The sequence below is a fragment of the Protopterus annectens genome, chromosome 6.part1 (genome assembly GCF_019279795.1).
Source record: "Protopterus annectens isolate FY-2018-M chromosome 6.part1, PAN1.0, whole genome shotgun sequence".
NCBI classification, from domain to species: Eukaryota; Metazoa; Chordata; order Ceratodontiformes; family Protopteridae; genus Protopterus; species Protopterus annectens.
In genome coordinates, this window is record NC_056738.1 from 577,719,390 (window position 1) to 577,791,478 (window position 72,089).

The following is a 72,089-nucleotide window of genomic DNA, read 5'->3' on the forward strand; positions in this document are numbered from 1 at the left end:
TGGTTATCTGCTGTTGTAAAATTTTTGAAAGAAAATTTTTATTTATCAAGAAAAGTTTTAAGCAGATTGAAGACTCCCAGTTTATTAGGTGTTGGTCGTTATTCTTGAAAGCAGCAGGTCAGCTTGTTTCTTGTTAAGTAGATATTACTCTGAGTGCACTTTGTTGATTTGTTAAAGCATGTAAGACGCGATTATATAATTAATTTTTATTTCACTTGGTTTATCACAAAATTTGAATGACGAAACTCAATGCAAACTGAGCCAGTCTTCTGATACAGAAGCTAACAGATGATGCCCTTTAAAGTTGTTGAGTTCATTAGTCCCTGCTCAAATGAAAATTTCATAATAAATGATTTATATTTATGTCTTCAAATAAAATGTGAAAATTACTTCCAGCAAAGTAAATAATTTCTCTACCTTTCATCTGCTCTAGAATTAGTTTATGCTTGCCTGTTCTTCAAGAAAGTAATACATAAGTCTAGTCTCCTCAAGCAGACGTTGCTCACTCTTAGCCTGCAAAGCTGCAGAACGGTCTAATGTGAGAGCAAATGCAGTTATGTAACACATGATTTGTATTTGTTCTAACAAAGTGTTACCATCTGAGATTTATTTAGCAAATTATGTACAATGGCTAGAATTTAGTACAGAACGATTCTGATATAGTGTGCCTTTTCCCAGGTTGGTACTATGTCACTGTAAAATATGGCTGTGATAACCAAAGCATTGAAAGGATAGTGATCTCCTAACAATAATAATAATACCTTGAATGCAAAGCTGTCATTTTTCAGGTGTAGTCTAAAATATTACTTGTTTCTTTTGCAGAAAACTACAAAGACCAATACATTTATAGCTCTGGCTGACATAATCTATTTTATCACTAGTCAATTGCAACAATGAGAAATGAAATTACCAGATGCATTACTGTTCTACAGAGCATTGAAATCAGTTCAGTTTTTGGTGTAAGTAAGCAGAATAAGATTCCAGCAGAAATTGTGACAAACACTGAGGTGTGTTTAAATGACTTGAGATAAATATTGCTCTATGGTGCATTCAAAGACTCAACTTAAAGCTGCCATAGATACTTGGTATCCGACTGATATTATATGAGGGGCACTGAACATTTGCAAATGTTACTAAAAAGTATACCTAAAATATTTATATTTCTATAAATATATCCAAAGCCAAAAACATTTGGCATCATCAGAAAGCTGATAATTAGATGAACAATGTTGCTCCTAATGTTATTAGCCTATTAGACAAGTGTTCTTAGATTTAATAGTTTATTTGGAAATATTTTCAATAATATGACATTTCTGTATTTGAAATGAAACATAAAAATCTAGATTAAGTTTGTGAATTGTAACATCTTCATTTCCTTTAAGGCAAATCTTGATGACTGGATGGGGAACTGTAAATTTATCCCAGGCTTGACTTGTTTGGCCCTCCTGGAGACAGGAGGTACTCTACAAGGGATAGTATTGGCAAAGTGATTATGCTACATAGATTAACTGTCTTCTAAAGTTTATAAAATCTATGGCTATATAACATTGTGTGCCACAGTTTTACACAAATAACTCTTACGTTTATATTTTTCTGTAATACTTACGATTTGTGGAATATTATTTATATTTATTTATTTATTTATTTATTAACATTTGTTGACCGGGAAAGTCCACTGGGTCAGAGACCCATTTTCAGTGGAGGCCTGGGGAGAAAAGCTCCACAAGCAAATACAAAGAAAGACAATATTTAAAATACAATTTAAAAGTATTACAGATATAACAGGGAGAAAAATATTACAATTTACATTTCTTAGAATTTACATTAAACTGAAACTAGAAAGAAATGTTACAATTGGTTGCAATGTTACATCATTAGAAAAAAAGCATGTAGCATGAAACAGTACTTTCTTTGGTAAGATTATAGTATCCTGTATAGTAGGAATACACTAGCAAATGTGAAGACTGGGTTTTGCAAAGTTTTTTCATCTTAGTATTTGGTGAAATGTACTGTTTAAGGTGGTTTGCCCCTGAAGCAGGTGCAGGGTGGATTGTTTAGATAATGTGTTTTTAGGGCTACTTTAAAAGTTTTTGGGTGGTCAATTTGGGTCATTTCTGATGGAAGGTTATTCCATAGTTTAGCTATGGTATGGGAGAACAGACATTGTCCTGCTCTTTTGTTGTGTTTAGTTACAGTAAGCATCAGTTTATAGGAAGATCTTAATGTTCTAGTGGGGGTGTATGTTTGTAGGATTGAGTTGAGGGCAGGGCAGTCATTTGGATTAGAAATTACTTTGTGGGCTAAGGTTAGTTTGGTGTATTGTAGATGGTGGGAAAACACTAGCCATCTTAGCTCGGTGATGGCATGGCAGTGATGAGAACGGTGTGGTTTATCGGAGGCAAATTTCGCTATTTTGTTGTAACAGGATTGTAATTTATTACAAAGGGTTGTGTGCAGATTAGTAAAAATGGCACTACTATATAGAAGGAGGGGATGAGTAGGGTATTGGCTAGTTTTATTTTGGTATATTTATCCAAGTAGTTTGTGGCAATATAGTTTACCTAGTTTGAAATGGGTTTTCTTTATTGCAGTTAGGATGTGTGGTTCGTATGTAAGTTTATCATCTATTGTTATACCTAGTAGTTTGGCTGTTTTCACTAGTTCTATTTCTGTGCCGTCTTTAGCCAGGATTTTGAAGTCAATGTTGGGTGATTTTGTAGAAAAAATTTAAAGTTTGTTTTTTTGGGGGTTTAGCATAAGTTGTACATCAATAAGCCATGATTGTGTAACTGTGAGGAGGTCTGAGAAATTTTTAGAGGTGGATATCAGTGTTGAATCATTGGCATATTGAATGAGATTCTGGATTAGGGGGGCTTTGTTCAGGTCATTGATGAAGATATTGAACAGTAGTGGAGCCTAAAATGGATCGTTGTGGTACTCCTATATTGTTAGGTTGGCAATAGGATTGTGCATTTAACCATCTCACTGATTGTTCCCTGTTCTGTAGGTAAGATGTAAACCAGTTGAAGGATTTTGGGGAGCAAACTAGTCTTGATAGTTGGTTTACTAGCTTAGTATGTGACACTGTGTCGAAAGCCTTAGATAGGTCTAGTAAGATTAATGAGGTAGGATGGCCTGCATCTAAGGCTTTGTTGACAGAGTCTGTGAAAGATAATAGGGCAGTAATGGTGTTATGCCCTGACCGGAAATCATGTTGGGTAGGGGTTAGAAGAGCATTTCTTGAGAGGTGTTTAAGTAGTTGTGAGTGAACATTTTTCCAAGATTTTAAATAGTGGGGAGAGTATAGAGATAGGGCGGTAGTTAGAAAGATCATGGATTTTCCCCCTTTGTGTAGTGGAGTAATGATGGATTTTTTTTCCATAGGAGAGGAACGTAGGATTCAGAGGGAAAACAATTTATGAGAATGGTAACTGGATATGCTATTGAGCTAGCTGCTATTTGCAGATATTCTGGGGAATATTATCTGCAGACAGAGAGCAAGGTTTGAGTTGTTTTAGGAGTTTCAAAATTAGAAAAGTGGGTACAGGTTGAATAGTGAAGGAGTTGGCTGGTTGTGTAGTGGAGTAATCTGCAGGGGAGGGGGTGTGTTCTGTTGGTGGTGGAAAGTGTGTGTTTGAACTGGATGGGCAGTCTTTGAGTAGCTTTTGGATGGTAGAGATGAAGTAGGTATTAAAATCTTGGGAAATTTCTTGTGGGCTTTTTTCTGGTGCAGGGGATGGGTTTTGGATGGTGCCTGGGTTAAGTAGAGAGGAGACAGATTTCCAAAAGTTTTTGGGATTGTTATATGAGGTGGATAGTTTAGCAGAGAAATAATCTTTTTTATTTTGTATTACTAGCTTTTTTGATTTATTATTTGTAAGGCCGTGGTGGTGCAGCGGTTAGCATTGTCGCCTCACAGCAAGAGGTTCTCCCATTCGATTCTCGGCTGGAGCGCCTTCTGTATAGAGTCGACATGTCCTCCCTGTGGTCGAGTGACATTAAAGACATGCAGGTAGGTGTGTGCGTGAATGGGCGTGCCTTCTTTGAAGAATGGGCATTGGGCTGGCAACTCGGCACCTTAAAAATCCACTGCCAATCATTAGCGGAAGGGAGTTCTGCTGTGGCGATCCCTAACTGGGAAAAGCCAAAAGACTTGATTGACGGAGTTGTTTGTAGTGGAGTTCATTTTGTTTTGTTCTGTCTCTCAGCCATATTTTCCATGCTTTGTTTCTAAGAAACTTTGTTTATTTGGTTAGTTTTGTTAACCAGGAGGCGTGGTTAGTTTTGGTTCATTTAGTACATACAGGAGCTAGGCTATTGAGAGTAGTTAAAAAGAGTTTGTTGAAATAGACAACAGCTTCAACTGGGTTCCAGTTTTGGGAGTGTAGGATGCTTATAAATTTATCTTGGTCAAAGTGGGCAAGGTTCCTGGAGGTTTTATATGAGTGAATTTTGATTGCTTGAGGGTGAGTCATATAGGTATATGTTGGAAGGTGGTCACTTAATGTGTTTAGTAGGGTGCCTGAGTTAGAGTACTTTTGGGGGTGGGTTACAAGTATCCAGTCTATGGCTGATGCAGAGTCTGTTGCTAGACCGTGAGTGGGAGTAGTGATAAGTTGGGTAAAACTGTGAAGGTTTATACTGTTTGCTGGAGAGGGGGTGTCTAAGTTTAACCAATTAATATTGGTGCCTCCTAGAATTATAGTTTCATGCAGTATATTCTGATTTAGCCAAAATAAAAAGTCTTTAAGTATATGGATATTATGGCCTGGGGTAATATAAATTACTGCTATGCATATTTGTTTGTTCCTATTTATGTGAAGGGATGTAAGTAGTATCTCAAGGTTACCGAAAATGGGGATAGGTTTTGCATAGGTTGGTTCAAACTAGTAGATCAAGGTTACTGAAAATGGGGATAGGTTTTGCATAGGTTGTTATTTGTAGTGAGTTTTGATAGATTAATGCTACACTGCCACCCTTTTTATGAAGTCTGTCTGAATGGATTATATTATATCCTGAAGGGAGAATTTCAGTGTCAGCAAGGTGTGGTTTTAGCCATGTTTCTGTCACTGCAATAATGTTTGGGGTGTGGGCAGTTAGACAGGCATGGAATTCAGTAGTTTTATTGCAAATGCTGTGAATATTTATTGTTATTAGGTGAAGTGTTTGTTGAGATGTGTGATTAGCTAGCCTAGTGGCAGATGTATGGGTGTGGGGAACATTTGGTCAGCTTGGCTGGCAATGGATGTATGAATGTTGATTGGGCCTGGATTTGGATGGATATCTCCACATTGTATTAATGTGTGGAGTAGATAAAATTTGGTGACAGATTGTTTATGTGGGGAGGGCTTTAATGTAGTACTAGACATAATTTAAATTTGGGGGTAGGCGGTAGTAGTTTTAATCTGTCTGAGGTAATGGTATTAGCTGCTAGTAGAGAGGGAAAGATGTTTGAGTAACTAAGGTGTTTGCCACACAAGGTACAGGGTTTGAGTCTTACAAGGGATAATTGGCTAGGCTTAAAATGGCTTGCAAGGGCAGTTAGCCTAGTACTAACCTATGAAACCTATGAAGCTTGTTTAGTTTTATGGGAAGGGTTTGTGTGCTGCAAGTGGTTGGTGGGGAGTATATGGTTGCATGTATGGATGTAGTTCGTATTAGTAGGATTAGTGTTACGATGTGGAGCATGCAGGAAATTATACTAAATAAGTGGTGATATGTGTGGAATGGAGGGGCCATGATTGAGGAGTTATGTGGGTGTGGTTGATAGGGTGGGTCTGTCAATTTGCTGATGGTGGAAGGAGTTGATTGGATGATGGAGAGAGAGGTTGGGGTTGAGGATAGAGATAAATTAAATGAGAATGAGGGTGTGTGGGAATGGGGTAGGGTATGGGATTGAAGTGAGCCTGGAGTGGGCCAGAGCCTGGGCTTGAAAACAGACAAGCAGCAGAAAAATAGCAGCAAAAAAACAATCTCCAAAGTTATAGGAGCACTGCAAGTGAGAAAGACATTAAAGCCTCACATGCACTTTGAGATTTGTATTTTTATCTGGGCTAAAAGTCTTACTATAAATGTCTGTAAGTTTAAATTTTGCAGTTCTATAGATAGACCAGTGTAATATATGGGTATTTACCTTGGAAGGAATATGCAGCAATAGGAGGGGTAAGGAGAGATGTTTGCAGTGTGGGTCAAGAGGGGGGAGCAGTACAGGTATTGGGGTAAAACAGTTACAAGAGAGGCAGCTAGGTAAGTATACAGTATAAGGGGAAGCACAGTGGTTAAGTAGGGAAAATGTAGAACTAACAAGAGAGAGTGAGGTATATGGAGGCCACACTGCAGTGAGTCTCTTAGAGTGAAAGGACTATTTATATATTAAAAAAACATATTTTTGGAGAGCTGGATATACATAGTTTAGTGCAACTTGGAGATTCAGCTGTTTTGGTCACCCAGAGTTGCTGTAGGGAGCCCGGTCACCTTTTATGTAGTTCAGCCCATCGAGGGTGAAGTTTGGCTGGGATAGCTAGTGTCCTTTTAGGCTTACTAAAAAAAATGGAGCAGACAATGCAAAAATATTAATAGAGGTAGCTTCGGGCAGCTAGACGTGTGTGAAATAACTAGTATATTGTCATCTATGCTTTAGCAAATTAACTTCACTGGTGACATTAGTGGAGCAAATAACCCATAAGTCTATGGTTTGTTCTTAAACAGGATTGCATTAAAACAATTAAAACATTGATACTGTGTCAAAACTCCATGACTTTTACCTTAAACAGTTTCTTGCATACCGAGTTGCGACAGCGTACAGCAGCATACTTTAGCGTTTAACAGTAATTAAAACTGTGTAGTTCTCATTTTAGACAGGCATCTTTAAACTGTAGTTTTCATGTTAGACACTTATCTTTAACCTTTTTAGTGAATATGATCCTTATAGGGTTGAACTATGTGTTTCTTAATTTGAGAAAAGCATTTATGTCTTTCTGTATGCAAAACAGACACCATTACCAAAATCTATCCATCAGATTAAAGTTAACCGCTAAAAACAGGTATTTGCCTTAAAAGTACTTTGTGTTTGTGGTATGCTGTTTTCTGTGGAGTAAACAGATCTAATTATTTCCCACAGAAAAATACCTTTTACAACTTTTATTAGGATTTGTTTAAAGTGTAGTTTGAAAAAATTATTTTGTCAACAACCTTTCAGTACTCGGAAAGTATTCTTATTAAAGTACTCATACATAAGGAGCTGCAAGTAATTATCCAATGCTGCTAACAGTGCAGCAAAATAAAAGAAATTAGGTGGTATTAAGAATCATTGTGAGAAACAAAAAAATATTGTGGATGGGCACAGTGCCATGGATGACCTTCAATAGGGGAGATGATGTCTCAATAAACGGTTGGTAGTAGTGAAATTAAGTGCCCACATGTCACGTGTTACATGTTACTGTGCATGCAGATTTAAAACGTTTAAAGAAATGTATGGAAGGTAGAAGAGGGAAGGCACTATACCATATCTGCTACAAAAGAGGACACTCAAATTGATGTAAACAAGGGAAAATAATTAATAGTTACCTTGGCCTTAAAGCTGAGGGTAAGCTTCTATATATCTCTTATGGTTGACAATACTGCCAGGTGCAGGAAACAGGAATGATGGCAGGCTTAGTAACAGCGGACAAGGGTCATCGTTATGGGAGGAGCTTGTTTATCTAGCAGTAGACTGGGAGGAATACATAATGACTTGAAATCAAGAACTTTATATCCTGCTACATCAAATCCATATCATTTATAGGTTCATAGGTTGGTACTAGGCTATCAGCTCTAGGGCCTATACAAGCCTAGCCATAACAATTCCCTGGCTATTTCTTCCCACATTATTTACTTTCCTGGACCCCTGTCTAGCAGGGCGACTGACGTGATCCCTGGGGTGAATTTCCTTTCTCCCATCCAATCGTCAAGGTTCCTCTTGAAGAGGTCCAAAGAGGCACTCTGCTTGACATGTATGGGCAATCTATTCCAGAGTCTGGGGAGTCTCTGGGTCAGGAACCTATCCCTCCAACATGTTTTGTTTATTGTGATGACAAGGTTTAGATCCCTGGAGCGTGTAGCTCTGAGGGATTGGGATTTCTTTAAGTGTAGCATGCCCAACAGCTCTGGGTATGACATGGCCTTGTATGTTAAGCAGAGATCGCCTCTGTGTAGACGATATGCGACAGAGTATAGCTGGAGTTTTTTAAGGCGGTCAGCGTAGGGCATCTGCTTTAGGCCTGTGATTCTTTTAGTGAGGTATTTCTGAGGCCTTTCCAGTTGTTGCAGATGTCTTGAGAGGTACATACCAAATGGGGCGTTGTATTCTATAATGGGTCTAATGAGGGATTAGTACAGTGGGACAATGACCTCCTTTTTTCTGGATGAAAAGCCCTTCGTGATGAGGTGTGCTACATAGAAGGATTTCCTGACTGTTGTGGCGATGTGGTTATCGAAGGTGAGACCACTGTCCACGTGTGTCCCTAAGTCTCTTATCACACTTTCTGTGTTTAGTGTACTGCCACCTATATGGTAATTCATGGATACATGTTTTTCCCAAAGGGATAACAATACATTTCTTGGCATTGAGCTTGAGCCCATGGCTCTGGCACCAAGCATCTGTTTCTGTAAGGCCCTTTTGTAGAGTATCCACATCATTTGGGGATTCAATAATGGCTCCCAGTTTGCAGTCATCTGCAAACTTTGTTAGCCAGAGTCCCTTAGTGTTGACCTGTACTTCAGAGAAGTAGATGCCAAACAAGAGCGGCCCCAGGACTGAACCCTGAGGTACTCCACTTGTCACTTGTCTGGAGCTGGATTTGGAGTCGGCTACTTTTACAGTGTGGGTTCTATCAGTAAGCCATTTAGCAACCCATTGGGTGACATAGGGATTTATGCCCAACTTAGTAAGTTTATCTATGATTCCAGAGTGGGGGGATGGTGTCAAAGGCCTTGGCAAGGTCTAGATAGGCTGTTTGGACCACTTTACCCTTGTCCATGGCTCTGGAGACTGATTCAAAGAAGTCAATCAGGTTCAGGAGACAAGATCGGCCCTTCACAAACCCAAACTGGGTGGGGTCCAGTGTTTGAAGGTTGCCAATGTCTTTGTTTATAAGTTCCATGATAATACGCTCCATGGCCTTGCAGATAAGGCTTGTCAGACTGATGGGACGGTAGTTTCCGGGATCCAAGGTGGATCCCCCCTTGTGGATTGGGATAACTGTAGCTCTGCGCCACTCAGTGGGCACGAAACCTGAGGTGAGGCTATGATTAAACATGACACTTAGGTGAGGTGCCAGTTCATATTGTAGTTCATGTAGTACACAGCCTGGGATGTCATCTGGTCCCATGGATGCTGTATTCTTGGCTTTATAGAGTGCGTTTTGTACCTGTGTGGCCGTTATTACTGGAATTTGGCAATCTTCCGTATTGAGATGGGCCGTTTAGGGGTGAGAGTGGGGTGAAGTTGGCACTGAATCGATCTGCCAGGATATTGGCAATATCCTTCGGATCAGTATATTTAATGCCATTCTGTTTTAGCTCAGAGCAGATCTGAGCATTGCCATTTAGATTCTTGACATAATTATAGAATGCTTTGTGGTTGTCTTTGGAATCATTGGCAATTTTATTTTCGTAACTAGCTTTGGAGGATTTTATGAGGCATCTCAGTTTCTTACTGAGGCTAGTAAGGGAGGTTTTGCATCCTGGGATTTTCCTCTTTTCTGCAAAAGTTTCTTCCTTTTGTTGTAAAGTTTGTTTATGGCAGGGGACCACCAGATTGGCTTCCTTTTTGGATGAGAGCATTTTGGTTCTATTTGGGATGGCACGATTCATGCATGAGTGGATGTGCTCGTACAGTGCCATAGTGTAGGATTCAGCAGTTGAACTTTCAGTTCCCATCTGCATGGGTGTCATGAAGTTTGTCACTTCTGACTTGAGTAGCATGAAGTTGGCTTTGGAGAAGTTTTTAATGGTGGTTTCTTTACTGGGGGTGGGGGTGGAATGTGGATGTTAAGGGTGATTAGCTTATGGTCAGGCCTGACTAACGAGGGGATGACCATAGGTATGGAGCATTGATTTCCCATGTTGGTAATGACCAGGTCTAGGATATTGGAGCCCCTGGTGGGACTATGGATTAGTTGATCCAGGGCATTGGAATTTATGAATTCCAAGAACCGGTGCGCAAAGGTGTTGGGACATGAGTAGTTTTCCCAGTTAATGGCAGGGTAGTTAAAATCACCCAGTATTAGGGTGTTTGGTTCTATCTTAATATTTTCCAGTATGTTTAGAAAGGTGTAGTGAGAATCTTGGGGTATGGTGGGGGATCTGTAGCAAGCTACAATTTGGATTGCAGTCTTACCTAGTGTTAGTTGCACTTGGAGAATTTCAGACACATTGTGTTGGGCAACTAGCCTGGTGGTGTGAATATCCTTGGTGAATATTGACACTCCTCCACCTTTAGTGTTTCGGTCCTGGTTTGGTGGCCGAAAAGTGTGGTAAGAGTTGTAGCCTGGTATTGCAGGGGTGCTCTCTGGAGCCTTGAACCAGGTCTCAGTTACGGCACAGATATCGATGTTCTCCATTTTTAGGAGTGCCTCGAGAGAGTGCATTTTGAGGTTTAGACTTCTAGCATTGAGTAGCATTACCTTCAGATTTTGCATGCTTGTACCTGTTATGGTGGTGGTTTTGTCCTTTGAAGTTTGCCTAAAAGGCACTAGGCACTATAGGGGGTGGGTAAGAGCCAGGCACTATATAGGGGGCAAAAGAGCCTGCCAGTAACCTGAATCCCAGGGCGACAGGTGCAGACCATCTCTGGCAAAGCATCGTGGTCTGTCAATCATGTCATCCCAGGCAGACAGATACTGGATCCCTTTTGAATGACACCATAAGCTTAGCCAATTGTTGAAGTCAATCATTTTATCCTTATATTGTGGTATCATTCTGGGCGTAGGCAGGATGCTACTCAGGGCTAGCTGCCTGGCCACATGATCAGAGAGCTCTTCCATGTCTCTTTTCATGTAGTCCAGGGAGGACACTCAAGTCATTCACTCCAACATGGACAATGACAGAGTCATATTTGTACTTGTTGTGGGTGTTGAGGAATGATGGCAGGCTTAGTTCATCGTTATGGATCCTGATCTAGCAGCTGACTGTAATTTTCTCCTTATTCAACCTGGTGAGAGGGACATCAGTGTGCCATTTAAAAGAGGAAAATACATGTGCATAACCAGCGGCATTGAAATAATAAAAACTCTTTTTTGCATGGGGATAAGCCCTTCAGCATCCATCTTATAGAGGCTCTTCTCAACTATACTCCATTGCCTAAATATACTAACTGTATGGTCACATAACTGCAGAGGAAGAGCAACATGCCTGTTCAGGGAAAAAATTGTTCTTACTCCTTCTACTGCATATGCAATTCAAGTCAAGCAACAGAAAAATAAAACTCCCTTCTTTCTCACTTGCTTTTTGTGTCATCTCAGCTAGGGTTGCCACCTTTTCAAATGGCCAAAGTGGGACATTTTTGGGACAAACATCAGATTTTACAGGCCGACACATACCCACAGTCAGTACAAAGGATAGAACTTAACTTTTTTTTTAAAAAAAAATAAAAGCTTTTAGTTTTTAGTTGCTTATTCTGTTTCTTATTCATTTTGCATTTTTAGATACAGAAGAACTGTAATTACAATTATATTATTAAATATATAAAATATAGGACATAATCAATCCTTACAACATTTGCCATTTTTATTTTTTTATTATTTTTAACATCTCAGCTGTTCTACCAGAGATCACACACATCAAATGACAGACCATTATACATCATGCTATGGCAGTGATACTCACTGTTAATGCCATTTAACTGATGTGGTCAGATGGTCAAGGATTTAATAAAAATTACTGTAAGGAATTCAACAAGGAAAGGCTATCTCCATGATAAAAAAGGAAGACAGTATTTGTGATGTTTAAATGTGACTGGTGTCTAGTTTGTTTTAGAAAGCTTGGCCAGTATCTTTATTTTACAGGTATAAGAGAGACTTAATGATGTAGTAGTGTGAAGGTGTGACCAGCTTTATTTTTCTGCTTCATCCAAACCACGGCATCCATATGTGGTTGTTTGTTGAAGAGTTATTTGCTACTGTCCCCAAAAATCCTGTCTTCTTATATGCTGCTGCTATCCTAACAAGCACAAACAATACTCAAAATAAGAAACTTGCCTCCTGGTACAATACAATAGCTAAATTTGCCACCAGTCTCCCTCATAGGAGCAAAAACTGTCTTAGCTTAAAGCAATTAGGTTCATAGGTTCATAGATTAGTACTAGGCTAAGTGCCCTTGTGGGCCATTTTAAGCCTAGCCAATTACCCCGTCAGAATCAAACCCTGCACCTTGTGTTTGTAAGGCATATTCACAACTGACTACAGCACACAAACTCAGTCATCATCTAGAAAAATGCCCTAAGCTACAAAACTTATTACTACCCTACTGCCCAGCAAGGGACCTCTATTCTAGTAACAAATTCTTATTACTTACAAATACATCAAATAATGTTGCAATAGACTTTCTCTACTCCCAATGCATAGCTAAACTCTGGAATTGTATCCCCTTGCAAATAAAACTCTCCAACAAACTCTGTAGTTTTAAACCACTGCTTAAACAACACCTTAACAAATCTTGGTCCTGTATATGCTCATCACAGGGTTAAAACTTTTTCACTGTACAATAATATCAAAATACTTTCCTTAAACATAATATTCTCAACCTCTTACTGAAATGACAAAATAATGTTTATACATAGCTGCTGCTTGTACATTGCACAAAAAAAACCCACTAGAACAATAATTAATGAATAAAACACATGTAGGACCATGCTGAAAGCCAAATAAATCTTTACTGGTATCTCCTGGTACCTCAACTTATGCCTTCAAGGGATAATTTACACACCAAAAAAAAAAAAACATGGCTTTTATATTACATCAATTAAACAATTACACACTTAAATATTCAAATCCATACGCCAAAAAATTGCCTTTTAAAAGTGATACACCATGTTTCCACAATAAAACGGTGCTGCATACAAAAATTGCATATCTAAAACTTTAAACATTATAATTAACTTCCAAATTTACACCCCCTGGATATAAGGTTTCAAAATTAATGATGAACCTAGTTTCTAAACTCAGCAATTTATTTCTGTGCATCTCCCCATGCTCTTGCATGGGTTGAGCTAGCACACTGAAATACAAAGTGGAATCAGATCCCCCATGATGTGTCCAAAAATGGTGAGCAGCTGGGCTATCCATTCTATGATGCCTGATATCCCCGAAGTGTTCCACAATACCTTTTTTAGTTGTCTTTTCATCTGTCCTGTATACCACTTAATTTCAGAACATCCACATCCTATAATGAAAATCACTCCACTCGAGCAACAAGTAAAACTCTGTATTGCTTTGTATACTCTGTTATTGATTTTACTACCATCTAAATTCCTAACTTTTTCACAAACTTTACGTCTTCCGCAAGGAACACAACCAACATGATTCTCCAAATCCACTTTTTTAGCATTCTGATTTAAGAGCTCCTTTAAATTGGGGAACCTGCTGTAAGAAACGGTCACCTTATCTGGAAATAGTCCCCTGGTAGTATCCCCCTGTGTCACAATGTGCCAAAACCTATTCAATATCCTACTTAATGTTTCTGAAAACGGTGAAAATCTAGTAACAAAAATATTTTTTCCACATTATCTACCATCAACTTTTTACTATTGTCTTTTCCACAAACAAAGATTTCTTTGTCATGAATGCCCAATATTCCCTTCTCTGTCTTGATTAAATGTTCCAACTTATATCCCCTGTTTAATAATTTCACCCTCACTTTGGAAAATTCTTCAAAAATGGTATCTTTATCATATGTATTATTAAAAATACGCCTGTATTCTCCATAAGGCAAGGATTCACGTAAATGTGGGGGATGCATGCTAGAAGCTAGGAGAAAGTTCTTAGCTGCAGTTTCCTTACAATAAGGTCTAAACGATGCTACCCCCTCTCTATTAATGTACAACTCTAAATCCAGAAATTGCATTACCCTACTATGTGTTCTAAATGTAAATGACAATCCAAATGTGTTATCCTCCACCTCAGCTATGAACTTCTCAAAATCATTTCTGTCCCCCCTACACACAAAAATCAGGTCATCTATGTAGCTTTTATAAATGACAGCCTTCTGGGAAAAAGATCATTATGATAAATAAACTGAAGTTCAAAAAAAAAGGGAGCGTATGAGGCGCCCATGGCTGTACCATCTTTCTGCAAGAATACCTGCTCCCCAAAATAAAAACAATTGTGTGTCAAACAAAATTCTAACAACTGAAGAATGTGGTTGGTTCTTGATCCCTCACCTAACATCCTAGCTAGTGCTTCCATACCCAATGGATGTTTGATGCTAGTGTATAATGCTTTAACATCTACACAAGCCCAATAAAAGTCCTTCTCCCAAACCATCCCCCCAACCAATTCACCAAAATCCTTGCCATTTCTTATATGTGAAGGCACTTGTGCAACATGTTCCTTTAACTGTGAAAAGAAATACCCACATTTTGAAGGTAAGATCCTATACCAGACACTATAGGTCTGCCTGGGGGATCCACCAAGCTCTTGTGAATTTTAGGGATGATGAAAAATCTTGCCCTTACTGGGTTTCTAACATAAAGCCTCTTAACTTCATTTGCATTAAAGAAACCCAGTCTCTCTGCCATTTCCAACAATTCTAACAGCAGGGACTTAAACTCAAGAGTTGGACCATGACTTAACTTTAGATACACATTTACATCATCTAACAAATCAAAGGCCATCTTATTATATTTTTCTCTAGACAAGATAACCCAGTTGCCACCTTTGTCTGCTAATGTAAACACCATGTCCATGATTATTACGCAGACTTTGTAACAGACTCCACTCATCTTTACTTAAATTTAACATTTTTTGTTCTTTAATGAATGACTTGTATTCTTTTTCAATTTCTTTACAAACAGTCATTTCAAAAACATTTAAAGCAATGGTGGACTTTGGAGGAATAAAATGACTAACATATGGGACAACAGGAACTTTTAACTTCCCATATCCTGTCATAAAATATTCACTATGGTCATCAGTCTCCTCTCCATCACATATATCATTAACAGTGAACTCACCATCATGTGCAAAAATGTCACCCCCCCACCATCACTATCATAAATGTCTATAAAAACAGTTTCATACAAAGATACATTCAAAAGGGAATCATCTGAGTCAATGCCATTTTCACGCAGAAGCATACCATTGCTTCCTTTGTTCTCCACCCTGTTTTCAAATTCTCTATTGTGAAAAAACATTTTCAAATTTAACTTTCTAAAAAACCGACCCACCTCAATCAACAGGTCGGCCAAACTTGGAAAACTGGTGGGTATGAACTTGCCTGTACAATGCACTAAGTTGTACGTTGGCTTTCTCTTTAGTAACTTCCACCTCTGTAAAATCTTACAATGTATAAATGTAACTACTGTTTGTGTATAAATCTAACTACTGTTTGTGTATAAATGTAAATAGAAATGTAACTACTGTTTGTGTATAAATGTAAATAGAAATGTAACTACTATATTTGCCTGAAAATTAGTATAATGCAATGTAAGCAAATGGAGCTTTTCTCCCCAGGCCTCGCTGAAAATGGATATTACCCAGCTGGACTTTTCCAGTAAGCACAGATAAATAAATAAATAAATATATACATATATACTTTGTTGTGTTTAATCTTGACCTCTTGAAAAAATGTTCATGTTAAAGCTTTTAAAAAATCTGCCTATTCAGAAATAACCAAATACTTTTCTTTAGCATGTTGTTTTAAAATCTGTGGCAATGTACATTCAAAAATCACTGTAGATGGACTAAATCTCTCCCAGTCCTGTTAAACTAATTATTTATAGCAAGAATACAGCATAGACAGCCCAATGAATAACAGCAGACAACATTCCACAAAGTGAAACATAAATGCTTATATCCACAAGTATGTTTTTATCTATACATCATTTATTTATTTATTTAGAAGTATTTAAACTGCTGCTTGTGAGATATATTCATCTATGCATCTGATGAAGTCTGTATAGACGAAAACGTACTTGTGGATATAAGCGTTAATGTTTCACTTTGTGGAGTGCTGTCTCTGAATAAACCAGTGTGCTGTAATTCGTTGGGCTGCCTGTGCTGTATTCTTACAGTTTATGGTCTTTTCTACAGCACTTGCTTCCATTATTTGTAATTATTTATAGTAGTATTTATGGGGATTAGCAATGCATATACATATGCACAAAAGGCAGATATACACACAGTAATTATGCACAAGCAAACACACACACACACACACACACACACACACACACACACACACACACACACACACACACACACACGTTTTAAATTATATATAGTAGTATATACAGATATATTTGGATTATACAGAACATGTAGCACATATACAAGCTATAGTAAAGATAGCAGTATGTACAATTATTATAAACTTCTAATGCATAACATTAGTAAACAAATTACTAGAAGCAGAACAAGTATAAGGCATGCAAAGTCAATGTTTGTAGTATAAAGAACTGTAACCATCCTGTATTGCGAAAGCAGGTACAATGACGCTCTTTTGCTAAATGTTCTTTTAACCTTTTATTAAATAATGTAATATTATCTAAAGTTTTGATTTTGTCAGCTAGGAAATCCCAAGAAGCAGGGTGAATGTTTTTGAAAGAACACCCTGCAACTTGTTAGTGTAAATTGTGGCCGTGTTAGAATTGGACTGCAACGAGTAGGGAACGTTTTGTAGAGAGAGTTTACTAGCTGGGGAGGGGGTGTGTAGTGTCTCTCTTTGTGTAATTTGAATGTTAGGCGGTGGTGCAGCAGTTAGCATTGTCGCCTCACATCAAGAGGTTCTCCCGTTTGATTCTCGGCTGAAGCGCCTTCTGTGTGGAGTCTGCATGCCCTCCCTGCGGTCGATTGACGTTAAAGACATGCAGGTAGGTGCGAGCGTGAATGGGCGTGACTTCTTTGAAGGTTGAGCATCGGGCTGGCAACTCGGCACCATAAAAATTTACTGCCAGTCATGAGCGGACCGGGGTTCTGCTGTGGCGACCCCTAAAGCCGAAAGAGGGTGCAGAGTAAATAGCACTAGTGCTTACTGATTCTGGAAGTCATTTAGCTTCCAGAAGACAGTTACAGCGGCATTCACTTGAATGTGGTAGATGTATGAATATGACGATCTTATTTTCGATGGTCTAAATTGCTGAGGTGTTATGGCTTATTTGAACAAACTGGAGGACACCAAGAAAGGGTGCTGCTCAACTGTATCCAACTAAATGATTTTGTAGTTTTTTTTTTTTTAAAACAGAATTAGGATGGTCCCTTGAAGCTTTTCAAATATGACTCGTCACATGGGCAGGGAAAATACACAATATACATTTATGGACAGGTTGGAACCAGAGTACCTGTGAGAAGCCCATTCAGATAAATGGAGAGGATGTAAACCCCATTTACAAAGTGACTGGAAATTAGGACTGAACACCTTATCACAGAGCTGTGATGCAAAGAAATTTCCACTAAGCACAGTACTGCCCTCATTGTGATCTGACTGAATTTTGTCATCGCTAAAAGTTTTCACAAGTTGCTCCACTGTAGGGTTAGTACCTTTTGCCTACCATAAAATATGTTTGTAAACTCTAGCAAATAACTTCAAATGTCTGTGCCATTTATGCATATTTGCACAGGAGTCACTCTCTACCCATAAAAATGAAAGTTGCCTCATTCAACCAGCTCACAAGTACTACTGGTAGACAATTCTCCACACTGGAGTAAATCTTGCCTCTTAGCAATACTAGCTTAAGTTAGCAGCAAGGACATAGTTTTAACAGGGAGGTGGGCAATGCATGACCTTAATTTAGCTGACCTTCTTGCTGACAGTTAGTTGAGCTGGTGCCTCATACTTATTGAAAGGGAGCTGGTCCTTGAAGCTACTGGCAGCAATTGCAAGGGATGTAAGTACATCTACAAAGTTGTGGCAAAACTTGAAGCAGTGCAGCTTCTCTGAGGAACAAAACACCAATGCATGATCTTATGCAAATGTCCTGCCTCTAACGCATCTCTGCCAGGGTCTCAGACACATTATATTAGGAGAAGTAGAACAGTTAAACACACCACAGTAAGCCACCTGAAAAATATGTAATCAAACACAAACCAACAAATGTCAGACAGTCACTCTGCCAAGTATAGTCTGCCCCTAAAACTAACAAAGTATCCAGATAAAACCAACAGTGTGTTAGCTGTACATAGCCTGGTGATTCATGGAACTAAGTCTAAGAAAAGAGGGAGAGCCCTCATTACCTGTGTACCTGGTACAAACAAATAAAAATGAAAACTAAGCTCAAAAAGTTGCAGGATCACAGGTCTGGCTTTGACCTTGCCATGGTTCACATCAGGATGAACCAGCTAAGGAGTTTTGCTGTGTAGTACATGAAGCATAATGTGATGGTGTTCTCCGTAGTTCCCACCAGTGCAAAAAAGACCTGAATAATATGTGAGAGCTTGTCCTCACTTAGTACAGAATCTCAACACATGGTCAGAACTCTTGACCTTATCTTTGAATGTGTTATTGTTACTTTGTGGGTGATTCATTGCCTGTCAACCTGGCAGGAGATATGTCATTTCTCAATACTGCCTCCATAGTGTCTTTTTTAAGAAATACCACATTTCTAAATGCTCAGTGTGACTAAACAGTAAACAAATGTCCTCTCAGTGCATACAGCTTACACATGAAAATGAGTAGTTGGGAGGCTTTCCTTTTCTTGGAAGATAGAGATCTATGTAGGTACAGAGAACTAGAGCTCATGAGCATCACTTAGTCCCATGGGAGAACACCTTTCACTGTTTCAGGCCTAGTAGGCTGGAAGACAGGGTATGTGTATATGGCTGTATATCTATAACATGAAGTTATCCTAAAGTGAGAAAGGAATAATTAGCTTCCATGTATCCTTCATTTGCAATGACTGACACAAACTAGGTTTTTATTGTACTCCTTCTATGTCACTGACTTCACCATACTGGCTGCTATTGTATACCTTCTATGTCACTGACTACCACATGTTAGGTTGTTACTGTACTCCTTCTATGTCACTGATTACTATATACTAGGTTGTTATTGTACCCCTTCTATGTCACTGACTACCACATACTAGGTTGTGACTGTACCCTTCTATGTCACTGACTACCACATACTAGGTTGTTATTGCACCCCTTCTATGTCACTGACTACCACATACTAGGTTGTTACTGTACTCCTTCTATGTCACTGAATACCACATACTAGGTTGTTATTGTACCCCTTCTTTGTCACTGAATATCACATATTAGGTTGTGACTGTACCCCTTCTATGTCACTGAATACCACATACTAGAATGTTATTGTACCCCTTCTATGTCACTGACTACTACATACCAGATTGTTACTGTAGCCCTCTATGTCACTGACTAACACTTACAAGGTTGTTATTGCACCCCTTCTATGTCACTGACTAACACTTAATAGGCTGTTATTGCACCCCTTCTTTGTCATTGACTACCACATACCAGGTTGTTATTGTACCCCTTCTTTGTCACTGAATACCACATACTAGGTTATGACTGTACCCCTTCTATGTCACTGACTACCACATACTAGGATGCTATTGTACCCCTTCTTTGTCACTGACTAATACATACCAGGTTGTTTATTGTACCCCTTCTATGTCACTGATTAACACTTACTACATTATTGCACCCCTTCTATGTCACTTTCTACCACATACTAGGTTGTGACTGTACCCCCTTTTATGTCACTGAATACCACATACTAGGATGTTGTTGTATCCCTTCTATGTCACTGACTAACACTGACTAGGTTGTTATTGCACTCCTTCTATGTCACTGACTGCCACATACTAGGTTGTAATTGCACCCCTTCTATGTCACTGACTACCACATTATAGGTTGTTACTGTACCCTTCTATGTCACTAACACTTACTAGGTTGTTATTGCACCCCTTCTAAGTCACTGACTACCATGTACTTGGTTGTTATTGCACCCCTTCTTTGTCACTGACTGCCACATACTAGGATGTTATTGTACCCCTTCTATGTCACTGACTAACACTTCTAGATTGTTACTGCACCCCTTCTATGTCATTGACTACCACTTACTAGGTTGTTATTGTACCCCTTCTATTTCATCAACTACCACATACTAGGTTGTTATTGCACCCCTTCTGCATCACTGACTACCCCATACTAGGTTGTTATTGAACTCCTTTTATGTCACCGACTACCCCATACCAGGTTGTTATTGTGCCCCTTCTATGTTACTGACTACATACTAGGTTGCTATTGTAACCTTCCATGTCACTGAGTATGACATTCTAGGCTGCTATTGTGCTCTTTCTATGTCTAACTAGAACATGTGAGGTTGTTAAGGTGTTCTTTCTATGACACACAGGACACATGAACAGTTTATGCACTGGCTTTTTGGTTACAAACTCAGTGACAGCACAATTATCATGGCAGAGTTTAACCACACCACTACTTACTGGTTTAACTAGAGCTCTGATAATAAGTAGGCATGAAATCTTACAGACTTGCTTATTAAAAACAATATGGAATAGCTGATTATTAATTCAGTTTGGGGAACAATATCCCTTCTATTATATTAACTGCATTGGGGCTGTAATACTTTCCAGTGGTGGTCAGCTCCTGTCTTTTAAAAATGGGCCCCATCATTGCTAAATTCTCCTTTAGAATTGAGAATAAGTTAAAAATACAGCATCACTTTCAGGCTTCTCAAACAGGAAATATTTGACATTTGGTGGAAATCCCATTGATTATGAAATGATTGTCAATACTCCAAGTATATCAGATACAGAAGGGTAAATGCTTTCTCTAATACACTTAATGAGTATAACTCTAAATATGTACCCACTAGACATTTAGAAATATTATGGAAATTGAATAGTAAACTATACTGGTGGAACTACATGTGGCACAAGCTGTGGGTTCTAGTCCCACACCAGGCAGTTAGATTTCTGATACTGTACTGCAGCATAAGGTGGGGTGCAGCATTCCTGAGTGTGGGTGAGACGTTAAACTAAGGTCCCATCTACCCAAGTTGGTGGTAGCTTAGGTGGATATAATAGATCCCATGGCACCTATTGAAAGTGTAGAGGTCCTTTATTTCAATACTGATTGCAAAAAAATATTCAATTATTTATAAATAAAAATTTCATAGAAAAAAAGAGAAACAAAAAATAAAGTAAAACTATTGATAATATCTTATCTGATATTCTTTTTTTCTACTGGAGACTTAGATATATTTAATAGTTTTCCTTGACCCCCAGAGCAGTAATGGTGTGAGGTTTGGGTTGTCAGGGCTACAGAACACACAATCATGTCATCATGGTATTCACACCTAAACACTATTCTGCCACACCATGCATTTACACTCTACTATATGGCAGCATTGTGACCTGTCACACTGTTTTGTTGGCTGCTGTTGTTCATCATGTGATAGCAGAAATAACTATTGATCCAAATGTTCTACCATATTCCTCTGAACTGTGACCTTTGAAGGAGCCGTGGCTTCCAAAGGCACTAAGTGTAGGAGGCATACCTCTAACCTCTTAGAGCATAAAATCTGGATAAAGCCATAAATAAAAGTGGGACAAAGGTCCAAAAACAGGGACAATTTTTAAATACTGCTCTTAAAATCTTAGAAAGTTGATAGAATAACAGTTTTTGCATTAGCATGGATTTTCTGTAGGGTATGGAGTCTGAAACTCAGATGTCCGTCATTATATTCTAACTTAAATCTTTAATGATTTACCACTAATTTGCCAGAAAACCACAATTTTATGAAAAGCAGAGCAAAAATATGAAGCAAAAATCTGGACATTCTGTAAAAATCTGTACAGTTGAGAGGTATGGTGGCAGGGCACCCTGGTAGTAATCTAAGGAATGTAGAATATTTCTGTACATAATGAACACAGACCACCAGGGCACATTCTGCAAACCTGTTGTGAGGGTCCCCAGTAGAAGCTAGATGCCAGGCACTAGCCTCCCAGGATAGTGACTAATGCAACTGGCATCAGCCATTCTGGGGGCAGTGGAGGCACCACCATAGTAAACATAAGATGCGCTACCTTGATCTTCTGCACCTGTGAGAAGAAGAGGTTACACAGAGTGCTCCTGAGTTCTACACTAAGTAAGCCTGACAGATGCATTTTATTGTAATATAATTCATAACTGCCAGAGCAATTGTAGAACATAAGCTTCATGTACATTTTTAACTATCCAACCCTAGATTGGAAGAAATACTCATGCCAAAACACAAATGCCCAGAAATTCCTTGATTTTGTCAATGCAAATGCCTTGGACCAGTTAGTTAACACCCCCACAAGAAAAATATCTTGGACTTGGTATTAACCAACATGAGTAACCACTGCAGCATCCCTACAGTGTCATCATCCCTGGTAAGATGCGACCACAAAGCAGTCACTTTCGAAGTCACCATCTTCCCAATCCTCCGCCCCCTCAGCTAGGGTCAAACAAAAACATTTCTCCAAAGCTGATTTCAGCCTCCTGAGGGAAGGTATAAACAGCTTCACAGCCCCCCTCCCCGCCACAGAAACTGGCACATATGTCCAAACTTACACCAAAGTACTATATGATAATTTATATAGATGCATGAAATCAGGAATACCAGATAAGACAAAATCCTCCTCCTCAAGGAAGAGTAAACCTGTCTGGTGGACATCTACAATAAATAAACTCTATAATAAAAGGAAAAATTTGCTGTTCAGGACCAAGAAGGAGCAGGTATCTAATTGGAAGCAATCTATCCCTAGCCTGAACAAGCAAATAAGAGCACTTGTGAAATCCTCCAAAGCAAACTTCGAGTTCAAGCTGGCCACATCTACTAAAGACAGTCATAAGGCTTTCTTCACATATGTCTGCAGTCTCAAGGGAAGCCCATCCCAGATCTGCTCAGAACTGGTGGTCAAGGACACCACATACACAAACCCTGTAGATATAGCCAACCTGCTGGCAGACAGGTTCAGTGAAAAGTTCACTCCTCTGTCCCCCTATCAGTAAAACAGGACATCCCCAGTACCTGCCCCCCTCCCCTTATCTCTAGGGAGCAAGTGATCACTGCCCTCTCAAAGGCAAAAAAATACACTTTCCATTCCATGGGACTCGATAACATTCCAGTCTGCATCCTGCATGAACTCAGGCAGGAACTTGCAGCACCATTAGGCACCCTATTCAACCAAAGCCTGAGTACCAGCTTCATTCCAGCCGAGTGGAGGACAGCTACTGTTATCCCTTTGCACAAAGGTGGAGTGTCCACCAATCCAGGAAATTATAGACTTATCAGCCTAACTAGCCTGATCTGCAAGGCCATGGAGTGGATTATCATAGACCTCATCAAGAAGGACATTGGCAACCCCCAGACACTTGATCCCACACAGTTTGATTTTGTCAAGGGGAGGCCATGCCTGTTAAATTTGGTTGACTTCTTTGAGACAGTCACCAAGGCCATAGATGAGGGGAAGATGGTGCACACCACCTACCTTGACCTGGCCAAGGACTTCAATACTATTCCCTACTCAGGTATAATAGATAACTCTCTCAACTAGGCATCAGTCCATATGTTACCAGATGGGTAGCAAACTGGCTCACTGGTAGAACTCACCAAGTCAAAATAGGGGAAGCCACCTCAAGTAGTAGACCCGTAACAAGTGGTGTACCCCAGGGATTGGTCTTGGGCCCTCTGCTGTTTGGGATATACTTCACAAAGGTGCAGGCCAAATCTAGTGGGCTATGGCTGACCAAGTTTTGTAGATGGCTGCAAGCTGGGCGCTGTCATCAATTCCCCTAGTGATGTAGACTTCCTCCAAGAGGGTCTAACCCAGACAAATAACTGGTGCCAGAAACATGGCCTCGAACTGAATGCCAAAACATGCATCATCATCCCTTTTAGGGAGAATGACATCCCCACAAATTATCACATTTTAATAAGGCACTAAGCATGCAATAAGTCATGAGTGACTTGGGAGCCCAGGTTGATTGCAAACTTACTTTTGACCACCATATTGCCTCCATTGTACATAAAGATTACTACATGGCCCACCTCATTAGTAAGGGTATCTCATCCAGGGACAAAGTGATCATAATATCCCTGTATTCTTCCCTTATAAGACCGATTATTGAATACAATGCCCCTTTCGGCATGTACCTCACAAAGCACATGCAGCAGCTGGAGAGACCACAGAGATTCCTCACCCAGAGAATCCAGGGCCTCAAAAATCTACTCTACATAGGCTAAAAGCCCTGTCCTGCTACTCAGTCTCTTACAGACTCCTCAGAGGTGACCTCTGTCTAGCATACAAAGCAATCTCAGATCCCACCCTGATGGGACTGCTGCGTATCAGCAAGTCAGGCTCCACTCGAGTAACCTGCACGCGAGACTTCAACCTGGTCTGTGACATCAATAGGACTTGGCAGGACAGATTTGTGTCCCAGAAACTCCCACTTTTGTGGAATAGACTCCCTCTCCACATAAAGCAGAGTACCTCATTAAACCTTTTTAAGCACAACCTGGATAATTGGATGGTGAACAGAACACTCCTGGGATTCCACCTATGTCCCTGCTGGACAGTGGCATAAAGTGCTGACTTGTTAGAACATGGGCTAAATTCATGGCTAGGCTTGTAAGGGCCTCAGGGCCAATAGCCTAGTAACTTCCTATGATCATATGATCTTATTTTCATGTTCTTTAATGTTTTTCAGCTCCTGTGCAGATGATGATGAAGAACTGGCTCCTATTTCAAAGGTATGTAGGTGTGGGATAAGTACATAACTATTAGTAGAGATGCATATAAATATCATAGCAACAGATGTCTCAGAATTATACTATGTTGTAATCATTAGTAACATCCACTGCCCTGAAGAATACACTCCTCTGGACACACCTGCAGAGTTCATGCAGGAGAATGTGCTGTGCCATCCACCTGACTTGTGAGAAATGCCCACACTAAAAGGGTAGGGATCATATGCTTGGCATGACTTGGCCTTACAGTGTTCTAAGTACCATGCTTTAGCACACTCCTGTACATTTGGTTCCCTGCCATGCTGTGCCTCTGCCACTGCCACAGTCCTGCCAGTCTTAAATGCCATACCAGTGACATTTCTCCATATTCTGCGTGCACTGCCCCAAATAAGACCCATGACAGTGGCATTTATTCATGGCATACCTTCAGCATGCTAGCTTTATGCCTTCTCTGACTTGTGTTAACAGCTGGCATATGTCATAGTACTTGTCTGCCATATGCTGCCATATGCTGATAGCTGCTCATGTTTAGGCTACTGGATTTTCTATCATTGCTATGTCACACTGGCATGGTTACCATGTTATCCTGTACCTTCTGTAAAGTTAGCCATAGCTATTATGCCTTTCCTTGCCCTATTGATACAACACATAGCAGTAAGGGTGTCCCCTCAGTCTCCATGACCCCTGCTGTCCCTAGTATACACACAGGTGATGTGGATAATATCCATGTCCTACATCCCCCTGAGTCCCACTTCCTTCCTGGTCAGACATATCTTGCAAATTACCACTGCATATCTAATACGTTTTGTATTTCTGTAGGTACGTTTATGCTGATATTAGTTTTCTCCCTTTCTGTTAGAATTCGTAGTAAAAACAGTTGTCAGGATACACCACGAGAAGTCCAGTTATATCAAAAAGCTTCTTTTATTCCAAAAAATGAGAGATAAGCGCTTTCGCATGCTTAATGCACGCTTCTTCAGATCTACTACTACCATATTCTTACAGCCTTTTATATGGTTAAAATCAAACATTTAATTCAATTCAATCAGTGCATGATCACTTAATTAACCAATCAAATGATTAAAGATACATCATGGTTAAAGGCTTTCTAAGTCATCAGTGCAACGTTTAAAACATTTAAAAAACATTTAAAAAACACAGTGTATCATTTTTATTCCATTTCTCTCATAATAAATCCTTATAAGTGGAGTATATATCTAAGATAAATATATTAAGAACTCTGCTGCCTGTTCGACGTAACTTTGCATCTATAGGACTAGTAGAAACATTAAAAAATAAAAATTCATAGGTCACATGAGTGCAGTCGCAGTATGCTCTTCCATTTGTGTTCAATGCAGTTTTCACTAGAGGATTCTTTCATTAATTACTTGTTATGCCCTGATTGCCTCTTATTACATTGTTTATTTTTCACACCCCCCAAAAAATAAAATTTTATATATATATATATATATATATATATATATATATATATATATATATATATAAAATGTAATGTATCACACACATACATATTTATGAATATGAAGAAAGTTAAGTGCTCAGACAATAAGGTCTTCGCCTCTGCTGCATTAGTGAGACAGTCATGCTTTTTTACTTCATTACTTTTTCATAGGTTCCTGGGAGAAACCAGCAAGTGATCTTGGCTTTTCTGATGGACAGGATGATTTGTTTTAATCTCAAGTGAATGGGAAAGGATACAAAATGACCATGAAAAATTGATTTCTTTTTGCAAATGGTAACCTCTAATACATTGTCCTTGATGCCTTTCAGTGTGATATGTGGAAGGACTGCATTAAATTAGAACTTAACCATTTTATAGATTCTTAGAATCTAAATTGGTTACAGCATTGTTAACTGCATCCGCTGCTTGTGAAGCAGGTCCAAGTTTTATTTTGAGTATATCCTGAGGTTATATCCCTTTCACTGAAAATTTATTTTTATCCTTGGACACTGGAATATAAGTAAGAGGAACAGTGTCTCTCATGTTGTTAACTTTCCAGATGGATTGTTAAAAAAGCTTAGAACTCTGCAGATTAAGGTTTGAATTTAATCTGTGACAGGGCTGTGGCACTCATTTATTCTACATATTTCAGTTTATTAATTCTATTGGCTCTAGATTTTCCAGTAAAACAAAATTAACATTTTTGGAGCTATATTTTGGTGACAAGAGAGTGAAAATTTCAAGCATATCTGGTTAAGAATCCCAGCTAGTTTGTTTCTGTCTTGTTTCTCACATGCTTTTGAAATATTACTGAAAAAAAAAAACTACATGAGCATATCATTCTGTTTTATCTTTTTTTCTTTAGCACTTATGAATGAAGTTAATTCATGCAGTTAGGTAAAAACACAGGGAAACAGCAACTTAGGAGGTAATCAGCCTAATTCCAGAACTTTTTTTTTTCACAACTGCGAAAGAAATTCAGTTCTGCAGGTGTACATTTTATATCAACCTTTGATAATGCTAGCAACATGATCTCTTTAATTTGCCTGGAAACAAACTCTGTAAGAAAAGTAATTTAGAAATGAAAGGATACATTATTCAAAGGAATAGAAGAGATTGGAGGAAGTTCTGAAGGATAATTATTTGAGGTTTTAATGGCCGTAGTCCAACCCTGAAAACAACGAATATACACTGCGCTACTTGGAAAGTCTAACACACTCACCAGATCATCCATAACATTATTGATATGGTCTCATTCCTTTACTGCCAGTGTCTGTTTCTGAAGCCACATCTGCCGGTACTATATTGCCTACTGACCTTCTGAGAAGTCTCTTTGATTCGGACAAAGAGACTGACCTAAGATAGTAAATGACAAAAGATCTTGTTTTCTGGATCTACAGTCATTAACTTGAAAGCCAAAAGCTCAGCCTTGAGTATGACTGTAAACCAGTAGGACTCAGTATTGATGAGATGTACAAGGATTTTCATTTCCAGCACATGTTGACAATGTGTGTACATGCTGTTTCTCTTAATCTATTCTAGCAGGTGAACAGATTTATTTCCAAGTTTCAACAGTCCATAGCATCAAGGTTGTGTTGAATCTGACTCCACTTATAAGTCAAGCTTTACAAATAGCCAACATTATTTTTTTAAACACACCTTTATTGAATTATCACTTGTGACATAGGCAATGTTACATTTATACACAAGTAATCAAACTGTATTAACAAATTAATATTATTAAACATTATACTTCACATATAAACAGATAAGGTTGCCTGGTAGCTGTATGGCAAGGTAATAAGGCCAAGTGGTTAAAACTGCTTAACTGGGAATGAATTTTTCCAGTCACAATCTGAAGGAAGTGGGATCACCTTTACTTGCATTGAAAAGACAATGCCCTACTGGGTCAACTCATTTAAACAAAGAGACATCACCGCTATGCAGTTGAGAATGGTAAGTCCTCTTACTATTTCTGATACTCTGTTCTACTATGTTATTTTCTTTCTTTCTTTCTTCCTTCCGTTTTAACTTGCTTATCTTCTTTCTGTAAGCGGGGACTCTCTATCTGGTCTCTGCTGTCATTTGCCATTGTCATCTCTCCATATTGCCTCATATAGCCTCCACTGCTGAAAATAAGAAGAGAATGTTAGGCTGCCTTTTTGGATCTAGGAGAATGTGAAAAACATCTTTGTTTAGGCCATCTAACCAGCCTCATTTAACAATTTCCCTTCTGCCTTCCACAAGGAGCATGTGAAATCCTATGCATTCTTCCTGCAGTACTGCAGAACAATATAAGGAGTATGAGCCTTGTTATATGCCATACCCTGGTCTGTGCTACAAATCAGTTACTTACTGAACCAGTCATGGCCTGTCCATAGGGAGGACAGAAGTCCATCATAAGTCAATCTTTTCTTACCCTGAGAGACTTGAATATAACTAATACTCATCAATGGATGTTGTACAAATAAATAAGCATTCAGTGTAGATCCTAGGGTCTTCCCTTTGGTTTGTGAAACCCATTCTATAAAATGCATTCCATGTAGTGTTTCTAAACTGACGAAATATGGGACCAGACATGAAGATTCAAGGCTATAAATGAAGCTGTGAGAGTGATCAGGTAAGGTAATTACTCTTCTTTGTTATGCTTTCAGAAAGAAAGGAAGTAGCTGGCAAAAGTGTCAGTCTCAAAACATGTTCTGTGTGCAAATGGGGCAAATCTAATCCTAAAAAATTCTGGAAGTCTATTAACCAAATATTACATCCCGGTAATCTTAGCTCCCCCCAATTCATGCCCAGGCAAGACATCTGAAGGAACTGTCACTATCTTCAATATCTGTTTTATCGATTCAATATCTAAGCTACTGAACTCTAGCCCAATCTCCTGTACTACTAACATCTCCAACTTTTCTGATCCTACTCCTAATACTATCTCCTCAAATACCTTCTCCCTCAAACCTGTAACTACTAGCTACATCAAAACTCTACTCTCTAAATTAAAACCATGCTCAGCATCAGCTGACAATATTGCTTCCACTTTTCTTCTCCTAGCAGCTGACTCTCTTGCTCTCCTTGTATCTATCCTAATTAATCGCTCTATCTCTGAATCTAAAGTCCCTTCCATCTGGAAACAATGCTACACTCTACCTATACACAAAGGAGGTAACTCCTCTGATATCTCCAACTTTAGACCTATTGCTATCCTCTCCCCTCTCTAAAGTACTAGAAAAATGTACTCATAAACAAGTTATGCAATATCTAATACAGGGAAATCTGCTTACACCCACTTAACATGGCTTCAGACCCAAACATAGAACCACTACTGCTCTATTATCCTTCCTCAACACTCTCTCTATAGCTATGGATGACCATAAACTTATTTCTTGCCGATTCTTGGACCTCTCAAAAGCTTTTGACACTGTCTCACACTCTTTTCTACTGCACAAACTGTATTACCTCAACTTCTCCTCTGATACTGTTGCATGGTTCTCCACCTACCTTACTGATAGATCTCAATCAATGAGATGGCACTCTGCACCTCCCCTCCTCTCCCTGTAAAAATGGGTGTATCTCAAGGGTCTATTCTAGGGCCTTTACTTTTTAATATCTTTATTAATCAGCTCTACACCTCCTGTCCTCAGTCATCTTTAGTGCAATATGCAGATGAAAGAAACACAAAAGACCAAGGCACAACGAAAAACCAATAAATGAATAAAGTGCCACAGACTGCTGGAGACAACCTGGATGAAGTTGATAGTTTATTAAATAATCCACAAAGGTCACGTCAAACAGATAAACATTACCACAGCCAACTTTCCCTCTAAGCTCTACTCAGCTACTTAGGCATCTTTTAACTTAGTTGAAACATGGCTCTCCAACAACCAGCTCATCCTTAACCCTAAAAAAACAAATCTGTTACTCTTCCTCCTTAAAAAGTTCAACAATATTAAATCCTCCTTCTCCATACAGTCCTTTAATAACACTCCCATTCAAGTAGAATCCAGTACTAAGCTCTTAGGTGTAACCATCGATGATCAGCTTAAATTTGGCTTGCATATTAATAACTGTATCAAAAAGACTCATTCAAAACTGGGGCTCCTTTACTGTAATAAGAAATTTTTTACCTCTGAAGCCAAGATTATTCTCTCTCTTACCTACCTTCTACTCAGTCTAATGTAGAATTCTCAAATTCTCACAAATCTTAACTCAGCACTCCTGACCAAACTCGAATATACCTACAACAAGATAGCTAGATTTATTTATTTATTTTTTTTTTTATTTAACATTTGTTGACTGGGAATGTCCGACTAGGTTCCACAGAGCCTGTTTTCAGCGGAGGCCCGGGGAGAAATGCTCCAGATGCATGTCTTTGGAATGTGGGAGGAAACCGCAGTACCCGGAGGAAACCCACGCGAACACAGGGAGAACATGCAAACCCCACACAGAAGGCACCCCAGCCGAGAATCGAATTGGAGAACCTCTTGCTGTGAGGCGACAACGATATATATATATATATATATATATATATATATATATATATATATATATATATATATATTTACAGATAGATGGGTCTATATTATAACATCGAAGTCTTACAACTTCAAATGTTATAATATCGAACCCAGTAGAGCGAATGCTGGAAATAGTGAAGCTGCAGAACACCGAATACTTTCCTAGGGAAAGTATTCGGTGGGCCGTTTCTGCAGCTTTGCTATTTCCTCGACTGTGGAGTGAAGGTTACGGACTGGGTTAAGGTAAGTGTGCGAACGAAGGTGAGTGTGTGATTGGGCGCAGGTTAGGTGAGTTAGGGTTAGGGTGCGGGTCAGGTAAGTGTGCGATTGTGTGGACGTGAGGATTAGGGTGGGGGAGGTGAGTTAGGGTTAGGGAGCAGGTAAGGTGAGTGTGCTATAGTGACGGACTTTAGGGTTAGGGTTGGGTTAAGGTAAGTGGATAGCTAGTGGTGTATGTATGGTTTAGTGTAGGGTTTTGTGAAGTGTGTGTGTGGATTATTTATTTTGGTGTGCTTGTGTTGTGTGTATGTTTCTCGGAACAGCAGATTTTTTTCCCTGGGAAAAAATTCGCTATTCTAACTGTTCGGTTTTCTGGTGTTTTGCTCTACTGGGTTCGATATTATAACATTCGAAGTTGTAAGACTTTGATGTTGTAATATAGACCCAGCTAGATTTGCTGCCCAACAAACCTACAAATCCCATCACTGTCTCTTTCTAAAACACCTAAACTGGCTTGAATTACCCCACCAGCTTCTTCTCTCTCAGCTCCAGTTCATCCATTCTATCCTATACCAGCCTTCCTACTGCCCAGCACTATCCCCTCTCATCTCCCATTATTCTCCCTCCAGACTTCTCTGAAGCTCTAACCAAGACCTACTACAAATTTACAAACTCAAGTCTAAATTTGGACACAACATGTGCAGCTATCATCCCACTATTGCCTGGAATAGGCTTCCACTAGAAATCAGGACCTAAACAATTTAAGACAGCCACCAAAGAGCACTTTAAAAGTCACTGGTCCTGCTACTGCTGCACTCTCCCTCCTTAACATCCCCTACTTCTCATACCTTAATCTATGTTCTGCCCTTAACTCGCTCTTCTCACTATCTCTCTCTAATCTTCCTTGACTACTCTTTCTATTGTCTTCTAAAATCTATTAAGCAAATTGCCTCAGAGAAACATTCTATTGTAATTATCTTGCCTTCATGCAACTACATCATGATAAAAGTGGGTTTTTGTAACCACTTACCCCAAAAACTATACTCATCTTAATGACATATTTCTTTTTATACATCTTGAAATAGTTTTGCTATACTCCTGATTATTGACACTGTATAACATTGTATTGCTACTTAATGCCTTGTAATAATCCTGTAACAGTGCTGTTTAATGCTAATTTATAATGAAAATTGTATAATATGTTGGAGCTTTTCTCCCCAGGTCTCCGCTGAAAAAGGGCTCCTTAGCTCAGTCAGACAATCCTGGTCAACAAATATAAAATAAAATAAATGAATAAAGTAATGTAGATGATTATAGTTCTTAAAGGTAAATAATAACCTGTGGAGGGAGCTGGAGTTGCACTCTTCTAGCTATATGACGAATCTTATTTATTTAATTATTGAAGCATCTTTTTTTTTTGGCTTTCTGTTTCATACCCTATCTCAGGCTACTGATCACTCATCTACTCAACAGACCCATTCATTCCCCCTGTCACTGACATAGTCCCTCTGCAACCCTGTGGGTACAGGCCCTTCTTTTAGTTGACAAGCTTAAACATGTCTTGCTGGAGGCAGAGTGAGAGTCAAAACCCATGATTGACCATGTAGACCTACATACGAGTAGATGGAGGAGAATTTTCTTAGTTATTCATTTCTGTGTCAAATAAATCTTGGAAAGTTAAAAGACTCAAATATGCTATTATTAACTGTCAAATAAACTCAATGCATAGTTATTCCTTTCTGTTTGTGCCATCTACCTGGAAATGGCCAATGGCCTATGCTGGGGGATGATCTGGAACTCTGTCTCCAGTGGAGGCAACTGAACCAACCTATGTCTGAGTGAGACTGTCTGCTCCATCTGCCCCATCCCCTCTCAGGACCCAGGATGCTGGCTGAACCTGAGTTATTCATGGCCAAGATGGATGCAATGTCCATGCACTGGTAGACCTTTTGGTGAGGTATTTGGTTTAAATCCATTTCACTTAATGTCAATGCTAGATCATATTTGACTACAACTGTCAAGTTTCATGTGCATTATTCTGAATAAAATAAGGATAAATTTGACAATAATTTATAAATGCATGCAATTGTGGAGAAGGCATTCTAAAGAAAAGTGCTCATTGTAGGATTACACAATTTGGGACTGAAAACTGCTTCACACATACTTAAAATCAATGTCCAAATAATGGTTTGCTTTCAAGTTTGATGTGCTTATATGACAGAATGATTCTCTTTATTAACTGGTATTGCCAGCATACAGACCTTTTCAGAAACTGGGAAAAGTGTCATCTTCTGGCTTTGCTCCCCTGATGGAATCATAGTATATGCAGAGGATGCATGCTACATGAAGAAGAAAGACCTGTTTGCAGACACATTCCTTATTTCCCATTGCTTCTGTCTTCTGACGATGTGTCACATACAGAGTTGCAGATTTCTTCTAATTCCTTCTATGGTGACGTATGAGAATCTGATGTCTTTGACAGAAAGGAATCTAACCCACATTGATATGTATCTCCCCCCAATGAACTGATTACAAAAAAAAAAAGTGGCTGAAAGTATTTTTTAACAATTACATTCAAGAGTCCCTTACATCTTCTTTATAGACAGTCCCGGTCCTTGTTCATGCAGACCCCATAACAATGCATTGTTACAAGGTGAAACAGTTGTCTGTGTACTCCCACAGCCTTGTGGCATAATAAAGAGCACCATGGAGTAAGGATCCAATAGGTAGTAGTGAAGGGTGATGGCATCATCTTGCAGTGGTGGTTAACCAGCCCCTCTACTCCCCTAGGTGAAAGAACAACATACGCAATGACATGAAATGTCATATGACTCCTTCTTGTTCTATTGCTGGTCTAAGAGACTTCTGGGCCCCACCAGAGGTCATACAGACAGCAAACCCTTTGCCTATATTGCCCAGGGATAGGAGAGAAGGCCATCAGCAGTATCATACTACTCTCCTTGGTCGACTCTTCCAGCAACCTGAGTCCATTTCCAAAATCAGGTTGCTGGGGCAGAAATGGACACTCTGCCTATATGCCATTGTGTTTTGCATAGAAAATGAATAATTTGTATTGCAATTGTGTGGCACTTTTGTGCATTCAACTGATTCCTAGACAAATAGCTGTCCTTATTTATTTATTTTCTGTTCTTTGTATTCCTTGCTGCTTGCCAACCATCAGCTCTCATTTAAATGACGGGACCCATTAGTTCCATTATGAGGCACAATCTGATCTTTGGAGATGACCATCCAGGCAGCCACGCATACCTACACTTCACTGATGCCTTTTCAATTGTTCTCCTTTTCTAAAAGTTAATGACCCTGTACATTTTTCCACAGCGTGTTTACCAGTGCAAGCTGGTATGGAGTTGGTATACGTAATTTAAATGGTATGGGTGACCAAGCCCACACACAAAGGGAGTGTTGTAGGCTTGTCCTCTGGCAAAAATTACTTTTTCTGTTTCTTTGTTTTTTTATTGTTTTTTGATTAACAGTTTTCAGAATTTATTTTCAGAAAATCATTAATTAAAATATTTTATCTTGACAGAACATAGGCAGTCTATCAGCCATTTTTTTTTTGTTTAGGGTCCTGGTATACTTATAGAGGTGAGTGTCTGTTGTACCTTCCTCTCTGAGCATATGTATTCTTACAAACTTGAAACTCAAACAGGTGAATGAACAAACTAGTAAAACAGACATCTGTTCTCACAAAATTTCTCATGATATGCCGATGTGTCGTGGCAGAGCCAATCATAAATCCATAGCCCATACCTTACATACTGTGCGCATCTCTGCTCACTAAGTACAGGCATTGTAGTTGGCTGGGCCTCTTCCTTCCTCCCATGGTTGGCAAGTCAGCATTGGCCATTCATTCCCATCCTCTGTTGCTGGCTTCTCCTAGGCTTGGGCCACTAGTCTATCCTAGGCCAACTAAGGCACAATCTAAGCTTCATCTTTTTGCATAACAGAGTCAATGTATCAGATTATTTAGCTTTTTAATCTTTATTTATCCATCTAATTGTTATTAAATGTTCCATCTGTAGGAATGAACTCATCCGACCAGTATATATTTAATTCTGTGGAATCTTTACATAAGCTGGGGCTAGGTACTTAATAAATGTTGTTAGAAATGTAGATGGACCAGATGGAACTGATGAAAACTATACATTGATCTTACTCCACCTGGAAGTTAGTATTTTCCTATAGGAGGAAGATATCCCATTTTGTTGTTAGGAATTAAGTGCACTTCTTTAGAAGCTGTAGGGATCATAGAATCATAGAAGAATACTGGGGCTAATGATCCTAAAGGGCCTTTTTAAGTCTAACCATACTTCCCAGAAGTATTTGAAAAGTATTGGGCCAGATTCAGGAAGCCTCCGTGTAAGAGTTATAACTCTTACACGGAGGCTGCAGTGAAACTGTGTGATGTCAGCATGTCATGCATATGCATGAGGTGCATGAGGCATGCTGAATCACACTAGTAACTCTTACACAGTCTGTGTAAGAGAGTAGGGGGCGTGTCAGTAGGCTAAGCCCTGCAAGCGGACACGCCCCCGGAAGACTAGAATGGCTGAAAGTAAACAGCCACGAGAGAGGCCATGGAAATGTGCATAAACACACTACACAACACATGCCCCGATAGACCATCACTGTATAAAGTGAAGAGATGTAATAAAATTAAATTAAAACCTTTTTTTTTTTTAAACCCCGTAAATGTTTGCTACTGTGTGCGCCTGTGTGCGTGGGTGTGCTACTAGCGCAATCACAGTTAGCAATCAGTGGAAAAGGATATAAGAACTAAATATGCAAAGTAAGCCAAGAAGTAATAGCTTAGCGGTAGAGTTGCCGGCCTAAAAGTAGGCAGGCAGGGTTCGAGCCCCCGCAACAACCTTTTTTTTTTTTTTTGTAAATAAGCACTAAAAAGCCCCCTGACAGTATTGTACAAATGTAAATGTATTCCCTTTTGTAAAATGGAATGAAAGAGAGCATATATTCTGAAGTAACACAATAACAAAAATAGTCAGAAATGTACTGATAGCTAAGCTGCTGTGAGACGGAGTGCCCGTAGCTGAGTATTGTTTAAAAAGCTGCAAACTGCGTGCCTGTTGCTAGGCATCGGTTTAACAGACTGAAACTGTTTGCAACTAGCTGTGCTTAGCTGAACATGTGTGTCACTAGCCAATTACGGTTTATCCCAGCGCACACCGTTTGCGCGGCGCTCCCACAAGCTAACTGCCAGTGCGCATGCGTCAGCTCCGCGCAAACGAGCGCAGACCTGGTTTTAAATGCTTAAAAGTGCTTTTGGCATGTTTGATTGACAGGTCTCAACTCATTTCTGTCAGGAAAATCAAAAATCAGTTGCCAGATTCGAACCCAGGATACCATGCACTAGAGTCAAGGTACTAAACCATGACAGCAATACCTAGAAATGCAGAAATAGCATATATATGGGATAAAATCCAGAATGGAGCATGATAAAGCATTTTCAGTGAAGTAGATACAATTCCAAAACGGCCAATCAGAGAAATGTGCGGGAAAATCGGCATATATAAGCCCCATAGGCGGGAATACACAGCAGAAACGATTGTAGATCAGAGCTGCAGTCAGAATGAGTGGAGTAGGTGAGGGACGTTGCTTTCGAGCACAGCGTTGGGGCATTGAGGAGTCCAGATACATGGTCTGGCTCCTTGTCCATCATCACGAGGCCCAACTCATGCAGGGCCAGGTCTCATGGGGAGCATATAGGGCAGAGGCATGGGACCAGTTGGCTCGTGATCTGACCAGTGCTACTGGCATTCCACGCACTGGTGAGCAGGTCCGTCACCACCATGCGGACTTGAAACGACCAGTTGTCCGAATGGATCCAGGAGGCCCGGGATATGCCCAACGCCCCACTACTGAGTAAGTTACATTTTACTTATGTATGTAAGGATTTCAACTAGCTGATACCATGGAGATGTGTAGTCCAATATTACTTCTTTCATATTACAGCTGCAGGTGTCCGCTCTATGAATCGCAAGATGCATGCCCGTAGGCTGGTGCGGATGCGCCACCGTGCAGGTTAGTAACCCCACCCAGTACTTGTAAATAAATATTATACTGTAGCATGTATCAGAACACTGCAGTGTATTGATTAAAAGTAATATAATGTGCAAGCAAGATTTGAAAGTCTGCAGGTATGGCTGCAACAAGTTCATCAGTATGCAAGTGTAACTGGAAATATAATTGATAGAATTAAACAGTGCTGTAATACAGATGTCCCACCATTAATTAAATATAGTGTAACCTGCAGTAGTCTCAAGAGTACAGATTCAGAATCTGAGGTAGTCACATGTGAGATATATCCCCTGTTGAAATGCTGAATCAGGACAGAAGTGAGGCTGTTGGAAAGTGTTTGAATCACCACTAGTCTAACATGTGAACAAAGCCTAGAAGTAGCAACCTGAACTGTGAATTTGCAGGATGTGTGAGACTGACAGAAAGGGTCATGTATGAATAAATAAAGTAGTAATAACCCCGGAATATATTAGCCCCAGTGTGTTTCTACAGAACTAAATGCATGTTGGAAGTACAACTTAATATACCAAACTGATTTCAGTGTGTCAGAATCTGGAATGTCTAGCCAAATGCTGTATATGGTGATCACAGTAAACAATTTGCAGATAGAATGAATGATTATCTGACAGACTAAACAGCCATAGTTGTCCCCTGTCCTGTCATCAAAGTGTAGCAGGATGATGTATCTGATCAAATTCAAAATAAGTAGGATAGTGATGTATTTGTAACAGGTGTAGCTTGACAGTCAAATAAAATTTATTTTGAAACATCAGCCTCAACTTAATTGTGTACCTATTATAAATGTAAATCAATGTGTAACATATGAATGTGTCATCACTTTCTATCTCCGCCCAACCCTATAATTCCATATAACAACACCCACTAAATAATGGTATGTGAACATTTCATTAATCATGGACATTTGACCGTTTCAAAGATATATATGCATGTCTGTTTGTGCATGTGCCCTGTTCATACCTGCAAATCTGATGGCCTGTTGCCATTAATCAACCCTGCATGTTGTTTGACTGTGTATTTCTGTTCAAATAATGCATGTGATATTGATATGCCCCTTGTTCAATGGTGTTAATATCTGGGTGTTTGTTTGATGGGAATACCAATGCATGCTGTTACAACTAATCTGAATGGAATACAATGCCACTAACCCAAACTAACATAACTACTCACAAACCTAGAACGCTTGGGAAGGCAGGTCCCAGCGGACCCACCTCTCCCACCTCAGCTGGTGACTGCACCTGGCACTAGTGCCCAGGCGGACCCCCTCCGTGGCCCTGTGCCACCTTCGGGTGGAAGCGCTGCAGGGGATGGGGCCCGTCCCCCCTCTGCAAGTGTGGCCGGAGGGGTTCGTCCACTCACCCTCCGCGGTGTCCGGTCTGTGGTGTGAAGGGAGATCCAAGACACTGTTCTTGGGCCCCTATGCCAGCTCGAGGCTCGTGTGGCACAGCTAACGCCCGGCCGTTGCCCGCCTACACAGCCCCAGCACAGCCCCATCCTGGGCTGTGAAGGAACAGTGGCAACTGCCTATGGGTGGGGATATCAGTTCCACTGTTGCCATCTGTGGGCTCATGCATCTTGGAAATCCCAACCTCCGTCCCCGTCAATTGTGTAACCCCCCCACGTGTGTCATACACCGCCCCTGTATGCGTCTTGTCTGTCTTGTCTGTTAACCTACCCAACCTACCTCCCCAGCTATACCGACTTCCTTCACCTGACATACCACTCTCACCTGAAAAAAAAAAAAAAAGGGCACTCTGTACCCACAAAAAATTACGACCCATACATAGCTGTCCATGTCGCACACATGTCTGCTTGACATTGAAACAGTTAATTACAATTGGCTCTACAACAACTATTAATGTTGTCCTGACACCTCTCTCAGGGTGAAAGGTTTCCAATGTCTCACCAAAATACATGGAAATGCACAGCTGTTGCTGCCAAAGACATGGGCATCTATGGGCCTTACCTACATCCCTCCTGCAAATCCCACGCTTGTTTCCCTACTGTCTTACCCTCTTTGTGACCCCTTTTCACCACTTTCCTGTCACCCCTTTTCTTTTCTTTCAAAGAAATTAGCGGGTGTGTGCTTGTGTTAGCGGAGCTCACCGCCAGTGCATGCGTGAGCTCCGCAACAGCGCAGACCTGGTTTAAAGTGCTTAAAAGTGCCTTTATGGCACTTTGATTGACAGGTCCTGTACTCAGTTTGAAAGTTTGCTAAGAAAAATAAATTCCCACTGTCAGTCTCGAACCCAGGACCTTGGTAACATTAGTCTGTATGACCTACCACTAAGCCATGCCTGCTCTACAAGAACACAGTGCTAAAATAAATATAACATGTAATAGTAGGAATCAGTATAAAGGCAATATAGGAGATGTACTATCTAAAGCATGTCAGGTAGAGTTTTAATGGCCAAATTACTGGATTCCCATACTAGTTCAGTGTGAACAGAAACAGCCCTGCTACCTGTTAGCTTGTACATAATAATGTAAGGTAATGTACATATGTGAAGGCATGTATATCTACACATACATATATATAAATATATATTAATACATATGAAATATAGTCGTAGGTCTCAGTAGCCATACACACTCACTACAGGAAACAGTGAACATAATTGCAGCAACCTGAATCTGCAACACAGCCTGACCCCTGTGTGACCTACTTACCCTTCTAACTGCTTAAAGGTGGCCTCAGCACTTTGATTGACAAGTCCTGTACTCAGTTTGAAAGTTTGCAAAGTAAAAAAAATTCCCACTGTCAGTCTCGAACCCAGGACCTTGGTAACATTAGTCTGTATGATCTACCACTAAGCCATGCCTGCTTTGCAAGAATGCAGTGCTAAAATAAATATAACATGTAATAGTAGGAATCAGTATAAAGACAATATAGGAGATGTACTATCCAAAGCATGTCAGGTAGAGTTTTAATGGCCAAATTACTGGATTCCCATACTAGTTCAGTGTGAACAGAAACAGCCCTGCTACCTGTTAGCTTGTACATAGTAACGTAAGGTAATGTACATATGTGAAGGTATGTTTATCTACACATACATATATATAAATATATATTAATACATATGAAATATAGTTGTAGGTCTCAGTAGCCATACACACTCACTACAGGAAACAGTGAAGATATATGCAGCAACCAGAATCTGCAACACAGCCTGGCTCCTGTGAGACCTACTAAGCCCTTTAACTGCTTAAAGGTGCCTCCAGCACTTTGATTGATAGGCCCTATACTCAACTCAAAAGCAGAATATGAGCATACTAGTAGGCCCTACCACAAGACCGTTGTAACACTAGTCTGTATGACCTACCACTAAGCCATGACTCTCATACAGGAATATAGTGCTAAATAAGTGGAACATGTAATAGTAGGAATGAAGATAAAGGCAATATAGTATGTCTACTACCCAAAGCATGTCATGCAGACTTTTATAGTCCCAATTACTGGGTTCCCATACTAGTGTAGTGTTAACAGAAACAGCCCTGCTAATTGTTAGCTTGTACCCAATAATGTCAACTAATGTACATATATGAAAGTATGTATATGTACACAGATATATATATATATTTATATAGCAATACATATGACATATAGTTGTAGGTGTCAGTATGCATACACACTCACTATAGGGAACAGGCAAGATAAATGCAGCAACCTGAATCTACAACACAGCATGAAGCATGGTAGATGTACTAACCTTCACACTCACAAAACACTGTCAACAGCATACCAGCATGGTCCACGCCCTACAATCTGAAAGGGCAACACCTATCTCACATACCCTTTTATAGCAGTGTCCTGAAATCACAGTGAGACATGCAATCAGTACACACCCAGCTGCATGCAATTAGCAAATGCTGCCTTACAATTGGTGCAGAGGCCATCACATGGACCTATGCAGATACCTACAAAAGCAACGAGTACCCACACTACACTCATGCAATACATTCATTGCACAAAACCGACAGAGAAAGAGAGAGAGAGAGACAGAGAGAGAACAAAACAGAAATAAAGACAGCCAGCAGCAAAACCAGCAGCAGCAGCAGCAGCAGCAGCAAACTTCAAGCAGCAGCAGTGACACACCAACAGCTGCCACAAACACAGGTAATGCAAAGTACCAGGTTAATCCTGTGTATACTGTGACACCTCCAAATGTATCATAGTTCACTATCTATAGGTATGTCCATGAGATAGGTTGTGTGTAGATAGTCATGAAATATAAACATATGTAATATTGTTGTACATGTGGGCCATAACTAACACTTCCATAGCTTAGAACACAAGGCCAGTTGTGCATATGATGCAGTAGTTCCCAGGGTCAGTAGAGGTTCCTCCTCATTGGTGTGGGACCACTGTGTATGTATGGCACTGTTCAGGTACATATCCTGTAGTATGGCCAGGGATTAATATCAGTCTGTCATGTGGTGCTATGTCCTCCAGGGGTGAATGTAGCACACATCCAGGGATACCATTTCGTAACAGTGATGATATGTGTTCTGCAATGATGAGGGTGGCTCTCACCTGGACATGTGAGAGGATAGGGAGGTTACAGTCATCTGGGATAACTAATAACACGTGTGTAGGACAATGGGGGTACCTGCACCTAAACTGTCTGCAACAATGTTGGCAATATCTGTGCATTTGGTGAATGTGAAGCATCTTAACACTGCAGACAACAGATGCCTTCCGTCATGTGAATCTGCCCTGTGCTGCAGTAGCCTCCTACTATTGTTATACAATATGCCTGTATCTGTAGTCCACTGGACAGGATTAATAAGTGGTGTGCAGTTGTTCTGGGTTAGATAACTGTGTGCACAGTACATGCAGTATGTGGGATGTCTGTGGTAAGCATATGCAAAGGTGCTGGCGGTGTGTGTTGTGGCTTCCACTGGCCCAGTGGGCTGCATGGATAGCATCACTGTCATAACTACTGAATAACTGTGTAATAACATGCATACATAGCAAGGTAGTGTACTGTGCTTGTGGTGTTGTTCAGATATGTATATCCAGGCTGAGTAATGTGTGTCCACATCACAGGGTTGGATGGCAGCACACATCCAGTATGTATGGATGAACACCCAGAATGTGTCAGATGTGTCACCTGTGCAGACGTATCTGGCCATTACCTGTGCATCCCCCACAACACACACACATGCAACATATGGCAGATGTACTATAGCAGTACACACATGTTCATAGGTTCATACTAGGCTATCTGCCCGAGGGCATTTACAAGCCTAGCCCATCGTTTTGTGGCTTACGCCACCCCTTTAGTATGGGGAACCATACCCATTATTTTGCTGTGCCTCTGTCGAGCAGTGACACTGAGGTAATCCCTGGGGTATATCTGTGATCTCCCATCCATTGGTCAAGATTTCTCTTGAACAAGGCCAGCGAGGTGCTCTGCCTCACATATACCGTGATTTTGTTCCACAGCAAAGGGAGTCTTTGGGTGATGAATCTATCCCTCCAGCATGTCCTATTAATAGCTGTGTCGAGGTTTAAGTCTCCCGCCCTTGTGGCTCTGATGGATCTAGATTTTTAGGTGAAGCATATTCATCAAATCTGGGTTTGACATGGCCTTGTATGTTGGGCAAAGGTCACCTCTGAGCAAGCGGTAAGCGACTGAATAGAACATACATGGACATGCTGGATGGGGCAAATTCCTAACTGAGAGGCTCCCTTCACTCTGTAATGAGCTCGAACAGTTGAGAATGAACAGTTCATAGGTTCATACTAGGCTATTTGCCCTAGGGCATTGGTAAGCCTACTAGAATGTGTTTGTCTTTTGCCACCCAATCACAAGTTATGCTGCTATGCCCTTGTCCGACTTTAGTATACTGTGCCTCTGTCTAACAGCGACATAGAAGTGATACCTGGGGTACAACTATGATCTCCATCCACTCATCCAGATTCCTATGGAAGAGAGTCAATGAGGGACTCTGCCTAACCAGTAGTGTGAGCTCATTACAGAGTGAAGGGAGCCTCTCGGTTAGGAATATGCCCCTCCAGCATGTCCATGTATGTCAGTGCTGAGGTCCAGCTCTCCTGAGCATGTGGCTGTATGGGACTCTGATTGCCTGAGGTGCATCACGTTCATTACTGCTAGGTAGGACATGGCTGTATATGGCATGCACAGATTGCCTCTGAACAGGCAGTATGCCACTGAGTCCAGCTGGATTCACTTTACCTGGGCAGCATATGACATCTGTGTGAGCCATTGCATCCCCTTGATGATGTACTGTTGTCCTGTACCAGTTGCTGTAGGTGTCTGGTTAGGTACATCCCAAAAGGTGCATTGTACGCAATTATAGGCCTGATGATGGATGAGTACAGAGGCACAATGACCTCCCCTGCCATACATGTGAATCAGTCATGATTAGCTGGGCTATATAACATGTCTGTCAATCCACGATGGCCATGTGGTAGACAAATGACAGACCGCTACCATGTTTCTTCCCCAGGTCCCCAACTACGTCTTCTGTACTCAATGGCCTAACACCTATGTTGTACTGTGCCACCAATGTGGAGGCGTGGGAATCTGCATTGAATACTGATACTCCCCTCCCTTGTTCAAGTGTTGTGGCCGACAAGAATGGTAACAGCTATAACGTGGTAGTACTGGTGTGCTCCTGTGAAACCTGAAACAGGTTCATGTTACTGCACAGATATCGATGTCCAGAATGCTAGGTAGGGTTTTGGGTGCGTGCATCCTTGGGTCTAGACGTCCAGTGTTGAGTAGCATCACTCTTACTTCCTCATCCTTTGTGATACAAATGGATGTGGGTTTGCCTTATCAGCCTTGCCTAATACAGGCACTATGGGTGTAGCAGGAGGCTCCGCCAAATGTCAATAGGACTGTGGTGACAGGTGCAAGCTGTCCCTAGCAAAGCATACCACCCCAAGATGGCAGGCATTGGCACACCTGTGAATGACACCAGTATGTCAGTCAATTGTTGGAAGGGATCATCGTGCCTTGATATTGTGGCATTGTTCTAGGTGAGGGTAGGATGCTACTCAAGGTCAGGGTCAAACTGTCTCAGGCTACGTGCTCAGAGAGCTCTGTAATGTCTCATGTCATGTAGTCCAGGGAGGAATGTGTCAGGCCGTTCACAGCAGCATGGACATTGACTGAGTCATACCTGTACCTGCCTTGGGGTTACCTGACTGTTTGTGTTATGTGGCAGGTCATAGTGCCTGACAGGCTGCACACCGTGACCCTCACCTCGTTAAGCCTGGTGAACGTGATGTGAGTGTGCCTGATGATAGAGGCACCTAGTACAGGTGTATGAGGTGTGTTGTTAACTGTTAATGGCTGTGAGTGTTCACCACATTGGCTTTGTGTGATATGTGTTGCACATGTTCGTTTATGTGGTAGTGGTTGCATGGATGTCTGCTTAGGAGGTCTCTGCTGCATAGGCAGAGCTGTGGTCTGAGCCTACAAGTATGATCATGTGTGATCATGTGTTAGGTCCGCTGTTGTGGTAGGTCTACGTGAGACTGGAAGTGTAGTGAGTGATCCCCTTTGTCACGTGACCGGTTATGGCGGTATTGAGTAGACAGAGCCTAGCCTCCAGTCTGGTATATGGTTGCATCACTCACATGAGTTTGAATTTGTTGTTAGGAGGAGGGGGTTGTCTGTGTACATGCATCTGTTCTAACATTGTCTCTGGAGTACCACACTCACCAGCTGGACTGAGGAGGGAACTGACAACTGACCTCTGGACATGCTAGAATACTATTGTGAACTCTGTAATCACTACTGATTGAAAACAAGGCCCAGTGGGGAGTGAGGGTGTACTGACATTACCTACAACTGCTGACTGATATAAAAGTGTCAGTGAGCAAATGCCAGGTAACCTAAGTGCAATGTGTCACAATGAAGTAAATGCAACAATGACAAGCAGTCACTTGCTGTCATGTGTAACATGGAAGTACGTACAGTAAGCAATGCAGATAACAGTAGTGAGTCACAGATGTGTTGCAAAGATGTGTACTATGTGGAAGTAGCATACCAGTGAAATAACAAGCTAACAGATAACAAGCATATAAACAAAGGTAGATGCAGGAGGCCTGGATGTAGTGTTTGCTACAACAAACAAGGTGTAGCAATGTCAGTAAGATACAGCTCAGATATGCAGGCACTATAAACCTGAAACCAGATGTCCCCAGCTATGAATGGCAGAGTACAGCCTATTGTCACACATGAGTGCAGACCACAAACCTCGTTAATGTTAAATAACTGGCCTGAAGGCCAACTGCCCATACCAGAAGTAATACACTTGTACACTGGGCCCACAATCAAGTAATACACTTGTACACTGGGCCCACAATCAGCAGTTCCCAACTTCAATGGATGAAAGATATGTGTCCTGCCACCACAGTGCTTGCCACCAACCTCCCTAATGTAAAACAACTGGTCTGAAGGCCAAGTACTTAGTACAAATGACATAGAATGATAGCTACACTGTAATCAGGTTTTAACCAATCAGTAATAAGTAGAAGTTAACACTCCCTGTATAGAATGTGCACCATGTATTGTTGAGATACTATGCTGATAACCTGTTTGTGTACCTTTCCAGATAGACATGGCACCTAAAAGGAATCCTGCCTACTCTGCTGCAGAGGATGACGTGATCCACCAGAGCCTGGTGCGTGACTATGCCATCCTGTTCTCACGCACCACCCAGAATCAGCAGGAGAGGTCTGCACTGTGGCAAAACCTTGTTAGCAGGATAAATGATGTTGGCATGCATGATAGGACATATGAGCAGGAGAGACATCACTGCAGTGATTTGATAAGAAATGTCCGCCAGCATGCTGCAGATATCCGCAGGCAACAGGCTGCCACAGGTGGGGGGGTGGCCACACATCCCCTCACCAGACAGGAGGGGCTACTGCTAAGTGTTGTGGATCCAGCCCCAGAACAACAGCAACCATCATGCATCCTGATGGAGGTTGGATCCACACAGCAGCAAGACAGCGAGCGTGCAGGTAAGATGCCATATTCATTTATTGTTATTACTTTTACATTTGTTGACCCAGATAGTCTAGCTGGATATAAGTTCATTTTCAGTAGAGGCCTGTGGAGAAAAGCTCCACACATAACGTAATAAAGGCAGACAGACAAGTTGTCAATACAGACAGCCAACATAATAGAATTGTACACCAGCCTGTTAATTAAATCAACATACATGTAAGGAAGTCAAACAGTTTAGAGTCATACACAATGTACCGTTGGTTTCAAAGCAATCCTACCTAAAGCATAATGGTTATGCAATAAGGCAAAAGCCATATACATAATAGTTAGGGCTCAGAAGGGTAGAGAAGTAGAAGGAGTATGACAGATACAATGATATGGAAGAGGCAGGAGTCAAGAAGGGAAGTGAGGAAAAGAAGGAAGACAGTCAAGAGGAGGTGGGAGGGATGGGAGAAGTAGGTTAGAGCATAGAAGGACATCAAGGTGAAAGAAACAGGGTAGAAGCTAGTTTCTATGCACAATGAGGCGTTAAAGGTGAAGAGAGGGTAGGGAGAGGGACGTTAGCCTGGACTCCAAGAAGAACAAAGCCAGTGGTTTTGGAAGTACAGTTTGAGTTGACGTTTGAAGAGAGGTAAGGGTGAGATTAGAGTTAACTCCTGGTATGTACATATGACTGTTCTGTACGCTGTTACTTCATGCACGCATAAGGTGTGCATGTGGTATGTATCTGTCATCATGATATATATACAGACATGATGTGCAGCTGATGTGTATAAGGGAGCTAGTGTACTACTGTACTGTATCATGTGCAAAATGAATGGCACACGTGCCCACTGACATTACTCTCTTCACACTTCCAGGTCCCTCCCATGTAGCAATGAGGCAGGCCATACATGCTGGTGAGTCTTTTTAAAATTATCTGTAAAACAATTTATAAAACTAGGAAGAGTAGTGTAACTCTGTAGTAGACATGCTTGTGACTGTATTCACAATAACTGTAATTGACAGGTAGTAAATTGAGTAGTGTAACACGGTACTGATGTGTGTGTTTACTGTGGGGTGTGCATGTGTGCAAGTGTGCCTGTGCCCAAGTGTGCATGTGTGTTAGTGTCCATGAGTGCATGTGTCCATTTCTGAATGTGTGCATTAGTATTGAAGTGCATCTCTTTCAAATATGTATTGAGACTGTAATCTGTGTTCCATGTTTTCCTCCCGTAGGTTCTGGTGCTGCTCTGGTGACCTGCAGCAGGGAACCTGAATCTTGTGCCCCAGGTACTGATGATGATGAAATGTCTGTAATGGTGCAGGAAGGTGTGTCTGGGTCCGCCATTGGTCAGCCAATTGACAGTACACAGCTTTCAACCCCGTCAATGCACACAGTCATCCTGCCGTTACATCCTTTGTCACCATTGTCCCTAGGTGATGGACAGTCAGCAGTGGGCATAGATCAGGGTAATGTGGTACCTGTGGTACATGCATCCTCACAAGGCAGCCATGTGCAGAGGCCTCCAATGGTACCACGCAGACAGTCGCCCATGGGTTCTCGTGGGGGCATCCGTGGCCGTACTGCCTCTGGTCGACGTGCCCAAGGAGGTATGTCAACCTCCACTATGTTTAGAACTGTCATGCAGGCACAGGCATGTATGGAAAGGTACACCAGACAGGGTCTGAGGGAGCTGAGAGCATGTTGCATAGCCATGACAGACGGCATGCATGATGTTGCGAATGCTATCCGTAACTTCACAGATGTCGTTGACAGACGTTGTGGGGGCATAGAACAGCTGCTCCACAACCAGATGTCCATGGGCCAGGGCGATGGTGTGCGTTTGCGGCGTCGACGTGGCCGTATGCCAGCAAGAGCACCAGCTGGCAGTGGCCGCGGACGACAACGGGCCCACTCGCGCGCCTCAAGTGCCAGCAGCAGCCCCAGCAATGCTGGGTCTGTGCTGTCATCCAGACGCCCCAGGAGACCACGTGCACGTGGCTCTGGACAGTCCCAACAGGGAACTGTGTCCAGTCAACACACCCCTGCTTCTGATGACAGTACCCAGTCTGGGTTAGTACCGGATACAGCCCGTAGCACCACTGCCAGGCACAGGTACCGTGTCCGTGCCCACAGACACTGATCTGGATGACCTGACAGGTGCAGTCTGTGGCTGTCCACAAAACCCTGTACATGGCAGCCATTATGTGGGACTGTGTGCGTGCTTACACACATGCAGAAACCTGGAAACCTAACACCTAGGGCAAACACATACACACACACACTGCACCAACAACGGTCCACCCTGTACTGCTGCCCTCACAAGCATACATACACACACATGTCAATTGGTGTTACCAGTGGCCGGCTTGGGCATACCTAACCCACACCCTGTGCATATGATGACACTGTGCCACCTCCTGCATACTACAACATCGGTGCAGGTAAAGGTAAACACGTTGCTGATGCACAGGGTGACTACATAGATGTGTATAAGTAGTAACATGTTGGTAACTGTTGACTGTTGCAGTATAAATGTGTGTATATCCCAGCAGTCCTGCTGCAGTAACTGTATGAATGTCCTCAATTGTTATCTGCACCCATACTACTTAACAAAGTGTACCAGCTGCACACCATCACATGCTAACATTGACTATGGCAATGCGCATCTTGTGCTGTTATGTAGATTCAGCTACATGTATCTGTTCTGTCACACATGCATTTATACACACCTTGCTACCCACACACATGCACACGCTCACCTGCCATTCCCATTATTTATCACCCTACATGAGTAGCTGTTGATACATGACAGGTACACATTTCAGAAGTGTACTATGTTGTTTACTACTGGCATCCCCTTCTCTACCTGTACTCACAGGGTTCAGGCAACCTCATCAGTTGGAAGATGTAATGTGCATCAGGTACTGTAGTACCCTGATTGCCACAGCAAACATGTTTCCCATACAGAAATGCACACACAGACACATCCCACATCCACACACTTGCCACATTCAGGCTTCAGAACACTATCTAGGTATATTCGGGTACATGTGCGTGTTACAGTAGCATGTAACACTATACTGAGTACTGGCAGTTAGTTGTCTGTTGTCACGTTGTCTGTATAGAATAAAATAATTGTTTGATTATCCTACTCCGTTTTGTGGACATTACTTGAAGAAGTGTTACCTTACATGTGTTATCAGTACCACCACCTTCTGTTTTGTAGTTTTATTTGTATAGGGTGCTATCAACATCACTGCTTGTTAAGGGTAATGACCACCCTGCAGTGCATAGCCCCATGTGGCAAAAGCCACATCCCACCCCATCATTGTGCACACACACTAACCCCACCAACAGTAAAACACATACTTTCCATTTGCAAGATTCAAACCCATACCTAACTGTGCAATGACAGTAGAAACCGACACATTAGCAGAGTGTGCTATTTGCAGTAGTTGGAGAAATCTTTACTAATGCTGTACTTAGAGGGTGCTGACATCATCTGTGTGTAGGAGGAGGGATGTGCACCCTGTAGTGTGTTCTCCCAGTTGGCAAAAGGCAGTTAACCCTCCCAGCATAGTGCACACACATAAACCACACTCATACATTCCCTTTGCAGGATTCAAACCCCTACCTAACTATGTTATGACACTGAAGAAAGACGATTAGCAGAGCGCTATGTAAATTACTTGAGGACTTTACTACAGGTGATATAGTTATACAGTCCTGACATCATCACTGTTTCAAAAGGGGGATCTGCATCCTGTACCATACTGTCACAGTTGCTAATAGGGACATTTCCCACACACACACATCGATGTGTTGGAGGTTTGCATATGTGGGGGATCCAGAACTCCAGTGTGATTAGTATACGGTTTGATTGCAACAATGAGGGATATACTCCCAGTGGTGAGCAGTTTGTACTCATGTTTGTAAAGATCAGCTCTACTATATCTGCCCCTCTTGTGGGAAGGTTGGTTACCTGTTCCATAGCCAAAGAATGTCCGATCAATGGGAACCTTAGAGCTTGGGTATTGTGGCTTGTGTAATGTTCACAGTCTATGTTTGGGTAGCTGGCATCACCCAGTATGATGGTGTTTGCAGAGTAATCTAAACTCTCCTGTGTCAGCATGAAGGCTGTGTGGGAGACCTGAGTTTGAGAGGGTGCTGTAAGAGCTCCTCTGTGTCTCTTTCCATGTGGTCCAGGGAGGTACGTCCCAACAGGTAGCTGACTGTGACCCTCCCCTTGCTCTGTCTGGAGGGCAGCACGTCTGTCAACAGCTCATGTCAAGCAAGTGCACACCCCTCATAAATGATGTGGAAACCTTCAAAGGCCCAAGGCCTGTTGAAAATATGGACCAGACTGCAGATACCTGTATAGAGTCATTCTGTGGACACATTCAGGAATGCATGGATCATGAAGCCACATATGAAAGCATGACCCAATTCTCCAAAGGCAGATGTCCTGGAAGCCGGACACCAGCCATAAACACACTATACAATAGAAGGATGGCGCCACTACATGATACAACAACCTCCCAAAATGTGAAGGCACCACTGATGAGTATTGGATGACAACTACAGGCACCCATATGATTGTCTAAGGCCATCTTTGAGAGAGGATTCCACAAGCCACTGAGGATAATCACAAGGCTGCCTGTAGTTATGTTAGTAACCTGAGTGGTACTACCCAGATATGCTCAGAGGTAATACAATATGTCACACAAAATATAAAACACACAGACATTGCCATCATCCTAGTGGACAGGTTCAATGCTGCCTTCTCCCCACCACACCAAAGGGAACATATGTCTCGCAGCACAGTGCTTCCCCTGACATCACAGATGCTCAGGTAAGAGATGCCCTTCCCAAAGCAATAAACACTGCATCAATGGGACCAGACAGTGTCCCAGGCTGTGTCCTACATGAACCACAAGAAGAGCTACACCCAGACATAACACCACTGTTCAATCCCAGCCTTAATACACGATATGTGGCCAGAGAGTGGCATACAGCAACAGTGGTCCCTCAACATGCAGGTGGTGCTGTCACGGATCCTGGACACTACTCGCCCCATATGTCTGACTAGCTTTGTCTGCAAAGCTATGGCAAGGATCATCATGAACCTCACATATCTAGATATTGTGGACCTACAGACATGTCACCATACACAGTTTGGCTTTGTCAATGGCAAATCCTGCCTATCAAACCTGTTTGCTTTGTTTGAAACAGTCACCAAGGCCACTGTCAAGGGGTAGGAGGTCCACACAGCCTACCTGGACCTTGCATAAGCCTTGGATACAATACCCCACTTGTGCATTCTAGGGAAGCTCACCAGTGTACATAATAACCCCTATGTCACTATGGGTATTGCACAGTGGCTCAAGGGCAGAACACACATGGTAGAATTGCTGGAGCCATGTCAGCCTCCAACCTGGTACAAGTGGTGTCCCACAAGGCACAGCCCTAGGAGCTGTCATGTTCATTATATATTTGTCATAGGTACAGGCCAACATGGAAGTACTGTGGCTCAGCAAGTCGCAGGTGACTGCAGACCGAACACCATAATCAACTCAACAGCTAACACACGCATCCTCCAAATGGGACTCTTGCAAACACATGACTTGTGCCACAGCCATGGCCTCAACGTGAATGACAGAAAGAGTATAGTCATCCCTTTGTCAAACACTAAGTGACCACAATGTACCACATATGTGTTAATCCAGTAAGTGCAGACCAAGGAATTATGGACCTTGGGCATGAGGTTGATAGCATTCTACCATTTGACAACAACATGGACAAAGTGGTTGGGTAAGCATGTTATATGGGCCACATCATCATGGGATCCACATGTAGGCCAGGGAGGACATTGTGCCCCTTTACTCATCCCTCATCATGCCCATAATTGACTATGATGAACCTGTCGGCATGCACCTTACCAGACACCTGCAGCAACTGGGGCTACCACATATGTACCTCAACAAGGGATCAAAGTGCTCAAACAGATGCCACATACTGACTGGTTAAAGTAGCAGCAGCTCTACTCAGTGACATACTGCCTCTTCATAGGCAATCTGTGCCTGACATAGAAGGCCAGGTCATACCCTCACGTAATGGCCATGCTGCATCTCAGAATATCCAGATCCCACCAGGATACACGCTGGAAATACTTGAACCTCAGGAGTGATATACATAGGACATGGTGGAGGGGCACATTCACAACTCAGAGGCTCCCTTCATTCCTGATTATTATCCCAATAGAGGTTAGGCGGACTGACTCAGTGACTATCTTCAAGAGCGATATTAATGACTGGATGTGACATTGTAGGGTTACCCTGGGTATCACTTATGTGTCACTGTGAGAAAGAGGCACAGTATACTAACCTTGGAAAAGGGCATAGCAAGACAGATTCACAATGCATGTTGAAAGGCACACACATTCTGGCTAGGTGGATACATGCCCTGGGCAGATATCCCTGTACGAACCTATGGACCTATGTCTCCGTTGCACCATTGGCCCTATGTGCTGTCAATCACCAATGCAATCTCAATACTCCGGTAGCATGTGCAAAGGTCAGTTGTCAGTCACCTCTATGGTACAGTTGTGGAATATGTGTGCCATGTAGTAATGTCACAGCTGCCACATGTACACAGTCAACCCTATCCCCTACCCATTGATGTACATCACATGTATGAGATGGAAACACATGGCCAAACTGTAACAACAACATACAAGTCAGTCAGATGCATGGACACATGACTCAGTCATTGTCCATGCCACCACAGCTGATGTGGGATGTCGCTCACTGGGATACGTGATAGGGAACATGGAAGGGATCACTGAGCAAGTGACACAGGCTGGTAGACCCCTGACCTTGGTTGGCATCAGACCCTCACCAGGGATTCCGACAAATTAATGAATGCTAATGAATAAGTGTAGCTACAACACCCTAGCTGAATGGTTCTTAGCATGCAGTCACTGCATTGCTATGGAATACTGTCTTACCACTCCCACAACAGGTGAGAACATGCAGCTCCTGTACATTAACAACATGTAGACTTTATGCCCCAGACCAGGTGTGCATCCCTCACTACTAGGCTGATAGCATCTACATCTCACACTGTATATACACATCCCACATGCAGCATCTGCACAGAAGACTACGGTCATAATGTTACCCTGTGCAAATACCATGTATTCACATGTGGCAGGCATCACACATGGTAACTATTGAAAGTCACAGGTACATATGTGTATTTGGCACACACATACAGCATGTGTTCATTGCCATAACCGGTGTAATCAATGTCATGCATTATTGTGAGGGACAACCCACACACATGGGCATTCTGTGTGTGCACAACACACATGGCATGTCTGTAATCAAAAGCCATACATAATTGTGATATCGTTTAGAAAGGGGTATGTGCATCCTGTAGTGTGTTTTCACAGTTGCCAAAAGGGATATATCAATCATACACACTTAGCCCCCTTCACACACACTTGCCACCTGCTGGATTCAAACCCCTACCTAACTATGTTATGACACTAAAGACGGACGCATTAGCGCAGCGCGCTATTCACATTACTGGGGAATTTTCTTTCCCCTGATATACTTATAGGGTGCTGACATCATCAGAGTTTAGAAAGTGGAATGATCATCCTGTGGTGTGTATTCCCAGTTGCCAAAAGGGGGGTTTCTTTCCTACACACACACTTACCCCCATTCACACACTTGCCACCTGCTGGATTCAAACCCCTACCTAATTATGTTATGACATTACAGACGGACGCATTAGCACGGCACGCTATTCGGATTACTGAGAGAATCCTTTTCTCCAATATACTTATAGGGTGCTGACATCATCAGAGTCTAGAAAGTGGAATGATCATCCTATGGTGTGTTTTCCCAGTTGCCAAAAGGGATGTTTCTTTCAGACACACTTACACCCCCTTCACACACACTTGCCACCTGCCGGATTCAAACCCCTACCTAACTATGTTATAGCACTACAGACAGACGCATTAGCACAGCTCGCTATTCAGATTACTGAGAGACTCCTTTTCTCCAATATACTTATAGGGTGCTGACATCATCAGAGTCTAGAAAGTGGAATGATCATCCTGTGGTGTGTTTTCCCAGTTGCCAAAAGGGATGTTTCTTTCATACACACTTACACACACACTTACCCCCCTTTATACACACTTGCCACCTGCTGGATTCAAATCCCTACCTAACTATGTTATGATACTACAGACAGACGCATTAGCGCAGCGCGCTATTCGGATTACTGAGAGAATCCTTTTCTCCAATATACTTATAGGGTGCTGACATCATCAGTGTCTAGAAAGGGGGATGAGCATCCTCTGGTGTGTTTTCACATTTGCTAGGGGTAACATTTGGACCAAGTGTGTGAGCATGCCCAGTTCAGCCTTCCCGTGGCATGTTGTGTGAAAGATGTCTCATTTATCTAAGTGTGTGAGCATGCCCAGTGTGGGCTTTACATATGTTGAACTCTGCAGCCCATCACATTTGTGGATGAGTGTGACCTTCAACAAATACCTGCAGTTTATGGTTGTGTGTTCTGTGCCATGTTGTGTAGTTACTGTCCGAATGCTTTTGTGTGAACAAAACAGGGAGTATACTGTGCCTGCAGGTTTTGCATGGGATACTTTGCACACAATTGTCAACATCCGTTCATACTGACCTAACACTGTAGCACTGTCTAGTGTAGTGTTTCAGTACTTTCACTGTGGTGGTCAGTATCCTGGGCTTTAGTCCTATCACTGCTTTACATTTCCATAGTGTGCACAACAGCCTGGTTAGGGTCCAGTTGTGCACATCTGCACAAAGGCAGTGCCTCTACAGACCCTGTTAATTGCTGCCCCATAAGCTTAACAAGTGTAGTCTGCAAATCTATGGAGAGGATCATAATTGAGCTCATAAACAAAGATATAGGGGACATGCAGACATTGTACCCATCCCATTTTGGCTTGGTCAGGGGCAGATCATGCCTTTTGTACTGGGTTGACATCTTCAAATTGGTCACTTAGGCCATTGTTGGGGAAAGGCAGTCCATACAGCCCACCTTGGCCTTGCAAACACTTTCAACACAATACCCCACTCAGGTATTGTGGAAAACCCTAACAACTGAAATGTAAACCCATATGTCACAAGATGGGTTGCAAACTGGCTTAAGGACGGGACCCACAGGGTTAGAGTTGCTGGCACTATGTTAGACTCCAGGCTGGTCACAGGTGGTGTCACACAGGGCTCAGTCCTTGGCCCCATTGTTTGTCATGTACTTCCCAGAAGTACAGGCCAACATGGGAGGACTTTGGATGACAATGTTAGCAGATGACTGCACACTGGGCACCATAGTGGACAGTGCATCACACACAGATATCCTTCAGAAGGGACTCACAGTAACTGATAGCTGGTGCCAGGGCCATGGCCTGAAGTCAGAGTGCACAACATGTGTAGACATACCCTTCAGGAAAAGCAAGGTGACCCCAAGCTACCATATAGGTGGCAATCCTCTAAGCACAGAGGAGGTTATCATGGACCTGGGGACCCAGGTTAACAGTCGCCATTCTTCTGAGACTCACATTGCTAAAGTGGCTAGGAAGACCTTCTACATTGCCCACCTGATCAGGATGGGATTCACATCCAGATCTAGTGGGTCATTGTTCCCCTGTACTCTTCACTTATCAGACCGGTGATCAAGTCGAATGCCCTATTCTGGCTGTATCTCACCCAACATCTGCAGCAATTGGAGACACCCTGACTGTCCCCACCTAAAGGATCAAGGAACCCCAACAGCTGTCATATGCTGCCAGATTGAAGACACTCACACTCTATTCACTCACATACCGTCTGCTTAGAGGTGACATGTGCCTGACATGCGAGGCCATGTCCAAACAGAGATTAATGGGCATGCTCCACCTCAGACTCAGAAGATCCACCTGAACCACTAGTGCAGGTGACTTACACCTTAGCAGGGATGTATGTTGGACATGTTGGAGGGATGGAGTTATCACCGGAGACTCCTATGCTGTGGAATACAATCCTGGTCCATTTGAGGCAGAGCACCTTGCTGGCTGTGTTCAAGAGGTATCTTGACCTAATGCTAGTCGGAGAATGTGTTTGTCCATCAACACATTGTAAGCGTAGTTCGACATGTCATATGTCTTGTTTAGTATACTGTGCCTCTGTCTACCTGTGACATAACATTGATACCCAGGGTAAACCTCCCATCTCCCATCCACTCATTAGGATTCCTGTTGAGGGACTCAACCAGTGTCTCTATGGACAACCTGTACTGGTAATTTACTCATGTGTGGGGTGGCTTCTGTGTTTTGGATAATGCAGTACAGCCTGTCCTATATATGTCAGTGCTGGGGTTCAGGTCCCTCATGTGCATAGCTCCCTGCCATTCAGATTGTACAAGGTGCAGCATGTGCATTGATTCCAGCTTGGACATGGCTTTCTACATCAGGCACAGCTTGCATCTGGGTGGACAGCATGGCAGTGTGTGGAGCTGCACTCTGTTTAATCAGACTACACATTACATGTGTTCCAGCTCTGTCATACTCCTGGTGAGGTACTGTTGTGGACTTTACAGGTGCTGGATGTGTGTGCATGAGGTACACCCCACAGGGGCTGTTGTGGTCATTTCTAATGCTGATGAAAGATAACTGCAGAACCAGAATGACCTCCCCTTAGCTAGATGTCAGACAGCATGGACCATACAATCACCACTGAAAACTGGACCCTCTCCACAAAGGGAAAGTGTCCTATCTGGTGGACCCCAGCTATAAACAAACTGTATGACAGATGAGGGTTACTAATGCAAGACAGAGCTACATCTCCAAAAGGGAAGACAGCTGTGATCAGCACTAGTAGAAAGCTACATTATCTCATAAAGACATGCAAGGTCAACTTGGGGACATAAATCACCAAAGACAATGAAGGTAACCACACTGCTTTCTTCAGTTATGTCAGACACCTGGTTGTGAACCCTCGGATATGCTCAGAGTTGGTACACAACAACATATATTCCAGTGACCTGACAGATATTGGCAACATTCCGGCGGACAGCTTCAGTGCGATTTACCCCCTCCCTCACCCCCAAAACAAGATAGTTATCACTGCTGTATGTAACCTCACTGTCATCTTGGATGTCCATGTGAGAGCCACACTCAGCAAAGACAAGTACACAGCATCCATGGGACCTGCTGGTATCTCCAGTTGCATGCTATGTGAACTCCAGAAGGGGCTGGACCCATATATACAACTGCTATTTAACCTTAGTCTTGCTACAGGATATGTACCTGAACACTGGCATACGGCAACAGTGGTCCCACTCCACAAGGGGATGCCTCCACAGACCATGGCAACTACCACCACACAGGCTTAACCAGCCTTGTCTGCAAAGATATGGGAGGAGTCATGGAGCTCTTACACAGACACATTACTGACCCACGGACCCTTGTTCCCACCTAGTTCAGCTTTGTACAGGGCAGATCCTGCCTTTTGCACCTTTGCACCCGAAAAGTACCTACCATGAAGATCAGGGTTCTTCAACACATGTCATATGCTTCCAGAATAGAGGAAGTCCAGCTTTGTTCAGTGTCATACCGCATACTTACAGGTGACCTATGCCTGACATACAGGACCATGTCCAATCAGGATTTGGTGGACATACTCCACTGCAAGCAATCCAAATCCACCAGAGCCATGAGAGCTGAGTATTTGAACCTCAGCACATACATGTATAGGACATGCTGGAGGGACAGAGTCATAACTCAGAGGCATCTCACACTCTAGCAGAGTATCCCAGTTCATGTTTGACAGAGTCCCTCACTGACTCTCTTCAGGAGACATCTGGACAACTGCATATGAGACGGAGGCACAGACTAGACAGAGACACAGTCATGTTATTCAATTACGTAAGGGGTCATAATGTGTCACTACTAAGTCAGAGGCACAATATTCAGAATCTATTCTGTACACTTATTACCACTATAAGGGGTGGCAATAGCCACATCACTATGGCTAGGCTTATACATGCACTAGGGCAGATAGCCTAGTAGTACACTATGACACTATGAAACACCGGTGTATGTGTAGCTATTGTCAATCAAACAGTATGATGTGGCTTGGGGGGCTTGATATCTCTCTGTATTCCAACATTGTTTTGTCTATTCCTTCTAGCATGTCTAGGGATCAGTTGCTAGTGTCCTCTCCTGCTCAGCTGGTGAACCTGGGAATATTGAGGCACTGTTACAGTTGCCTCATGTACACTGACAACCCTCTCATTCTGCCATAAAACACACATACATGTGAGAGATGCAACTATATAGCCAAAGTGGAGGCTGAGCTCTCTCAACATAGGACTAGCAAGACCAGAGAGAGGTGAAGGTAACCACACACACATCTTTAATCCAGTCTCACATGGCACTGTCACAACTTAAGATCATACACATAGACACACAGAGACACTCTCGGAGGCTCTGATCAGAAGTCTACCAGAATGGCGGTGGCCACTACAGCAGACACTCACACAACTGCCTCCACAGGGCACAGCACATGCAACACATTGACCACAGAGTCGGTGTGCCAAACAGTCACAGCCCTTAAGGCCAAACACAATGCCAGACACACTTGTCATAGGTGACTCCATAGTCAGACACACTGATGTCCCACTCACCAGATCAGGTACAGAGGAGGTCACAGTAAGCTGTCTATCAGGCACTGGAATCCACCACATAATGCAAGCACTCAGGTCACTAAACTGCAAGTACAGGTCTGACCCAGTCATAATCCATGCTGGTGTGAACGACCTGAGATGTACCTCCCTGGACTACATGGAAAGAGACATAGAGGATCCCTCTGATTATGTAGGCCAGGCAGGTATGACCCTGACCTTCGGCAGTATCCTACCTTCACCAAGTATGATGCCACATAAACAGAGACAAGATGATCAGCTGTAGTATTTTGCTTAGACTATGGTGTCATTCTAAGGGGTCCAATGTCTGTCTGCCTGGGATGACATGCTGGACAGGCCACGGTGATTTGCAAGGGACGGCTTGCACCTGTCACCCTGGGCTTCCGAATTTCAGATGATGCACATGCCACCCCCATTGTGCCTTTCTTATGCAAGATTCAGATTCTACACCTACCACCCTAGAACACAGTAAAGGAAAGACACTAAGGGTAATGCTGCTCAATGCCCAAGGTCTCAACCTCAAGCTGCACACACTCTATGCCCTTCTCAGTATGTAGCACATTGATGTCTGTGCTGTGCCTGAAACCTGGTTCACAGCTTCTGACAGCACCGCGGCACTATCGGGTGTTACCTCATATCATGCATTCCGGCACCAGCATCCCGACAACACCAAGAAGGATGGTGGGTGTCCACATTCATCAAGGACACCCTCACCTCATGGTTGGTGGCAACACACGATGCATCGGAGACCATCCAGGTGCCAGTGACTGTAGGCAAGACTGCTCTGCAGTTTGTAGCATGTTACATGCCACCCGCTCAAACTCAGGTACCTCACACAGCTATCCTTCAAACACTGAAGGGGATAAATGTATCTCCAAACACCATCCTACTGGGTGATTCCAACTATCCACATATAGACTGGGATCACTAATCATGCCACAACACTCTAACACAAAGGTTCCAAGAGTTCATACACTGAAATGCCATGGAACAACTGGTCCCAATCCCCTCAAGTGGAGGCAACATACTAGAACACATCATCACGAACATGGGGTCACACTGTTCAACACCAGACATATACCCATCATTGGTGAGATCAGATCATGGACTACTCTCAGTGGGAGTCCACATCCCACCCACACCCCAGATGGGAAATGAAACGGTGAAGACCTTCTCAAATGCCGACTTCACATTTCTGAGGACTGGTGTGGTCTCTTTCAAGGCCCCCAGGCCAGCAGACACCATTACCCAAGCCACTGTATCACTTAGAAATGCCTTCTACCAGCACCTCCAGGACTGCATGGTTCAGGCAATCCCAAATAATAATGACTCCTTGTACCACAGGCAAGCATCCAGTCTGGTGGACCCTAGCCATAAACAAGCTGTACAACACAAGGAAGGAGCTACTACAAGATAGAGTGTAATCCGTGGGGGAAGACACCCCTGCTCATTGTGAGTAAAACACTGGGTTCCCCCATACAATCACCCGACGCATGTTTTGAGAGTAAACCCACTCAGGACTCCAGGGACAATCATGAGGCCTTTTTACCTATGTTTGAAACCTGGGAGGAAACTCCCAGATATGCTCAGACTTAGTTCAGAATAATGTTGATATCACTGCACCTACAGACATTGGCAACATACTGGCTGACAGGTTCAGTGCAGATTTCTCCCCCCCAACTGGGGGTATGTACACCAGAGGATTGTAGCCCCCAAACATCTCCACTGCTGGGGTGGGAACTGCTCAATCCAAGGCAGAAAACACTTTATCCATGGGACCAGATGGTGTCCCCAGTTGTGTGCTCCATGAACTCAATGAGTAATTACACCCGCAGTTAGGGCAGCTGTTTAATCTTAGCCTCACCTCAGGATATGTTCCCAAGGAGTGGCATACAGCAATGGTGGACCCACTTCACAAAGGAGGTGCCTCCACCAACCCCAGAAACTACCATCCCATCAGCTTGACAAGCCTGTTCTGCTAAGCTATGGAGAGGATCATAATGGGAATTCTAAATGAAGACATAGGGACTTGCAGACATTGGATCCAATCCAGTTTGGCTTTGTCAAGGGCAGATCATGCCTTTTAAACTTGGTTGACTTTTTCAAAACACTCACCCAGGCCATTGACGTGGGCAAGGCAGTCCACACAGCCTACCTTGACCTGGCAAAGGCTTTCGACACAATACCCCACTCAGGTATCATTGAAAACATCACCAGCTTAATTGTGAACCCATACATCACAGCATGGGTTGCAAACTGGCTAAGTGACGGAACACACAGGGTTAAAGTTGCTGGTGCCAGTTCACACTCCAGAGCTGTCACAAGTGGTGTCCCACAGGGCTCAGTCCTGGGCCCACATTTGTTCAGTATCTACTTTTCAGAAGTACGAGCAAACACAGGAGGATTATGGCTGACAAAGTTTGAAGATGACTGCAAACTGGGAAGCATAGCTGGAAACCCATCTGACACAGACATCCTTCAGAAGGGTCTCATAGACACAGATAACTGGTGCCACGGCCATGGCCTTACATTAAACACTAAACAATCCATAGCCATACCCTTCAGGAAGAACAAGGTTACCACTACTTCCCATCTAGGTGGCAATCCTCTAAGCACAACGTAGGTTATCAGGGACCTGGGCACCCAGGTTGACAGTGACCTTTGCTTGACACTCACATTGCCAGGGTAGTTTGGAAGGCCTTCTACATTGGCCACCTCATCATGCAGTGATTCACATCTAGATCAAGGGAGGTCATCGCCCCTGTACTCATCACACCAATGATTGCATACACTGCCCCATTCAGATTGGATGGGCCCACAAATTCCTCGACAGGAGGTGAAAGGGTCTCAAACATATTTCTTATGCTGCCCGACTGAAGGAATTCCAGCTGTATTCAGTCACTTACTGACTGCTCAGAGGTGACCTGTGCCTGACATACAAGGCTATGTCCAACCCAGAATTTATGAACATGCTTCACCTCAAGACCTCTACATCCATCAGAACTACAAGGGCAGGAGACCTAAACCTCAACACAGATATTAATAGGATGTGCTGGAGGGACAGATTCATCACCCAGAGAGTCCATATGCTGTGGAACAACATCCTGGTACATGTGGGGCTGAGCATCTCACTGGCTTTGTTCAAGTGAGATCTTGACGAATGGATGGGAGATTGCAGGTATACCCCAGGGATAACCTCAGTATCACTGCTTGACAGAGGCACAGCAAAATAATGGGCATATTATCCATCAACTTGCAGGGGTGGCAGAAGCCACAAAACTCTGGGCTAGGCTTATTAATGCCCTAGGGCAGATAGCCTAGTATGAACCTATGGACATAGGCCTGGGGCAGTTCCTGCTATTAGGACAGTGGTCTGCAGCAGGCTATATAGTAGTAGTCGGTTTTAGCCATTGGTTTTTGACCATGGCTATTCCATGTTGCTTCTTGTTGTGGTACAAACATGGGTGTGTGGTTATCCATGCTATTTATTGCTAGACACCCTCATTTTGTATCTTGTTCCATGTTTTTGCACATGTACATCACTGTATGACGTGCAGCTGTTTCCGCAGGGTCATATGCGTGGATATGGATGTTAGTTGGGGTCCTCAGGTGTGCATATTGTACATGATATTACATTACTTAACACATGGCATTCATGCCTCAGGTGGTGCTGCAGGACCACCTCTGTCGGATACACATACTACACTCCCTGTACATTTGGAAGCAGGTTGTGTCATGTTAGGCATCCCTGTTACTGTATGAGTGAGTCAGAGCGGGTATCAATCCCAGTGTTCCTACTGACCAAGCGTATGTGCTATGCGTTGCCTCTTTGCCAAGGCCAGGGCATACTGGGCACGCCTCCTTCTGCCTACTGGGACAAGGTCAGGTTGTTCGTCCTCCGAGTCACCGCCTGCCTGTGGTGGCCTTGGCAATGGTGGGGGGATGTTTGGCCCAGCCCTGTGCTGGTCCTGCTGCAGCTGTTTCCACAGGATCATATTATGTAGCATAGCACATATCATGATCATTTGGGTACATGTAGTTGGTGTGCACTGCAAAGCTCCACCAGATGTGTCCAGACACCGGAACCGTGACTTGAGCAGCCCAAACACACGCTCTATGATATTACGTGTTTGTGCGTGTGCCTCATTATGGCGTTCCTGTTCAGGTGTGTGTGCATTTCTGATGGGTGTCATCAGCCACGGCTCAAGTGCATAACCTGCATCCCCCACTAGGTGTCCGTGTGGGAAGTCCCCATTGGCAAATGATTGGTACAGCTGCGTCAGATGCCAGATGTGGGAATCGTGGTAGCTCCCAGGGCAGCCAGCACACACATTCATTATTATGCCCTGGGCATCACACACGACCTGGCAGTTGATGGAGGGGTATCCCTTGTGGTTAATGTAGACTCTACCCCGCTCACCGGCTGGTGCTTTGATGCGTATGTGCGTGCAGTCTATTGCACCCAGCACCTCAGGGTATCCCGCTATTTGCTGGAAGAGACGCATATTGCTGGCCACAACCTCACGGTCATTAGGGACATATATATGATCACTGACATGTGGTGACATAGCATCCAGGAACTGGTGCAGTACCCTGGAGGCTGATGCCTGTGATATCCCCATCATATCGCCAGTTAGTCTCTGGAAGGTACCTGTTGCTAGTATTCTTAGGCCAACACATACCTTGGTTACCACTGGGATGGGTTCCCTCTGTTGGTTCTGTGTGTGAGGTGTGGCCTGCACAGCTCAACAATCTGCTGCAGGAGCACTCTGTCCACTCTATAGCGCTCTACTATCTCCAGCTCATGTAACCCATGGTAGGTGACCCTGGGCCTGTATACTCTTCTCCTTCTCCTCACTCTGGGTTGTCTGTCAGCGTCTGCATTGTCACCACCCTCAGCAATTCGCCTATGCCTGATTATAATAGCCATGGCAGCCCCTAGCATTTCTGCTCTGAGTTCAGCTTTTTTCAGTTTTCAATTCTGATAGCTTAGTTTCTGGCAGTATCTCTTGTGAGAAACAGCCTTCACTGCTCTTTGTTGTGTTTTAAGTGCTGGGCTGGGCTTCTAGTCTGCCTGTGTAATTGCCTGCTTGTAATTGTTTCCACCAATTAACTCCAGCAGTATTCCCTGGCAGTTTCCTGTATTTTGGTTGTTTCCTGTTTCCTCTCTGTTTCCTGAGGGGAGCAATGTGCACACCAGCTTAAACACGCTCACAGTCACTTAAACGCGCACACATCCCTACACCGTGTTACACGCCAAGACACATCCTTACACGGTGTTAGCTAGGCTGATTCATGCTAAAACGCCAAGACACTGCCTTACACGTGCACGCGCAAACCGTTGTAAACAGTTTGCAACACGCTCCCACATGTTGAACCTGCCTTACACGCGCTGCAGCGCCAAGATGCAGGTATATCAAGAAACTTTGAGTGTAGGGATAGCGTATACCCTCAATTTCTTGACTTTCCTAGTGTTCTGTTGGGACACACCTCCCTCCCTGATGTCTGTCTGTCATCTGTTACCTTACATTGCCCTCCAATCTGGTACATTTCTTTCTATCCTTCCCCTCCGTGATGTCACCTACCTCTTACTCTGTTCCTCCCCATTCTCTAACTCTTACACTACTCAGAAAGTGCTCATTACCTATGTGGCAGTGTGATTCAGTATTGTAACCCTCATTTACATAGGATTGCCTAGTAATGCTTAGTTACATATCTTACACGGAGCTTCCCCCCCTTGACAACCACTAAACGGAGGCCATATTGTTTTTAGTCTGCAAGTCCCTCCATTGACATTCCATGTAATACATAAATCCCACAATTGTGGGCTTATAAGCTTCGGTTTTCAGTTTTAGGTAGCGCACCCCATTTGCGCGGGTGTGCGCTGCAGTTAAACACAAAAATCCCGTGAAAAAAAAAAAGTTAAATAACTTATTTTTGCAACACTTTTTCATGCCAATGGCCACATATTTGGCCATTGGCATGCTTAATGACACATATGCACCCTTTATTTGGAGCTGACATAGCTCCGTTTTTGATTTTGCAGAAATGTACTCAGTTGTCAGCTGAGTACATTTCTGCAGCTAACACGTCCGTTACACGGACTGGTTTCTGCTTCGTGGATCGCTCAAATACCTCATTTGCATATCTTGGAGCTGCAAATGAGGTATTGAGCATTTCCACGCCCAGTCCGTGTAAGAGACGTGTTAGCTGTCTCTTACACGGAGGTTTGGGCTGTACCTGAATCGGGAGGCTTACACGGAGGCTTACACTACTCTTGAACTCCGTGTAAGCCTTCCTGAATCTGGCCCAATTTGTTTCTTTAGGATTTATGTGAGGTATTTAAACTTAGGCATGAGTAGTCAAACATTTACAATCTCCTTTTCTCTAATAGAGACACAGGTGCCAGACCCAGGGTAAATTCTTGATTCCCCATCCACTGATCCAAGTTTCACTTGAATAGTGTAGGGAAGAACCTTGTTTCACATGGATGGGAAGCCTTTCCATAGAAGGAGTACCTTCTGAGACACATACCTCTCCCACCATCATGTCCTAGCTATGTTGCAGGCAAGGTTTAGGTCTCTGTATTGTGGGTTTCAAATGCTATTTGTTTTGTGGATGTGCAATAAGTCCATTAAGGCTAGATCAGAGGATGTTTTGTAGGCCAGGCATATGTTACCTCTCAGCAGCCTGTAGGAAACAGAGTAAAAAGACAAGGTTTTGTGGCCATCCACAAAAGACTTTTTTATGAGGAATCTCTGTGAGCACAATAATTGTTGCACATGCTGGTTAGGTTAGATATATACAGACAGGGACATTATGCACCATGATTGGTCTTATGAAGGTAGTGTTCAACAGAACTATGACATCTTTGGCCCTGGATGCCATACCCTTACTTATAAGGTGTGCAACATAGAATGATTTCATTACTACTGTAGACATGTACAAAAACTGGTCACTGTGAATGATCCCTTGAAGTCTTTATTTTCTTTTACTTTAGTGTTGATGCAGTCTTTATTTCTACTCATTGTGCATTGCAATATGTTGGCTACTCCTGCTTTCTCACAGGCAGTATTATTTATTTTGCTCGTTGAAATTAATTAAAAAGTGGCGATATTGTAGTTGAGGGCCTCACCAGATGCACAGTAGCAAGCCCCGCCCAATACCCACCCCCCTGATATGTCATTCATGAATATGCATTCCCTCCGAATGTACAACCGAAGAAAAAGTGCACGGACATTGTAATATGACAGTAAATATAACAGTAAACTGTTTACCAACATCTGTAATTGACAAGTTTTACTGCACTAATAATATATACTAATAATCAGCAAAGAAACAAAACCGTCAAAACACATGTCATCAGGCTTTTTACTGTGTAGCATTATAGTTCTCTTTGTCAGAGTCGGAATGCAATGGCTCGCCGTCCCAATTAATGTCCAAACGGACTCTTTTTTTTTTTTTTTTTTTGGTGCAGGTGTCACAGCCGACAATTCCTCAGTATCATTGGCAGGACCTTTTACTAAGAACAGCTTTCCTGGGCGATACTGTATTAACCGTTTGTGTACATTTAATATTTTCATATCATGTATGCATGAGCAAATTAAATATGCAGACCGGGTTGTCACTCAATTTGCGACACGCCCACTTCTGCACGAAACTAACTGGTGAGGCCCTCAACTACAATATCGCCTAAAAAGTTGCTTAATTTTTTGTAGTCTGGCTGAAAATTCTGTTTTCCTTCTGCTTGCAGAAAACACATATTTTGACCTTTAAATACGGAAACAGTTTTTTTTTTTGGATTAAACTTTTTTTTTCTGTCAGACTAACAACTTTTGTTCATCACCATTTTCACAGCTGTCATGAATGGAACACTTAAAATCAGGGAAATCATTGAAGTTTAGAAGGCAGGGCTGGCCATTTAACACTCCATTAGATACAGCAGTGCTAAAATAAGAATCTTGCACATGGTATGAGGCACCAAGGTAATACAAATGGATTTTATTGCAAATTAAATAACACAAAATAGGTTATAGCAAGTTTCAGGGTATATCATGACTTATTTAAGCAGTCACATAGTTGTATCATTTGCTAAAGAACAAAACAAAACCTGATAAAAACAGACTGACTTCAAACTCTGTTCAGGATTCAGTTAGAGAACACAGGAACATACTCTGGACCAACAGGCAGATATTATATGATGAGACTAATAAATTGTTTATTTTAAAACACTTCCAGGATTACTTTCTGGATTTGGCAGCTTGGCCTATTAGCAGCTTGTGTCAATCCTCTTAACTAGATCAGAGAATTCCCTTTACATCCTTTGAATACATTTGTTCTAGAGTCTGTAGTGAGCTGCCCTTCATGGGTTTATATCACATGATCACAACACAATAACAGCAAACACCATAACATCGAACTTCAGACCACGAAAGCGTAAAACTCCGAAAGCTGAGAACAGCAATTTTTTTCCCTGGGAATAAAATCGCTGTTCCAGCACAAAACACGGAGCACACAAACACTACACACCATTTCTAATGTGGGGGGCTTTGCCCCCCCCCACACCTCCCTACTTAAATATACCAACTCCAAGATCATACCACAGTGGAGGAAATAACGAAGCCGTGGAAACGGCCCACTGAATTCTTTCCCTGGGAAAGAATTTGATGTTCCGCGGCTTCTCTGTTGTCAGTCTTCGATGTTTTGGGTTTGATATCATAGCATTCGAAGTTTTGCAACTTCAATGTTATGATATAGACCCGCCCTTCATGAAGCTTCCATTCTAGGTTGCCAGAACATCAGTTCTGTAGCAATTTAACTCTAGTCACAGAATGGTGTTGCTGGACTGCTGAATCTGGTTTTGAGTGCAATTTTAAAACAAAAATGGGATCAAATTATTTTAAGGTTTTTTGCTTGTCAATACCAACATAACAGTTGTGTTTTTTTTTTTTCATTTCTGTGGCATGCTCTCTGATGTTCTCAGAATGACTAACCTTTTGCAACATACCAGTCTTTATTGCCTTATACTGTTTTAAGAAGCCTCAGTATAGTTGACAGATATTTACCACTACCCAGTTAAATATTGTTGGAAGAATTAAATTCTGGTTCTGTCGTTAGACTGAGGAACTTGATGGAATTGTATAGGTCCTGCTATGAACCAGCAATGTCATCAATATTATACAGTCAGGCATACAAAGTGCAAGTCATGATGTATAAATGTATTTAAGGGGGCATAACTGTGCCTAGAAAAAGGGTGCTAAATGTTCCAGCTTCAGACCAGTTATTGAAATTAAAAGCGTATAAATGAGCCTGGCAAAGATCACTATATATGCTTTGTGCCCGGTCGGCATACATTTCTGATTTGCACATCAGTCTGCTGTGCTGCTACCTTACTCCCAAACATAACTGCTCTTTTTATAGTATGTATACTGAATACATAACCATAAAGCAGAAAAAATACTAAGATTATCACAATTTCTCCTTACCACCACCCCCTTTCGTCTTTCCTGTCTTCTTCACCTTCTAATATTCTCACTGTTTCCCAAACTCTCTTCATTTATTTTGCACTTGAATAACCCAGCATCAAGGTTCATAGCTTACAGTGTGGATACTGATCCCATGACTGTAGTGACATATGGATAGATACTCTTCATCTGTATCATCAGTTCCTTTCTTACCAGCTGCAATTAGGCAACTTAACTGCTTTTCCAAGATGTTAGCAGCCCCTTACAGTTGGCAGTGCAAATCACTGCTCTGTCTCAATTCTCAGTGCATGCTTTGGTTGTAAACTCTTGAGAGCTTTTGCAGGACAAGGCTCATGTGCTACTCCTTTGAAGGCAGAGAAATGGTGCTGTGACAGCTGTTCAGGCTGGAATTTAATTGCATTACTGTGAAATAATCCACTTTCTTTTCCTGGTATATATGCCTTCCACTCATTGCTCATTAACCCTCTTGCATGGCAGCTACCAGGTTCTGCTGCCCTCTTTTAAATGAATTGGATTGTAAACATTTTTTTCTTTCTTCTACTGCTACTGAACAAGCTACTTATCCGGCTTTACTGTTTACAGGAAAGCGTTCCCGCGTGGATCCGTAATCGTTAGAGCTCACAGTGTGTATGCAAATGAATTGGCTCATGCAATACACAGTTTTAGCCAGGTTCATCTCATTTTGCACCTCCCAACCCAAATTCCCCAGCCACCCCATAAATCATGACTTTTATAAACTCTTTACCATGACCAGTATCACATTAACCAACCTCTCCCATTAAAGACACAACAGCAACAACAGACACCATGCTCCATAGTCATGACCTCCACCCATTAAACAAAAAACAAATAAGTTCCAAAGCCTTGGGATAAACATTTTAGTTGCACTATGCCTTACAAAGTGTTAAACCTGACTGTACAAACCCAATACATCTACTACCAAACTCTGATCTGCATGTTTCACTCCATGCTTCCCTTGACTGCACTACCCATTTTCACTTACCTGCTCAGTCCCTTCACTTTTACAATCCCCAAAACAAAGCAAAACAAAATACCTATAATGACAACTCCATTAATCCCAAAGTATGCAAACACCACCACTCATTTTGATATACCACACCCAAGCAATCACAATGTGGTACTCACAAATCATGCATCACAAACACGCACCACATAACAATACCTACAGGCTAAGGTGCACCCTGTACATACAACTCTTCAAATTCTCAGTTTGACTTGCTTCCTTTATTGTCATTCTACTCGCACTGTTATATTGAACCTAACCAAGGCACGCATCAACTTTCTACTCCTAACCAGTTCCTCCAATAATCCTTATTCCATCAGCTACTTAGCTATAACCCTTAGCAGCACAGGTAGCATGCTTATAAAATAGACAGACTGAGGGATTCCTCTTTACAAAAAAAAAAAAAAAATCACAGAATCTTGATTAAAACCTCCACAGCCAACTTAAGCCATCATTTCTCAAATTACACATATATTTTCAATCCCAGATAGGGAACAAGAATTGAGGGGAGGGGGGGGGTACTGGTAATAAATAAAAAATAACTTAAGGCTAGTCTGCTAGGACAGCCCACTTCAGTCAAACATCATGACCCCAAGTGGCTAGTTCTAAAACTGTGTATGAAATGGTCCACACCATGGACACTGACAATTACTTATGTCCCACATAACTTAACAGACTATACAAATCACCAAACAAATTAAATACAGATAGGATTATGTAAGCCAAACAATTCTGTGTGGGTCCACCAGCATGTAACCAAGAACCAAATAGTAAAACGGCATGCTGAACTATGTGGACCCAACCAGATATGTTTATTGCATGAACATCAGTTAAGCGCTTTCATTCCAAAGAGCTTTAACAGAGGGGGAGCCACCACTGATGCTGGGAACTATCGCCCTATTAGCCTGATGAGCCTGGTCTGCAAGACCATGGAACATATCATCATGGAATTCATGAACAAAGACATTGGTAACCTTCAAGCTCTGGACCCCACCCAGTTTGGGCTGGTGATGCAATCTGAACCTGACTGACTTCTTTGAGGCAGTCACCAAAGCCATAGACGAGGGTAACGTGGTTCACACAGCCTATCTTGACCTCGCCAAGGCTTTTGACACCATCCCTCATTCTGGAATTATAGCTAAACACACTAAACTAGGTATAAATACCTACGTCACAAGATGGGTTGCCAATTAGCACATGACAGAACCCACACTGTAAAAGCTGCAAACACCAAATCTGACTTCAAACCAGTGACAAGTGGAGTACCACAGGGTTCAGTCCTGGGACCTCTCCTGTTTGGTATCTACTTCTCTGAAGTACAGGCTAGCACAGAAGGCCTCTGGCTAATGAAGTTCACAGATGACTGCAAACTAGAAGCCATAGTCTAGTCCCCAAATGATGTGAACATCCTACAGAAGGGCCTCATTGAGACAGATGCCTGGTGTCAGGGGCATGGCCTCAAGCTCAATGCCAAAAAGTGCATTGTCATCCCCTTTGGTAAAAACTCTGTACCCATGAACTACCACATAAACGGCAGTCTACTTAATGCCGAATGTGTGATAACAGACCTTAGGACCCAGGTGGACAGTAGTCTCTCCTTTGATAATCACATCACCACAGTAGTCAGGAAATCCTTCTATGTGGCACACCTCATCACAAAAGCGTTCTCATCCAGGAAAAAAGAGGTCATTGTTCCCCTCTACTCGACACTCATTAGACCCATTATAGAGTACAATGCCCCTTTTGGAATGTACCTCACAAGACATCTGCAGCAGCTGGAAAGGCCACAGAAGTACCTCACAAAGAGGATTACTGGCCTCAAACAGATGCCCTACACTGACCGTCTCAAAAAACTCCAGCTTTATTCTGTAGCATATTGCCTACTCCAAGGAGATCTCTGCCTAACATATAAAGATATGTTAAACCCAGAGCTGTTGGAGACGCTGCACCTAAAGAAATCCCAATCCCTCTGAGCTACATGCTCTAGGGACCTAAACCTTGTCACCCCAATAAACAGGACATGCTGGAGGGATAGATTCCTGTCCCAGAGACTTCATATACTCTGGAACAAGCTACCCATCTATGTCAAGCAAAGTTCCTCATTAGCACTCTTCAAGAAAAATCTTGATGAGTGGATGGGAAATAGGAAATACACCCCAGGGATCACTTCTGTGGCTCTGCTCGACAGGGGCACAGGAAATTAACTTTCTTGGGTGGTGTAAGCCAGGGAACCTTGTTGGCTAGGATTACTTAGGCCCTTGGGCTGATAACTTAGTACCCACCTATGAACCTATGAACAGAATCTGTCATTACACTCCATTAGAAGATATTTAAACCATAAAATCCAATCATATGAGTTGCAACCAATCAGAGTGTTATTGATAGTATGTGATGTGGTTGTGACTCATCATATTTTATGGTTTAAGTATATTTTAATGGAGTGTAATGACAGATTCTGATGAAATTATTTGGAATAAAAGAGCTTAATCAATGTTCATGCAATAAACTTATCTAGTTGGGTGCACATAGTTCAGCAGGCGTTTTTACTGTTTAACATATGTGATTATGGTTGGGTTTCCAACTCTTCACATCTATATCAACTACATATAACAAAGGTTATTAGTGGCAAGACTGATCATAATTCT